This window comes from Rhipicephalus sanguineus, chromosome 1 (genome assembly GCF_013339695.2).
Source record: "Rhipicephalus sanguineus isolate Rsan-2018 chromosome 1, BIME_Rsan_1.4, whole genome shotgun sequence".
In the NCBI taxonomy this organism is placed as follows: domain Eukaryota; kingdom Metazoa; phylum Arthropoda; class Arachnida; order Ixodida; family Ixodidae; genus Rhipicephalus; species Rhipicephalus sanguineus.
The window spans coordinates 176,625,436-176,694,344 of record NC_051176.1 but is presented as its reverse complement, the minus strand read 5'-3'; the positions used below and the strand labels follow the sequence as shown (position 1 = coordinate 176,694,344).

Here is a 68,909-nt window from a genome sequence, read left to right as displayed (position 1 = left end):
AATGCATGGGGTGATTTTTTAAAAGTTAATTGTAGCGCAACGAGCATTTATATGCTAATTGCACTCTTGTGGCATGTACAGTACGACAACCTTTCCACGTTCTTGCAATTTGGTATGATTGCGCTGGCTGGATTTTTTTTCCGAAGAGTTTTTCTAAATTCTACTGCGGGAAAGCAGCCCTACAGTGATAAAAGAATGTCTGTCGCTAAATTGATGAGAAAATGCATGTGATCATGTTTAAAACTCAGAAAATTCTACAGATGTGATGCACATTATCACGCTGACGTATAGGAAATGGTAATATAATAAATATAATAAGGAATCTAACAATTTATTTGAATTTTATGGGCGCAAGTTCATAGTGTAGAAGCACATGTATAGTATGATGGTATTTCAAGGTATATAGAATAAGACATAGATAATAATTTCATATAATGGATTTCTACTGTTCATTTTTATCGTTGATTAGTAATCAAGATTAATTACTATCAATTGATTATATGCAACCTAGTGTTCAGAGCTGTCAAACAAAAAGTACCCGAAATGGCGATGTAGCGTTTTAATAATAGCACTTTAATAATAGCAATTAAGAAGAAAAAATGGATGTGGGCCGGCCACGTAGCACGTCGGCAGGATAACCGGTGGTCATTAAGGGTAACTGACTGGATTCCAAGAGAGGGCAAACGCGTGAGGGGAAGACAGAAAATTAGGTGGGTAGATGAGATTAAGAAGTTTGTAGGTATAACGTGGCAACAGAAAGCACAGGACCGGGTTGATTGGCGGAACATGGGAGAGGCCTTTGCCCTGCAGTGGGCGTAGACAGGCTGATGATGATGATGATGATGATGATGAATAGCACTGACATCTATATTTATTTAGTAATCATGGTCATCCTCATCACGGTATCTATCTATCTATCTATCTATCTATCTATCTATCTATCTATCTATCTATCTATCTATCTATCTATCTATCTATCTATCTATCTATCTATCTATCTATCTATCTATCTATCTATCAAGCCGCCTACGACTTTGTGCTCTCTTGACCGTGTTTCAATTGGTGTGGCATCACGTGACAGCATGACGAACATAAATGACAGGTCATAAGGTCAAAATCTTGACATGCATATCATGAACGGTATCATTTACATGCCACGGTCTTGTCCTCTCACTGCCGTTTCGTTAATTAATGTATACCAAAATTGGTAAGGCGTGACAAGAGTGTATGACGAACATAATTGACTGGTCGTAACGCGCAAGTCATGATATACATGTCATGTACAGCATTATTTACAAGACACGGCGTTGGGGCGCTCGCGGCCTTGTCATTAAATGAATATGTGCCAAAATTCGTATGGCGTGATGAACATAAATGACAGGTGGTAATATCAAAATCATAAAATGCATGTCATATACGGCATGACCAACATTCCACGCTCAGGGTGCGCTCGCAGCCGTTTCGCTAGTTTGATAAATACCAAACTTGTATGGTGCGACGTGACTATATGCCGAACATACATTAGAAGTAATAACACTAAAATCGTGACATGTATGCCATGTACGGCATGATTGACATGCCAGCTCATGGTGCGTTCGCGGCCGTTTCGTTCATTGGATATATACCAATATTGATATGACATGACATGATTGTATAAGAACATAACGACAGGTCCTAACATGCAAATTGGGACATGCATATCATGTACGACATGACTTTCATGCCGCGCTTATTATGCACCAGACGAATACACCGCCCATAGAAACATCAGCCAACTGGTATGAGGCCCTTACTAAGGCGAAAGCCTTAGATGTCTCATCAAACGCGAAAATTGACTGCCGGCGTCTTCGAGATTTGGCGACATGTGACGATACTTCGCGAGACCGGCGACGGCGTCGAAGGATGCAAAAAAAGTAATTGAGGGTCTAGAGTCACGTGATACTCACGTGCATATGCGCGTGCCTGTGTACGTGCGCGTACGTGCAGTCAATGTACCAAAAGTCACATGACCTCAGTGTAACATGCCGTCATCCTTTGACGTCATCATGGCGTCACAGATCGCCAGATTTTGAGACATCGTAGCGGCGACATCGGAGGACATCGTTGCTTGGTCAAGGCGGGTCAATCACGGAGGCTCTGCAAAACCTTGTCAGGAGCAGAAAGCTTGCAATGCCTCCGATCCTGGAGGCATGTTCAAAACCACCTTTAAAGGAAGCTGTAGAGGTGTTAGAATTCAGTAAAACATTGTTGTCAGAAAGGACCAACATTATTGTCGACGATGGCGTAATTTTTTCCGCTGTTTTGGCAGCAGGAGCTTTAAAATACGCAAAAGAAAAGTTCGTCTTGCTCCGCCCACGCGAACGCGCCGAAACTAACCGGAACTACGTCATCGTCGGTAGCTTTGGCGGAGCCGCGCAGCTCTGTCGTATCTTAAACCGTGGCCTCCGTGACCAGTTCCGGCTGCGCGCGTTAGTGGAACTGATCGTAAGGCCATGCTTTCTTTAACTGTGCTGATGCTGCCGATGACGCGGCACGCCGAAGATGACGTCACCGCGTTCACTCAGCATCTCAAGAAGCCCTGCGGCTGCAGCCGCGGTTTTTGCCAAGGAATGCTATTTGCCTTCACTTCTGTGAATTATTACATTGGTTTTCGAATGCAGCAGGGATCAAACTATGATTACACACCCCAAAGTCATTTTTTTAAGTTTTTCAGCCTACCTTTAAGTTCGGAAAGCTTTTGAATGATACGGTGGAGGGGAGGATCAGCACGTCGACCAAGAATAAAAGAACAAGAAAATGGCTTTCGCCTTCGAGTCGTCTTAGGCGATTGCATAAGGAACCCTTGAGTTTTTCCTGTTCAGACAACCTCTATAGCACACCTATTAGGTGCCTTTGACAACGCTGTCCCTCATCTTCACAAATTCAGTCCTGCGATACTACCAATAAGCACTTCACGAAATTCAGAGGGCAGTACTAACATTTATTAGTCCAAAGTCGCCGACATGGGTCACGGAGGGGCAAAAAGACACGACCCGTTGAACACAACCACACATTTATGCTTCGTTGTTAACGCGGGAGTGTCACACACTAAGCTTCGCCGAAATTAGGCTTGGGAATGTTCTATTGCAAGCATAAGTTAGTCCGTACTTAATCTGGAAAAGTTCACATGCGCATGCTATGCGCATGTGAACTTTTCCAGATTACGGACGCTATTGCTTCGCGATGAGGTATTCCAGTTACCACGGCGGATGTTTATTCCGCCTCTCCGATCTTGCTTCTGCTCCCTAGGCTGTCTTCTGGCGCTGCTGTTGCACGTGAAATATTTCAATGGAGTGCATTTTACTTCGTGGGATACGAGTCAAGCAATTTATTCTCATGGTATCAGGACTTTAACGCAACAGCGTTAAAGCGTTCGTTTCGCAGAAATTCCGGTGTCGGCGTCGGTGACGGCGTCGCTGGTTGTGAGCGAAAAATGATGCATCTTGTCCGTGACCGAAAAATTGAGAAAGACGCAAATAAAATAAATAATAAAAAACTTCGGGTTCGAGTGAGAATCGAACCGAGGCCGTCTGATACAAACAGCTAATCTACCGCAGAGCCACGCTATTTCTTGAAACGTCTTCGACAAAAAAAGAACACTGCATGAATAATCGAAAAAGATGCAAATAAAATAAATAATTAAAATCTTCGGGTTCAAGTGAGAACCGAACCCAAGCCGTCAGCGTGGGAAGCACGTGTTCTACCACGTGTTCTACTGCTTCGAAAAAAAAAAAAGAACACTATATGAATGTCATGTAGTGGAAGGAGTCTCCTTAACGCATGCAATATTGCGTGGCAGACGCGTAGAATCGCGCCAGGCGTCAAAACATGTGAATTACACGATGAGTGGGTGTTTTAAAGGCCCACCCGTTACAAAGCGCTGAGACATATTTAAGCATCATCATCAGCAAAAGCATAAACACACTGAACAGCTGCGTAAGTTCGCGTGTTCCCGGTAAAGCTATAGAAACAATCCCGGTAAAGCTAAAGAAAAAGATGGCTGATCCCTCTGTCATAGGAATCGGTATAACACGAAAGTGAAACGTGTCGTCACAGTAGCAGTTGATTGTTTATAGTGCATTGGTATGCGAGAGCTTGTACAATGTCTACTGTTGTTTGGGAGACATAGCACCGCTTGATGTGGACGCACTCACGTTGACACCTAGTGGCACATCACCGTACCTACGACTAACGCCCATGATCATGATTTAACCCTTGCTGCAGCTGAAGTTCTTAACATATATGTGGACACCGCATATGGTGAATCCCGTGCATATATGACATCAACGGGCACATAATAAACACTGAAACTTGATATGCACTCCTTCAAAACGTCGTGAAACGAGAAGCGAAACGCTACGCGCATCGTGTCTTCTAGCTTGGCCGTTAATTCGCACAGGGCGAGCGGGGAACGCGTTGCGACAGCCAGGCGAGCGTCGGAGAGCTATTTTTCGATATGGATGCATGCTATGAGCGAGGCTCGGGCTAAAGCCACCCATCTATCTATCTATCTATCTATCTATCTATCTATCTATCTATCTATCTATCTATCTATCTATCTATCTATCTATCTATCTATCTATCTATCTATCTATCTATCTATCTATCTATCTATCTATCTATCTATCTATCTATCTATCTATCTATCTATCCGCCTATGACTTTTTGCTCTCCTGGCCGTTACATTTCCAGTGTAAACGCACCATTCCAGTTTACAATGGAAAAAACGGCGCGTTCTTTTTTTTTAAATCTGTTGCACACATCTCACCGACCCGTTATATAGAGGACGCCCATAGCATCCATCCAAGAGCACTGAGAGAGGAAAGTGTGAAAGATAAAAGGCGCGTTCTTGTAGCCTCCTTTATTTGTTTGGCGGTAGCTCAGCGGGCTAAACTCCCGCCAGCCATCGTCGCGGACCGAGAGGTCATGGGCTCGACTCCTGCCATCAAAACTTCTTGACAGTTTTTTTTTGCCCTTTCATGGCCTTCATTTTGCCGACGTATTTCAGTGACGGAAATACGTCATGAAAGTCTCAGTGGACCCCGGCATAAAACACTTTCGTGGTAGAAAAGATACTGGAATCCGGTGGTTGTGTTGCCGTTCTTGCACACAATAACGCACAGATTAACAATAATGGCTTCCCGGTGCGATGCGCCAATGATATTCTCGGCACCCAAAAAATCGATAGGTTTGTGTCTAAAATTAACACGTAGAGCACTGGTGAAGACGCCCGAGATCCAACATGTAACGTCAAACGTGTCAAGTGATTTGTTGAGTGGAAGGAAAAAGTATACAGTTTATAGGATTCCTCTGTCCTGCGGCTCATTATAGATTAAGATCAAGAAGGGAGCCGACGGATGGATACACGTTATAGATTTCAAAACAGGAGAAAGTGCCTCAGATCAGGCTGGCCGACGTTTCGATAGGGGACCTATCTTTGTCAAAGGCGCCTTGTCATCCCTGGCGTGTTAGTTTTATGGGGTTAGTGATGACGTCATGTCAGAGTTAAAGGTAGCTCCAAAGAAAGAAAAAAACAAAGAAAAAAAAAAAGGGGGGGGGGGCGGGTACAACCAAGCGAGAAGGCGAGTGCAGCCATCACAAAGAGCTGCAGAAGGTGGTGAGGAAGGGAACTACAGGCGGGGAGAAATACCGGGCGGCTTGCGTTTAAATGTCCGCCAAGGAGCTGCAGAAGGTGGTGGGGAAGGCAGCTACAGACGACAAAAAAAAAAAAAAAAGGAAGGTACTCGGGCGGCGTACGTTTAAAATGCCGCCTGCCTACTTTAAGTGATATTGAAAGGGTTGCCTGAAAAGCAAGCTCCTGCTTAATGGGTGAAGTAATTGGCTGGCATATGCATCCAGTGTCGTCGGTGGCTTCCAAAAATTGGGCGCCCGTTAACTAAGAGGGTGAAGTAATTGGCTGGCATATGCATCCAGTGTCGTCGGTGGCTTCCAAAAATTGGGCGCCCGTCAACTAAGAGGGAAAAAAAAAAGGGTTGAAAGGAACGAGGGGCGGCCGGGGGGGAACAATCGGAATAAGACTCGTAGAACTTCCTGAGGAAAGCGAGGGCTGTGACAATGCTGGCCAGAAGCGGCCTTTGGAGCGCGGAAAGGGGGAAGGAAACCGTGGTTCGGATTCACTAGAAAATGAAAACATCTTAAGAGAATAATATCTACACGTATGTGCACATTTATACATTCTGCAGCTCTTTGTGATGGCTGCACTCGCCTTCTCGCTTGGTTGTACCCGCCCCCCCTTTTTTTTGTTTGTTTTTTTCTTTTTTTGCAGCTACCTTTAACTCTGACATGGCAGACCCGAACGTGTTTGCAAACTCTCTTGAAATGTGGCAAGGGCTTTACTCCTCTGATTCGAGTTTCTCTCTTTCCAGGCATCAATTACCAACAGCAACAGACGCGCCGCCGCTGACATGACGTCATCACTAACCCCATAAAACTAACACGCCAGGGATGACAAGGCGCCTTTGACAAAGATAGGTCCCCTATCGAAACGTCGGCCAGCCTGATCTGAGGCACTTTCTCCTGTTTTGAAATCATTATAGATTAGACAGACGGGCACGTGCCTCAACGAAAGGCTACAGGAACAAAAGAATATGTGTAATAGAGTTGCAATCGAGGGGAATCATGCTCAGCACTGATCTGCCTGTAAGCGTAACCCGAATTTCAGTGCCAAAACTATGTTGACACAGCAGGAACCGTATTAAAAAAAAGACAATTGTAGAAGCGTACGCTATGCCGTCGGGACAGTTCGGCGCATGCGTGAGCTCTCCGTCCGTTGCACTTAAAGACAAGCAAGTTGCATTTCTAGTGAAACAAAGATTTCGGTCGCCGTACATCTTTCATCTTGGATTCTGATATGGCATTTTGGTAACGTAAATTTCCAAGAAAAATGCGAGGGTTTTTACAATTGTTAGCATTCACGTTTGCCCATGCGCGGTTTGCCAACAGTGCCCTATCCTTTTATGTTTTTACCCACCCCTTCTTGTCTACTTTTAAATCAGTTGCTGGATGCGCTTCGTCTCATCGTTCGTGTCTGCCTTCTTTGTGAACTTTGAATCGCTGACTTTTTCATCCATTATGTTCTAACTAATCCCTACAGAAGATCTTCTGAGAGGGTAAGGCATTGCGTAGCCATCTATAGTATGATATAGCAAGTGGGCCGGAAAGGGATGTGATTGTGAGGAGTGATACGTGGGGGTGAGGAGGGGAGAAAGGATGAGGGGAGAGGGTAATCATAGCATAACAATGTATGGAAGTGTATAGCAAGGGATGAGAAAGAAAAGTGAGGATGAGGAGGAGTGATTTGAGGGTAAGGAGGATGGCAGAGTGTAAAGCATAGAATATACTTGTATATTATAGTAAAGCAAGGAGCGGGAAAGGCAAGAGAAGTTGAAGAGGGGGGAAAGGAGGAGGGTAATGCAACCAGCGCCGCTGTTTCCTCAGTCTTCGCACCGTAGTACGGAGCTGCCCCAATGTTAACGCGACAGCGTTAAAGAGCTCGATTCGCAGAAATTCCGGTGTCGGTGTCGGCTTTGGCGGCGGCGTCGGTGTCCGTGAGCTAAAATTCGAGATAGATGCAAATAAGTAAATGATAAAAAATCTTCGGCCCGTCTGAGAATCGAACCAAGGCCTTGTGCATGACAAGCTGCTGTTCAACCACGAAGCCACACCAGAGCTTGAAACTGCTTCGTAAAAAAACGCTATAAGAATGTCATGTATTGGGAGGGGTCGCCTTAACACATGTAGGGTAAGGGGGTGCAAAATGCGACAAAAATGTGAAAATAGTGAATGTTATTTTTTATTTCCCTTGTTACCATAAAACATCAACGCCGGAACTTTCTTTTGGGTACGAGGTATGTGCTACATAAATATGGCGATGTTGGGACTGTTGAAGTTTGAAGTTTATTCTAACATCACGAAAATACACGTGACATGGTTCATAAGTATTACAGAAGGAGGTCCCGAAGTAAACACTGTCAGGGGGACCTCCCAGCGATATTGTATTGATAGCATATTGAAAGCATATTAGAAACACGAAAAAAAAACAAGAACACAAAAAAAGAAAACAATAAAAAAGAACAAAAGTTTATCTAAAAAGAAAAAATTTATTTTAAAAAGAAACAAAAATGCACCAGATGTCTCACTTTACCCCAATCTGCGGGGCAAAGCGAGACGCTGCGTGGGGCGAAACGAGACGGTGTGAAAAAATTTCATCCCTTCAGTTCTTACAGTACAGCACATGAACTTCACTCCGTGGGCCCTCACGCAGTCTTCATGAGCACAGTCTTTGCACTCCACGCATTGAATCAATACAGAACCCGGCGCTGTGTTACTCCAAAACTCTGGAACAACATTCAGTTCATTTTTCAAGTCGTTTTCTACCCAGGAAGCTCTAGATGATATCCTGGTGCACGTCCGCACCATCCTAAACAAAAGAATATTATACATAATGAGCGTAAATAAATTGTTCACTTAATAAGACACTCTCTAAGGCAATTCAATGCCTTTTTGTCGCGTTTTGCCACTCTCACATGTCCATATTCAAAAAATATTTTCCCTTTGGCCCATGGAACCGAATGAACTAAACTTTTGGGGGCATGTAGCTAACAACGTAAATACTTGCGTTGTTCGACTGACCCCGGAGTAGCTTCATGCACGCATCAGAAAATTTGGACGAGCAGAATTACGCCCCTTTTCGGCGGGTCGCGAACACACTGACATTGCTGACATCAGCCGTGCAATTTTTCCCGCGTGAACGCTGTGAGCGATCATCAACTTTTACACAAAAACGTCGAAAACTACCGGCACCTATCGCTGAAATAGAGAAACGAAGAAAAGGTACTTTTTGTATTAGCTACAGAGGGCGGCAAAGTCAAAATGTCGCGTTTTGCCCCGGGTCTCATTTTGCCCCGCCTTACCCTAATATTGCGTGGCAGAATTTTAGAATTGCGCCAGGCGTCAAAATATCTGAATTGAGCAAAGAGAGGGTGGTTTAAATGGGCACTAAACGCAAATAAAAATTTACGTCAGAGTGAAAGGTCAATGTTTGAGAACGTCTAAAACGTCAATATTATCAATAGCAGTGCTCTAGTAATGAAGAAATTAAAGAGAGTGTCTACCGCTCGGAAAAATTTTTCTGATTGTGGTGAAAATGAGAAGATCGTTCGTCACATCGGCGGCAACCAGCATGCTTTTGCCCCACAAAAAAGGAATTATATTTTTAATTCGATGTTGAAAATCGTGAAAGAATGACCGCTAGCGTCACCCAACGGCGATGTGGTTCAATCCACTGGTATGACAAGAAATCCTCGAAAGTAGACTCATTTTGCTTAAAAACAAACATGTATAACGTGAAATTGTACTTTACGCACTTGAGGCACCTTTAGGTTGCGTCAGAGAGTAATTTTATGCCTTTTTTTTCCTCACGCATCCAAAAAGGCGCCCGGTGGCGCTGCTTGCGGCGCCGTCTTCGATTTTTTCTGCTTCAACTCATGCGCTATGCAATGCGGCTCTCCGCGGTGGTCGCACTGCGCCGCTGTATTGTTGATAGAATGTCTCACATGTCCTGCGCTGTGAAGGCGCGCATATATTGTCTCTTTTTGATGAATCGACTTGGCTTGGATTGCGGCAGCAGTGCTAAAATAAACGCATAGACTGCGATTACAGAAAAACAAGTGTTCTGTAATCGTATAATAAGGCATTATTTAACCGAAAACGACTGTTACATTCATAGTGTTCAGCGAAAATAAAGTAATCCTACAGAAATCAGATGTGCTTTCGGTTTTAATTTTTACCGGCACTACAATCGTCATCGCGTCCACCAACCAGTGTTGTGGGCATGTTTCACGCCAATGGAAGAAGACCGAACGCAGATGGAAAAATTCTGTTTTAAAAATTTCTACTCACTGTCCAGAGAAACCGCTGCAAGGTTGGACACTTCAGACAGTACGCTTTCTATTGCGGTACAAAACAGAAAAGCGATGAAGGACGGTAGACAGTCCCTTTAAGGTAAATGTAGGACACTGTATGCCCACCAGTGGGACGTTTTGGAACGAGCCCGATGGCTTCAAGAGTCCCGAGTACGAATTATCACTAGTAGTCAAGCTACTCATTATAAAAAAGAACATTCCGAGATTTGCAAGACGTTGTGCAAGACGGGTTGTGCAAAAGTTTCGTTTTCGCCGGGCTGCGCTCCGCTCGCGCGGTCGCGTCTCAGTGATAGTTTCGTTATCGCGTACTGCTGTGTGTGCCTTGCACGCTCATGAAAGTCGCTCTAGCGGAAACTCCGACAAAAGGCCGTGGCCATGCGATGTTGTGTAATGTGCCCCTGAGAGCAGAAACCACGGCGGCCGGGCAGTAAAGGCGGGCAATGTTGCGCAAGGCAAATGCTACGTTAGGCCTTCTCAGGCACATGATTTGAAGTGCGCTAACGCTGTGCGGACAACCGAAACCTGATTTTCATTAAAAATAAGCATTTCCTTGGCAGGAAACAAGCACTGCGAGGTTTCTGACACGCTATTTCAACAATCAACGTCGACTTAACATTTGCCTTAAGTGTCCCTTTAAAGCTGTCCAACCATTACAAAGTGCACAGGTGCGCGTGGAACCTAACTGACGCGTAGTGAGTAGTTCGGAAATTAACAAATAGAGGAATAATGGCGTAGTGGGCGCTTCGCAACTGCACTTGCAGTAGACATTCTAGGATAGTTCGAAATAGTCAATGTTACGCGCACGAACGTTCCTTTCCGCGCGGCACGGTTGAAAACGATGTGCACGGGGCCCGATTATGCTGTCGCGTTCTACTCTTGAAGGCGAAGTAAGGCTCGCTTCACTACGTCTATTGTTTTGTACAACGTAACTAGAAGCATTGGCGCGTCATTTTATCTATGCAGAAACATATTTCGTGTTTCCGTGGGTGTAATGAGTTTGAAGGGCATGATTTTCGCAGCACCCTACGAGCAAGCAACATATCGTGCACAAAGTCAGCTTACAACTAGAAGCCACTGCATTTGCAGCACAGAAATGAAGTAATGAAGTGGGAAATTTTTATGGTTAATTTTAATCTGAATACTAACATCTGTGTCTTTCAAAATCTTTGAATGTCCACCCATACCTCTTTACAAGTACCTTACTTTGCTGAATTTCTGTAGCTCCCTTTCTCATCTTGACAGCTTGGTAGAAAAGAGTAGACTCAGGTAAAATTACAAGTAAACAATCAGAAAACAGTTCTCGCAGAGTGTGCCGAGAAATGCCCTTGAGTGCTGGGGCCGTTGCCTCACTGCAAAGGGAGAGCGATGGGAGTTGAAACATTGAAGGACCCTAAAAGCGGTAAAACCAGCTCAAGAAAACTGGCGGGTGACTTCCCGCTGAATTGATAATAAACGCAGGCCTGTCGTTGTGATGACGATGACAACCCCACTACTGTGGGTGAGACAAAAGAGAGACGGACGGTCGCTAGAAAGCTCATCTGGATCAGAGCCACACGAAAGCCAGGGACTCTGTCTGTCAGTTATAAAATGAAAATACACCAGTTCAAGAAGTCTTGGCCCCTATTCGCGACCAACCTGAACGTCAAACTGTAAAGCGCCTTTTTAAATAAGAAAGTAGAAAAAATCACAACAAGAAACTCCCGGAAAACGTCCACATGTACACATTCATTGTTATCATGCGAGCGCGACAAATCACTATAACTCCGCTTCTACTTGACCGATTTCAAAAATTTTTGCAGCAGTCGATTCGTGAGGCCGTAACGACGCACATTCTACACGCGGTTTGCTGTGCGCGCAGGACGAATCTGTCATATAAGTCCCCCTCGGTCAGAGTCGGCCAAGCGCCAGCAAACGAAGTTTGCTGTGCGCGCAGGACGAATCTGTCATATAAGTCCCCCTCGGTCAGAGTCGGCCAAGCGCCAGCAAACGAAGTTTGCTGTGGCGCGCAGGACGAATCTGTCATATAAGTCCCCCTCGGTCAGAGTCGGCCAGCGCCAGCAAACGAAGTTTGCTGTGGCGCGCAGGACGAATCTGTCATATAGTCCCCCTCGGTCAGAGTCGGCCAAGCGCCAGCAAACGAAGTTTGCTGTGCGCGCAGGACGAATCTGTCATATAAGTCCCCCTCGGTCAGAGTCGGCCAAGCGCCAGCAAACGAAGTTTGCTGTGCGCGCAGGACGAATCTGTCATATAAGTCCCCCTCAGGTCAGAGTCGGCCAAGCGCCAGCAAACGAAGTTTGCTGTGCGCGCAGGACGAATCTGTCATATAAGTCCCCCTCGGTCAGAGTCGCCAAGCGCCAGCAAACGAAGTTTGCTGTGCGCGCAGGACGAATCTGTCATATAAGTCCCCCTCGGTCAGAGTCGGCCAAGCGCCAGCAAACGAAGTTTGCTGTGCGCGCAGGACGAATCTGTCATATAATTCCCCCTCAGGTCAGAGTCGGCCAAGCGCCAGCAAACGAAGTTTGCTGTGCGCGCAGGACGAATCTGTCATATAAGTCCCCCTCGGTCAGAGTCGGCCAAGCGCCAGCAAACGAAGTTTGCTGTGCGCGCAGGACGAATCTGTCATATAAGTCCCCCTCGGTCAGAGTCGGCCAAGCGCCAGCAAACGAAGTTTGCTGTGCGCGCAGGACGAATCTGTCATATAAGTCCCCCCTCGGTCAGAGTCGGCCAAGCGCCAGCAAACGAAGTTTGCTGTGCGCGCAGGACGAATCTGTCATATAAGTCCCCCTCGTCAGAGTCGGCCAAGCGCCAGCAAACGAAGTTTGCTGTGCGCGCAGGACGAATCTGTCATATAAGTCCCCCCGGCAGAGTCGGCCAAGCGCCAGCAAACGAAGTTTGCTGTGCGCGCAGGACGAATCTGTCATATAAGTCCCCCTCGGTCAGAGTCGGCCAAGCGCCAGCAAACGAAGTTTGCTGTGCGCGCAGGACGAATCTGTCATATAAGTCCCCCTCGGTCAGAGTCGGCCAAGCGCCAGCAAACGAAGTTTGCTGTGCGCGCAGGACGAATCTGTCATATAAGTCCCCCTCGGTCAGAGTCGGCCAAGCGCCAGCAAACGAAGTTTGCTGTGCGCGCAGGACGAATCTGTCATATAAGTCCCCCTCGGTCAGAGTCGGCCAAGCGCCAGCAAACGAAGTTTGCTGTGCGCGCAGGACGAATCTGTCATATAAGTCCCCCTCGGTCAGAGTCGGCCAAGCGCCAGCAAACGAAGTTTGCTGTGCGCGCAGGACGAATCTGTCATATAAGTCCCCCTCGGTCAGAGTCGGCCAAGCGCCAGCAAACGAAGTTTGCTGTGCGCGCAGGACGAATCTGTCATATAAGTCCCCCTCGGTCAGAGTCGGCCAAGCGCCAGCAAACGAAGTTTGCTGTGCGCGCAGGACGAATCTGTCATATAAGTCCCCCTCGGTCAGAGTCGGCCAAGCGCCAGCAAACGAAGTTTGCTGTGCGCGCAGGACGAATCTGTCACAGAGTCGGCCAAGCGCCAGCAAACGAAGTTTGCTGTGCGCGCAGGACGAATCTGTCTGTCATATCCTCAGGCAGTGTCGGCCAAGCGCCAGCAAACGAAGTTTGCTGTGCGCGCAGGACGAATCTGTCACAGAGTCGGCCAAGCGCCAGCAAACGAAGTTTGCTGTGCGCGCAGGACGAATCTGAGTCAGAGTCGGCCAAGCGCCAGCAAACGAAGTTTGCTGTGCGCGCAGGACGAATCTGTCATCAGAGTCAAGCGCCAGCAAACGAAGTTTGCTGTGCGCGCAGGACGTCTGTCACAGAGTTGCGCCAGCAAACGAAGTTTGCTGTGCGCGCAGGACGAATCTGTCTGTCATATCCTCAGGCAGTGTCGGCCAAGCGCCAGCAAACGAAGTTTGCTGTGCGCGCAGGACGAATTGTTGTTGTTGTGTGTTGAAGTTTGTTGTGTTGTTGTTGTTGTTTTGTTGTTGTTGTTGTTGTTGTTGTTGTTGTTGTTGTTGTGTGTTGTGTGTTGTTGTTGGTTGTTGTGTGTTGGTTGTATTCAGAGGTGCCCCTTACGCCAACCTGTTCTGGCTGAGCCGGAAGAACACAGTGACGCACCAACAACCGCACGCACCTTTTAATAACTTTTCTGTAATCTTATACACGGAAAACATGGCAGGTCAGCCAATGTTCTAGCCGGCTAACCCATGCCATGAACGAATGGTCGTGCTACAAATCTAACATAACAAGACCAGCTAAATTGAATAACGCATAGATAATAATCCAAAATAATCACGACAAATATGTACATATACGACGTCCAGCGCATACATATAGCGCAGAGTCTAGGGGCATATCCATGTGCGTACAGAGGTGGTCACGCATTCGTTCGCGTAAGCACGCTTCACGTCGCGGCTGCCTTTAATCGACAGCTTCTTCCCCGATTTGAGCGAGTTCTCCTTCGAAGCAGACGCACACCGCAGGAGCGCTCACGGAATCAACTTCACTTTCGCCGACCTCCAGCCTTCTCCTCTTCACCCTAATTAAGTGCAAAAAAAAACCACAAGACCTATTAGTAAACACATGTTCAGGTAAGTGTGACAAATCTAAGCTTAGTTGAACTGAACGTCCTTCAAAGTGTGATTAAACAATCAACAGCAGCATTTCTTGTGCACTATCTTAGTCTTTCCTGCTCGGAATATTCACGCAGCACTACTACGTAACACAATGCTTGCACTGGTATGCGTTCAGGGCTCACACAACGAACGGCTATCGTTACGTCCGCCTCAAGTTCTGACGTCGTATGGTCCTAAATAGTCTACTTGACAGCTACGAACCAACGCGTTCTTCGACTTAAACCCCTATAGTTCTGAACGAATAGTAACCGTCACGTTGTGATGAATTAGGCGCGAAATACTAATGCAGTCAGACTGGAGAAAGAACACAGTTCTTTTCGTTGGTTTTATGTTGCCAATTCATCACGACATGGAGCTACACCCGACTCACCCTAACGTCTACGCTACTTCCGCACACATCAAATTCAAGCTGCATATGGTTGGCAACTGCCCACGCAACGACATTAGTGCGAACATTCGCTGAAAGTTATTGCGGAACTGAAGGTATAATTTTTGTGCCCAGTATTCTCCTACGGTGGTAATAGAATGTAGACGGCAGAAATTTTATTCCGTATGCATCATTCATTAAGAGTTTCAATGTGCAAACTAATGAGCATACGCTTTCGCAATTGAACAATTCAAAAGCGAAACCACACGCAAGCAATCATTGGTCCTCAATAGATAATATACACCTCGGTGAATGTATTTACGCACCAGCATTTCATAGTCCTTGAACTCTGCTGCTCTTGGTCCACCGTTACTGCAATGGTTGAACATCTCGATTGCGGTGAGAACGCAACTCGCTGACAAGCACGCTCGGTCGTGCAGAACACTTGATCGACAGAACCCCAAAGTACCAGATGGAGAAGACACCAAGTACGCTGGTATGGGTCACCGAGCCGCTGCGAAGCATTGTCGAAACAGCTGAACCCCTGGGCATCGCAGGACACGTCGCGAATTCTGCTACTCTCCGGATCCTGCGAAGGAGACGAGCACGCATATTTCTACAGTGGAAAGACAAAACCACACCATTGCTTCTATAAGGAGAAATCATGCTATACGGTGGCTTAACAAAACTCCTTGGAATTGCAAGCCAAAAACCTTGCATTACAGGACTAATCTTGCGATAACAGTCATGTTGAAAATTACTACATTGAGCTCTTTTACTGCAGGAAATTACTTAATCGGGAATGGCTAAGTGAACAGGTAAGGGAGCTTGAGATGTGCTTGAACAACACATAGTCCTCCTACAGGAAACGGTTATGTCAGCAAACGGTCGTAATTGCCATGGGATCTTCCATTCCATGACTACCGGCAATTTGGGAACAGACTTTGCGCCCTCACCAAATACTTACTTTGCGCCCACACCAAATATTTTCGTCCGTTATGTAGACGACTGCTTCAGCATTATACAAGTGTAAGACGCAACAAGTCTCCTGAATCTTCTCAACACCATATAAACAGTTCACTGCAGAATGCAAGTTGGATAACACCCTTTCCATCCTCCACGTCTGCGTGAGTGAACAGGAACAGACTCTCGTTCGGCGCCCGGAAGGGCTCATACCGGCTATTCATGCCATCAGGATTGCCAGAAGCCTTCCGCTGTTTTATCTCTCGTTTTATTGAAAGCCGTCTCAAAGCAGGCCTTCTTCAGGGCGCACCGGTGTTCCGTCCGTTCCAGGTGTGAGCGAAGCTCTAAACCGCATGTTTACATACGACATTCACAATCCACGCGTACCGTTCAACAAACTGAAAAATCAGCTTGCTAACTTCGGGGATCCGATACACTGCGAGAATTCCCCTTTGTCGACAAAGTACCATGTGGAGACTGCAGCTACATCGGCGAAACTGGCAAGTACACGAGGAGATTGAAGGAGCGTCAGAGAGAAATCGGCAGCAAGAAATCATCGAACGTCCTGGCTGAGCATGCACACATTCACGGTCACCGCATCGATTTGGATGACTCCAATACAATAGCTAAGGAGAAGAATCTAGCAACGAGAATACTTCTAAAATTTTTATTCAGTCGACAACACCGCCAACAGGAACAATGGAAATCTGTCCGCTGACGACACCAATTCGCTAAGTCATATTTTAGTATAAGAGACGTCTTCTGCCTGCTTTAGCGTGATCAAGAAACCCGTACAAGCCTGTAAACGTCCCTCGTGCGTTTTTGCCTTGACTTGGTTAGTGACCGCAACTTCATCCTAATGTTACCTGACCAATCGAACTTTCGTCGAACTCTTCACCACACTGAGTTTCAGGACATTTGAAGAAACACGTGGCGTGGGACGTGGCTCTGAAGTCCGTGTCCCCAAACGAGGACGCCGTGTCGCAAAGTGTTAAGCTACCCTGTGCACGCCAGTGTAGACGACGTGCCTGGTAAGCCCACGATAAGCACACAACTACTACACTTACAACGACACGTCGATCCACCTCGTAACACTTGGCTCAAAGCCAAAAAATGCAGCATAGACAACTACTCGCTGACTGCTTCGCATGAAACCGATTCCCACAAGGCGTGGGATCTGCCGAATTTTTATTAACAATAAAGCTAAAGCAGTATTTTTGCACCTCGAAACAACGTTGCTGAAATCGTGCTAATCGGCACACAAGTAGAGCGGGTACAATTAACCAAGACAGTGGAAACGTTCCTAATTAGCCACATCAATTACGTCGCCTCTGCCCACAACTGCATAAAGGTGGAAAAGACGAAACTCATGCGCAAAAGCATTAAACAAGTCCTCAGCCTACCCCCAAACACGAATATCTCCCGAATCGACCAACTATGCATGCACAACGAGATCGACGAATTCATCGAGGCCGAGACTACGGCCGAAATGGTCCGCCTCTCCTCCTCCAAGGCGGGCCGTCGACTTTTAAACGAGGCCGGCATGTTCCCCACACCCCTACCTTGAACGCTCAGTAACCCTCCCGAGAGATGTTCGAGATACCTACATGGTAACCCCATTCCCACGAAACGTCCACCAACAACCCAATAAGGGCAGACGCCTGCTCCGGGCTCGCGCGATCCTCGAGCGCACCGCCGCGATTTGCGACTCTTCCGTACTCGTCGATGCGGCGCAATACGGTAACTCCTCCACCGTTGCACTCGCGGTAGTAGATGGCGACTGAGCCCTACGCTCAGCCGCCTCGCTTAGACTAGCAACGAGCGCCATAGCCGAGCAGGTCGCCATAGCTTTAGCGATGATCGATCCCTCGCACACCAGCGTCTTCACAGACTCACGCGCCGCCATTCCTGCTTACGAAACCGGCAATATCGCGCGTGAGGCAGCCCAAATTTTACAAACACGCAACCACATGTGCTGGCACTGCCTCTCTTGGTTCCCTGCCCACATGAGCAAAGACGTCCACTCATGACCGAGCGCGAGAACTCACCCGCCGCGACGATCAACCAGCCACCGAAGAGCTGGGTCCAGACATACAGTTTAGTTTAACGACCCCTTACTCACCTTCCACGAAATCACCTCTCACTATCGTAACAACAGAAGCCAATACCCCTAGCACACACAAAGCTTGAACGCGCGCAAGCGGTAGCCTTTCGCATGCTACAAACGAGATCGTACCCATCACGTTGTCTACTCGGTCACTACAACTCGGACATCACTCCACAATGCCCAGATTGCACAGAAATTTTATTGTTCACTCTCGCACATGCTCTGGCAATGTCTGGCGTTACCTCGGGGACCAGTCACCAGTTAGTCCGACTGGGAAGAGGCACTCAGTAGCTCCGAGCTCCACCCCCAACTCAAGGCAGTCCGGAGGGCCCAAGAACTGGCGGAACGCCACCACGTTCCCGCCCCGACTCGGGCGTCGCCTACGGTAGCGGCTGCTAGGGTGTCCCTCGTGGATTCCCCGGCGGCTTAAACTCCTCAGGACTTGTCAATAAAGTTCTTGATGACTGTCGAAATGACCACGCAAACCATACGATTATTCTGAACTCTGAAAATGCGTCATATTTATTGCAATCGTCCTAAACCTATCAGCATGTTTCTTTAAAGATACACTTTTTGCCAGCTTACAGGCTCGCACTATTACGAAAGCACGTCTTTTGTACAATATGTAAAGTGCCACACCTTTTTCACTCCATTGATCTTTTTGTAGAACACAATACTACGCAAGTTAGTCTAATGTGAACTTGTAGGCCATGACGGAACTACAAGCATGGCCTATATTATAACACTGAATAGCGACAAGCACTAGCCGGACTAAACGCTAACAAGACAAATACTACACGCATAGCCGAAGACTCAATTAAAGGGTGTAACTTTAGTTATGTAAAACAAGTGCTACCATTTTCGCTACGGACGAAAGAAGGGGGAATTTCGCAGGCCTCGTTTTTCTTTGTTAGACACAATGTTGTGTTTAACAAGAAATACGAGCCCTTAAAAATTCCCTTTCTTTCGTTCATTCGTAGCGGGATTCTCGTTATGGCCGAATTGATGCCACGTTGTGTCTAACAAAGAAAAACGAGCCCTTAAAAATTCCCCTTCTTTTAGAGGTGTGCGAATAGTGAATTTTGAAACCAAATCGAATACGAATCGAATAGTGATGACACCGAATCTAATCCTAATAGAATACTCTAGGGATAGTTTTCCAATAGTAAGACAACCATTTTCAAAAGTCCTACACTCTACAACATTTTAATTTAAACAAACATTCACAAACTTTCACCAAACAACATTACGGTTACTTTTAACCGACCCTAATACCTCGGTTATGAATACCGAGGTAAGCTCGTATACAGCAGCGACCAGAGCCTTCGATATATTTCGCAACTGTAGGTTTAAATACAGCAGTGACTACCGTAATCATGGTGATACTTAGTCGCTTGCTTCTAAATAAAATTGAGACACCACGCCTACAGCTAAATCTGTCATAAAACTGATAAATCTGACATTACAACATGGACCTCTGCACCGAAAGCATCAGTGTTGAAAGCTGCATCTGCAAGAACAATTTACGCAAACAATTTACGCGTCTGTTGTCTATAGTGAAGCTGAGCGCAGCCGTAGTCCCCACCGTCAGTTATTACAAGACGAAGACAGGAACTGATTAATGCGATGCAGCATAGTAAAAATTGAGTAGGAGTGGAGTTTTAAGAAGAAAAAAAAACGCCTTCATCCGGTAATCAATTTAGCATAGGTAATCTCGCAAAATGTTGGGCTGCGTGCGTATTGGTAATTCAGTGATTAAAGACAAAAATGACCTTCAGCTGTTCCAGAGTTTCATTGTGTTCGGGTTCTCCCGTCGGTGCTGATTATTCGAAAACTATGCGAAAAAAAAAATCGCGAAGCTTGCACTAAGCCGCGCAAAGCTTGAAACAGCGAAACTGGACATTTCTGAAGACTTGTGGGAAGACGTGAGGCGTTCGCTTTCACACATATTTTATTGATGCTTGCTCTCCGATGGGCAACCACAGATGCTGTCTTCTTGCGGGCCTCCTCTTCTCTCGCGCTAGGCTCGAACGTGCGGAGAGCCCCGCCGCGGTGCTCTAGTGGTTATGGCGCTCAACTGCTGACCCGAAGGTCGCGGGATCGAATCCCGGCCGCGGCGGCTGCATTTTCGATGGAGGCGAAAATGTTTGAGGCCCGTGTACTTAGATTTAGGTGCACGTTAAAGAACCCCAGGTGGTCGAAATTTCCGGAGCCCTCCACTACGGCGTCTCTCATAATCATATCATGGTTTTGGGACGTTAAACCCCAGATATTATTATCGAACGTGCGGAGCAGCTGAGGCGCAACTTCGTCGTTTTCTCCGAGACGCTGACGACTCGCCATAGACTAATCTGGTTGCTTCAGGTTCTTCTGGGCCTTAGCTAGGTGATGCAGGTTGTTTCAAGGTCGTTGCTAGGCTTTAGTTAGGTGATGCTAGGTTATTTCTACGCTGATTCTCAGCGCAGAGAGTTTCGAGTTAAACCACAGACGGTTACGGACGACATGGATGTCCGAAGTCCAGAAACAGAAACTCGCGCCGAAACCAAGCGTTCGCCCCTTTCACATATCTACGGGCACGTCATCGTTGGTGTAGGCCTTCCATCGCTTCGGGTCTTCCCGCAGCCGCCGCTGCCTTTCCCGTTAGCTAGTATTCTCTCGTTGTACGTACTCAGGATCTTCGGCTCGCCGCCGTCGCTTCGCAGCGTTGGGCTAACTGTTGCCTTCTTCATTTTTAGTGGACCAGTGGTGAGTAGTGGGATTTGCCCAATTTCTGTGGCACATACCCGTTCATGGTGACGATAGTTTTTTGGTTCGTCGGACAGGGAACGATTTGCTAAACAGGTTCGCTGTTAAAGCATGCGGTATTTCGAATGTCTGCTATTCGATTCGAGTACCGAATCGAATAGAATGCTATTCGAAATTTTCGAATATTGACACACCTCTAGCTTCTTTCGTTCATTCGTAGCGGGGGTCTCGTTCTGGCATACTTGATGCCTGCAGGTAGTATACGAGTGATTACTGTCCAGCTGCCAGCTCGTAAAAAGATCACGCCCTACGTGACGTCAGCAGGCAAAAGATCTCAGTCATGATTATACCAACATTTGTACATTAATTGTAATAACATACGAAGTGCCGTGTGCGTATGCTGCTTACGTGTGTAATGTGTACATGTATGTGACGAAATGTTTGCTATGTAAAATGCACTGTAGTACTTTGTTGTATTCCGGAACATGTTAACCGCAGAGTGCCGTTTCATGCGTATACAGGGTGTTTCAGAAAAAAGCACCAAGTATTAAAAATATTAAGCTTAGGTGCTACGCTTCTCCAATTAGCGCAGTATTGTTCTGAGTCATGTCCAGGAATTTGGGACATCAACTAGCGCCATCTGTTGCGTTGGCTGCTGAGTGGCAGCGTCACTGAATGGGAATCGACCTTTAAACATTTACTGTAGTGCAACGCTTCAATATAGGCTTAAATCACTTCGTCCATATAATCTGGGAGTCCATCTCGCAGTGCGAGAAGTTTTGTTTTATTCCCATAAACTTCCTGGGTTCGAGAACCACTTTAATGTGCTATGTGAAACTCCATGGGAGAGAATTTAAAATTTATATAAAAACAATGCGCCCTCACCTGCTTAAATCATTGAAGTGACCCAATCTTGATTATTCAGTCTTCGAACCTGTGAAGTTTGGCTGATGTTGGCGAAGTTTGTGAGGTTCGACGGGAAGTTTTATGAAAAGATGCATTGCAGCGAAACCTGCAATGCACCTTTAGGAAAAACAACTATTTTGCCGAAAACGAGCAACAGGCGCCTCGGGCGGCATTGCGAGTCTCGCCGCCGCCTGTGATTGGTCGAAGCTCCGTGGCATCATCGACGGAATTGTGAAGACAGCTGACGGCGCATTCCAGCAGGCGATGCCGTGTTTTTCTTTTCTTTTGTTGAAATCGGCGTGTAGTTGCTGTTACATGTCGAGCCGGTCGCCACTGTAGAAACGACGACCGAAGATGCTGCCAGCGCCGATGATGCGGCACAAGAAAGCGTGTCCCAACCGGTAACCTTCACCCGCGTCGGAAACATGGACTGGTACGTGCAAGGTGCATGTTAGTGCTTAATTTCACTGCAGTGAACCGATAGAAATGATACGTTCAGCCGTGTATATTATATCCGATAGGGAACAGCAGCATTGGCAGTCGCTTTTAGCCGCGTATTGGCAGGGTCCGCGCTGCGCGCGCACATCGTGCGACAACATCAGCTGTTCGTGAATTTCTCTGCTCAAAGTGCAGCGTTGTTGACGCAATCAGTGTCACACTTCGCAGCGGGCAAGAAGCATGTGATGAGTCAGTGTGCTATCGCGAGAGAAAAAAAAGCACACGAGAGCCGATCTTTGCCGCAGTGGTGACATGTGCTCCGGGCTGCGTTGCAATCTTGCGCAGTGGCGTAGCCAGAGTGGGGGGGGGGGGGGCACACCGGGCCCGTGCCCCCCCCCCCCCGCGCTGGCTACGCCACTGCGCAAGATTTTTTTGCCACAGCATATAGAGCACAAAATGACACTCGACCACATCTTCCTGCCCGGCCCCCACTTCAGATCAAGGAGGTGCCCCCCCGCCCCACCTGAAAAAATTTCTGCCTACGCCCCTGATCTTGCGCATGGATAATTTGGCTCATATATTGCAGTTCTGTTTACAATGTCGTCGCTCTTTCGGAATTCTGGCCAGTACTATAATGATGGTGTGTTGAAATGCAAACGGTATATTTGCTGCGTCATAAGTATGCGACTGTCATGTAGAGTACCCGATTTCGAGATCTCATCGTAAGCCATATCAAAGAGTTTAACACGGAAGCACCTTACGTCCTGGGCGAGGCCCCCCTCAGGTGCGGGAACACAGAAGGAATCGCGTCGCTGTTCTTGATCGTCAATCCCAGCGACTGCATCAGAGACGGGCTTCGTACGTAGTCGCTGTCATGGAAGTGCTTAGAGCACAGCACACTTGCTCTCGTAGGTTTGAAGTCTTTTCTTTTAACTCCAGTGACCCATTTTGCAGCCATCTTCTGATCCCGAGGAAACTTATGCAAATCGATCTCATCGCGACCGAAAGTGTTGCAGCAGCCATATGCCGCGCAGTACTGCGGCATCGCGAGTCCGCTTCAACCCCCGACAAACACAACTAGTGAATGTCGGACAGCAAAAATCTCTAATCGAAACAAGACAATGGTGCAACGGCAAGAAACCCATGCGAACTGGCACAACTGATGCTTCGCTAGGCAGCAGGTCGCAGCAGAAACAAGTAACAAACCGAAGCTAACAGGCGCAACGGCCCTGCTCGTTCCTGTCGATGACGTCACCTCTCCACGTTTCTCTCTCTGCCGTCCTCCTACCCTGCGCTCCGCGCGCGCAGGGGAGCGTTCCCTCGGCCAAAGTTTGCTCGCTTATAGCGCCGTTGTTTAGTCGAAAATCGGGGGAAAAAACCTTCGCAGGCATGTTCTAAGAGGTCGCGATACCGAATTTGAAATAAATTCGCGAATTCAAAACCGCTTCAGTGTCCCTTTAAGCATAGTTGAGATTCTGGTGTGCGTAGCCATGCCGCGTTTGACAAGATGTGCCGAGCAAAGCGTAATTAATACTAAATAGTACTGCGCCTAATTAGCTTCAATTAGGATAATTAGCTCATTAGGCTTAGATTGACTTCGAATGCAAGCTATTCGGGGCCGAGCGTCGAGTGTGCGAGTTAGGCTAATTCAGTTATAATTAAGGCTTGTCTGACTTGGGATGCAAGCTAACCGACACCAAGTCTCCAATGTGCCACTTAGACCTATTAAGCTGTTGCATGTCGGTGGGCTAGTTGGTTTGTTAGCATAGTAACGAAAAAACAGCGCGTGAATACAGGAACGGAAGGGGCACCCACACGAGCGCTGTGTGTGTGCCCCTTCCGACCCTGTCTTCTCGCGCTGTTCTTCCGTTACAATGCTATTAAGCTAATTATTCTAATTAATCCACTTAAGCTAATTATCCTACCTGGTGTTGTGATTGACAAGCAATACCCAATCGAACCCGATCAACAACTATAGTCTATACTCGTGATTTAGAATGTGATCCCGTGAACACTTCGTGCATCGGCGTGTGAATGCACGTGTCGACACTTGGCTGGTCAAGCCAGGACCAGCCAAGTGTCGACCAGCTCCCCTCTAGCCAAGCTTTGCGCGACTCAGTGCAAGCTGCGCGAATTTTGAAAATTAGGTTAACCAAGCAGAATTCTCAGCAAGTGACTAATGTTGATCTACATTCACACCTTGGCATGCAGTGCATTACTAATGAATGGCGACAACGAATTCAACATATTTTAAATGTAGGGGTGCAAGCTGTCAGTGTAGGACATAATTAAGACAGATAGATAGCTAGTATCTCAATCAATGCAGTTATAGCACGATAACGGCAAATGATAGAATATTGTTAATTAGCAGCAATAAATATGATTAATTCGTAATCAATGATAATTATTCCTTTAATATAGATGCCATTTATCACTCACATGTGCTACGAGAAACATTTACGAGAGATCACGATTTATAGGAGTACTGCGTTGAAAACAGCGCGAAAACTGGACAAAGGCTAAGGAAAAAACTACACAAGCGCTGGCACATTGATGAATTATGCAAAGCACTGGGTGCGAAAGAGCCTGATGTAAGAGAAACAAATCACAGAAGGCTGTGTTGAAGGGCCAGTTGCTACATGTTACTGCGTTGAAAACAGTGCGAAAAGGGCGCGAAAGCTAAGAAAACAAAGGAACAGCGCCTTGTGTTGTTTGTTCCTTACCCTTCGTCCCGTTTTCGCGCTATTTTCAACGCAGTAACAGGCACCAACTGGCCCTTCAAGACACCCTTCCGCAATTTAAAGGAGTAATTAATTGCGCGGATAGTTACAGGCAAATAATTAAGTGGAGATATATAATAAAAATTAATTGAAGGATAAGATTGCAAAGCATCACATGATATCCTATAGAGAGAGGGTGAATGCATTGGGAGATTCTTGCTAATAAACCCTTTCAAGCAATCCCAGAACGCCCGTGGGAGCGTAGGCACTATGGGAAAAGTGTGTACATCGATCGAGCCAGCCGTTCGGTCGCCCGCTGCTCGTTGGCGCCGTGGGAGCACGAGACGAAAAAAAAAACAAAAAAAAACACGTCGCCGCTTGAATATTCCTACTTCGTAAAACACTTCACATATCCGAACGCATCTGCATGTATCTACGCATGAAATGTGAAAGGAAGAACGCAGTCAGTGTAGGTATTGCCGAGCGTATGTATGTATATCGGACGTAGCACTTAAGCGGCATGTGCGTTATCGCGTGCCGATGCCGTCAAGACGTTCTGTTGTCATCATTATGAGCCGAACACCGAATTAATGTTTAGTGTACAAAAACTTGTAATGTACTAGTGTAAATGTGACGTACTGAATTGCCATATACACACCTTTCCGTTTGAGCATTTGGTGTCATGAACACTTTTGCGCTTGCTCGCTGTGTTTAGTCGCTATAGCCTATTCAAAAGGTAATATCAGAGTTGCAGCTCATCTTGCTCACGACTATACATATCTGCGGTATACATTCACCTGCTAGCCAACACGCGAAAGCACAACCAGCGTTTCTAAAATGCAACAACAGCAGTTAGTATCAACGAAGGGCGATAAAAGCTTACGGTTTGTTACATATATGGTGCGAATGACGCGCACGCGGTCTAATCAATGTATACTTTATTTTAGTAAACGCCTACTATACTCTTTCGAGTACTCTTTAAATATCAGAGCCTCACCTTCAGCTCGTCGACAGTGTCGACGGACGTTGATTCCAAATGGATCTGCGAATTGCATAGACCGCTCCTGAACTTCATCTAGGAAGCCGAGTTGTATTGTTTTATTTAATTTATGCTGCAGGGGCAGGGGACCCGGCCCGACTCGCACGTGACTGACTTCGTGCTATGTTTTTATTAGTCATCTCTAGAACAGACGAAGCCTCATAGCGGTGAAGAGAAAACTGGGCACAGGCAAAAACCAGATGTATGTACTAAGCAGTGTTGCGGAATGGGCGCCTTCATTCCAGTTCCATTCCGGGGAATTAGAACTTGCCGCAATTCCATTCCCTTCAATTCCTCGGAATGAAAAAACTTAGCCCATTCCCACTCCGGGAATGGCCGGGCAGTTCCATTCCCGTAATTCCATTCCTGTAATTCCTCAGCGTATGAAAGGCATCTGATAGTTTTATCGAGTTAAGAATGAACGCCCCATAAAGCTGATGTCATCACATTAATTATGAACTGCAAAAGTACGCAAAGCACGTAACCAAGGTCGAGGGATAGTATAGCTTGGTGACATATCTCGTGCAGTACATACACCCTACCAATTCCCATAGGGGCAGTTCTCCCGCTACCTATAGTATTTGCATGGTCAGCGTGTTTGGACGAATGGTGTTTTAATATTGTTTAAGCTTAAATGTGTTAATGCTAAAATGACGACATAACGCATTTTTATGCTGACAAAAGTAGCGTTGATGAAGACTAAGCAGTTTTGCCACGCGTCTGGAGCGGTCGTGAATATGGGGAAAACTAAGATTTGGTTAATAGGGAACAAAATCCTCTAGATCTGCCGGTATTAGTTGGAACAGTGCACCGCTCGGGCACCTTGTGCCTTTGCATCGAATATGGAACACTGGGCAGCACTGCTCGTCAGCACTCATGCTTGTCAAGCGCGCCTTTCAAGCATGAATGGGGTGAGGAGGACTTTCTGTGTTCGCCTGTGCGCAGGCATGCAATGTCTTCCTTGTCGCAAAGGTTATTTACGTGTGTCAGGTACTAAACTGCTCGTGAGATAAAGATCAGGCTGTGCATAGAGTATTCGCCGCTTTCAGGGGCGTAGCCAGAAATTTTTTTCGGGGGGGGGGGGGGTTCAACCATACTTGATGTATGTTCGTGCGTGCGTTTGTATGTGTGCGTGCCTATATACGCAAGCAAAACTGAAAAATTTCGGGGGGGGGGGAGTTGAACCCCCCCGACCCCCCCCCCCCCTTGGCTACGCCCCTGGCCGCTTTCGTGTGGGGGTATCAATGGGAACCAACGCGCAGGGATAATTTGTTTCTCCCTTCAGTAGCTGCTGGGATAATGCATTTGTTTGCACACTGACTTATGCCTCGGTTTCTCTTTTACAAATTGGCAGACCGTTCACACTTTTACACGTCTACCCTTGGCTCTGGCCACGGTTACACCGTGGCTCTGGCTAACTAAAGGTGGACCTAGAGAATACGTTATGGCCTTCGACTTCGAAAAAAACATGTACTCACGCCTACATGACTAATTTGAGCATCATATTACAGTAGTAGCAATTAAGGGTGTCGGAAAATACGTTCCTCCCCAATGCCCTCGCGATGCGAACGCGGGTATGTGCCGAGCCGTAGCAAGAAAAGATGCAAAAAAATTACACCATTTCCCGCTAAAGGGGACCATGAGGCGATGCGAAGCCGGAGCACTTGCACGATCGCGTTCCGTTGGCGTTCTTTGGGCATGCTACCGACCTCGCGTCGTGGAACGCGAAGAGGAACGCTACGCGCGTCTTGTCTTCCCTCTAGCCTGGCCGTTAATTCTCACAGGGCGAGCGGGGAACGCAGCCGGCAGGCGTGCGAGAGGGGGCAGCGTAGGAGAGGAGAGAGAGGGGGAGTGGACGTGCATGCGCTGGTGCTCATCGCGGCGTTGCGCAGAAGACAATTTCGGCATGTCTAGCCCGCGTTTCAGAGGAAGAGTGGAAAGGGGGAGGGGAGAGGGAGGGAAATGGGAGAGGGGGAGTGGAGAGAGTATGCGCATGCGCAGTAAGGGTGGTCACGCCGCACACCACCACCACCACCGGATTGAACTCCGGCATAAGATACTTCGCATCTAAAAAAAAAAGGATAACGATAATAATGAAATGATCCCACCCCGGAGCAGTGGGAGTGCAGGCTGACCAGCTCTCAGCTCGAGACTTCGGAGCAACACAGTCTATATAAGGACAGGATTGTAGTAGGCGCGTTGCTTATAAATGTACCGTGGGCCGCGGCGGCTGCATTTTCGATGGAGGCGAAAATGTTTGAGACCCGTGTACTTAGATTTAGGCGCACGTTAAAGAACCCCAGGTGGTCGAAATTTCCGGAGCCCTGCACTACGGCGTCTCTCATAATCATATCGTGGTTTTGGGACGTTAAACCCCAGATAGTATTATTATTATATAAATGTACCGTGCTTGTAATAAGCCAAGCCATTTTAAAAATACTGCTTTATTGTTAAATTCAAGGTTCTGACTTACTGATAATTGAAAAGTTTGATAAACAGCGCGTAGACGAAAACTTGCTCTATTTTCGGAAAAAGACGTAATTACATTCACATTCCATTCCGTGCAAAAAGCGCTTAATTCCATTCCCATTCCATTCCGGGATCGCGAAAATGTGGAATGATTCCGGAGTCATTCCAATTCCGGAGTGGGAACTCCGCAACACTGGTACTAAGGGACAAGGAAGGCAAAGTCACTAACAGTATGGATAGGATAGCTTAAGTAGCTGAGGAGTTTTACAAAGATCTGTACAAGTAGCCGGGGCAACCAGGACGATAATGTAAGAAGTAATAGTAGACCAGAGGAATCGAACATCCCACCAGTAACGACAGGGGAAATAAAGAAAGCCTTGGAGGGAAAAGAGGCAAAGCCGCTGGTGAGGATCATGTAACATCATATCTGTTGAAAGAGTGGACAGAATGTGTTAGAAAAAGTGGCCACCCTGTATACGAAGTGCCTCTTGACGGTGAGGTACCGGAGCCTTGAAAGAATGCTAACATAATCTTAATCCACAAGAAAGGGGACGTCAAGGACATGAAAAAATGCAGGCCGATCAGCTTACTGTCCGTTGTCCACAAGCGATTTACAAACATAATAGCTAACAGAATTAGAACAACATTAGAATTCAATTAACCAAAGGACCAAGCAGGATTTCGTACAGGATACTCGACAACCGACCACATTGACACTATCAATCATGTGATAGAGAAATGTGTGGAATATAACCAACCCCTATATATAACCTTCATAGATTACGAGAAGGCATTTTATTCGGTCGGGTATCAGCAGTTACGCAGGAACTACGGAATCGGAGCGTCGACGAACCATATATAAAAATACTGGAATAAATCTTATCTTGGATTTATGTGCACGTTAACGAACCCCAGGTGGTCAATAATTGCGGAGCCCCCCACTACGGCGTCCCTCATAATGATATCGTGGTTTCGGGACGTTAAACATCAACAATTATTATTATTATTATTATTATTATTATTATTATTATTATTATTATTAACACTTGATACTGGTAGAGTGTTGGTTTATGTAAATTGAATTACCAAAAATGAAAGCTCGAAGCCTTTATATTCAACCTGGTTTAATGTTTTCTCCGCAGTGCATTGGTTTAAACCGCACTCGTCTTAAGCGTCTAGTCGTGTTTTGGATTTCTCAACTTGCTATATGACTGAAAAAAAAAAGTACAAAGAGCAGGAGAAGCCATTTCTTGACTTGTACCCCGCGAAAATACACACTGCGGTGTAGCTTTTCGCATGTGACAGCAGCGCCAGAAGACGGCCTAGCGAGCAAAGCAAGCAATCCTGCGACAAGAGCATCCGTAATTCTGAAGTGTCCACATGCACATACACGTGGATACTTGCGAATTATTAATAAGCAGATGACAGAACATGCCCAACATTAATTTAGGCAAAACTCGGTGCGTGACACTCCAACGTTAATGATGAAGCGTGTGTATGGGGTTGTTTTTCACGTATTATTTCTGTTGTCCCCTAGCGTCCTACTTTAATAATTTAAGGGATTTTACTTGCCATAACCACATTGTCATTACGGGGCAAGTCGCAGCGGGGAATTCTGTTATAGGTTTAAACACCCGGGGTTCTTGAACGTGCACCTAGATCTAAGTGAGCGGATGTTCTTGCATTTCGTCCCCGCTGGAATACGGCCGCCATGACAGGGAATCGAACCCGCGACCTCGCGCTTAGCAGCGCCACACTTTATCTGCCAATAGCTCGCACGGCGAGTATGTACATTATCTCGGCGGCGCTGGAATAAAATTTAGCCCCTTTAGCTCACGCTAAGGAGACCACAGTAGCCTATGCTCTGGAGAGACATTCATTAATTAAACTACTTTAACGTTATTAGTCAATTGCATTGTTCGTCCCACCCTCACCCTCAAGCATTTTCCACCTCACCCGTTGTTGCACAGCCTGCGGTATCGGCCCACTCGAGTTTTGGTACCAATGGTATTCGCGCCGCCGAACGCCGGATTTTTAAAATCACGAGCCATTCAACGCTCTCTCCTTAATGAGTGATAGTTACTTAGCACCCTCTGACGGTGCGGTGTGTTTATTGACATTACTGTACAATTGAAACGATGGCAATGAGTGATATGGTAGTCAAGGAAACCGAAGAACTTCATGAACTAAGATTTCTGACAAATTAGGTCTGTAGATTAGTAGGTGAACATCGTGTCTGCCAAGCATGAAAATAATAAAAAGTAGTCCGCGCATCTCGGACGGGGCCACACTTCCTGCGAGACGCGAGTCGCGCACTGCAGCACACTGCTTTCAGCGTCATTGATTACAGCACGTGGCTTCAGTTAACCTCGCATTCCGAGACGCTCATAGTGGTCACTCTAAAGGCGCCGCGAAGAAAAACAGAAAGAAGGTGGGGCTCGTCACGTAAGCAAAACAGAGTACATTGCCTACGATCGCAAGGGAAGGCAGGGAAAGAACTCCGCTTGCAGGCCATCACCTTGGCAAAGGTAAGGGCAGAGTTAATAATACTATCTAGGGTTTTACGTCCCAAAACCCCGATATGATTATGAGAAACGCCGTAGTGGAGGGCTCCGGAAATTTCGATCATCTGGTGTTCTTTAACGTGCACTGATATCACACAGTACACGGGCCTCTAGCATTTCGCCTCCATCGAAATGAGACGGCCGGGATCGAACCCGCGACCTTCGGACCAGCGGCCGAGCGCCATAATCACTGCTCCACCGCGGCGGACAAGGCCTGCGTTGACAGCATTGTTTATCTTCTGGCGGCACGGTAACAGGGCAGTTCAATGCCGTCCAAAAAAAAAAAAAAAAGATTTCTGAAAGGTTGCTCAGCTTGCGCCAAACATGGCCTCAGCTTGCCCCAAACATCGACCGTTGTCTCACGGTAAACAAACACATGACACAGCGAATAAAAATAAAACGGCTTTTCGAGAACCTTCCAGGTGTCCTTGCTCACATAAATGAAATATTGCAGCTCGTAATCAATACATTAAGCGGGTCCTGACGAGGGGTATTTTAGCGAACTTTACCCCGTAAATATAGAACGCGCTATTCTGTCCCGAATAAAGCTGGCCACAAGAGCGAGGTTCGAAGCCGCGACCTCCAACATTTCTGCAGACCAGCATAGGCAGTCAAACAACGCGGGTTTATCGATACGTTATAGGAATCTAATCTGTCTCATTACTCCTTCACCAATACTTAACAGAGAGGAGAACGCGGCCTGTGTAGTGTGTCATGCGTATAATGAAGTCAGTGCTTTCCGACGTCTTTAGTTATGTTATTTAGAAACAAAAAGCGCGCTGTTGAAACTAAAGCTATTTTATTAAAACCATTCTTTTTAAGATCATCCAACACTATTCTGCTTGCAAAGGTATTCTTCCTTTCCTTCTGCTTCTTATTGAGCTTTAAAGAAAAATGTCTGTGGCAGCGAATATAACACGGCCAGGCGTCTTCACGTAATAGTGCGAAATGTCGATTCGATAAATTGACGCCAACAAAAATTAGGGACGTCAAGACTCTCTGCACATTCGGAAACCCGCGATCGTCGTCACTACGTCCCAAGCTTGCATTATTTTCTGGAAGTTAGCTTTTTCACATTTACAAAAACAGCAGCGCTAAAGGACGTTCTTGCTTTCTTTTAAGAAACCCGTTGGAGCCAACAACATCATTGGCCGAAATATTTTGGAGAGGCAGGGGATGAGAGGAAGGGCAGCGCTCTCTTTCGAGAGTTCGTCGTCACCAAGCACAGCCAAGCGAGTTGTATACGTGTGCACCCTTTCATTGCAACAGAACTGCTGATTCACAGTCGAGCAGCCCAACCGGCCGCTCGTTGCATGCGTTGCGGTTATCTGTCGGCGACTGAGGTTCGTGCTCGCTGGTTGTAGCGGATGTCGTCATCGTGCTTTTTTTTATGTATTGTGTTCTCAATTCGTGCGGTTACGGCAAGCGTCATCGCTTGCCGTAACCGCATTTTGAACGTTGAAGGTCCGTACGCCACGTGGTGTGAAAAACGGTACACTAGAAGCGATGTCCCGAATTCCTGGGTATGCATATAGCGCACGTCAGAATATTTTTCAAATCTGCCAAGCTCGGTAATTGACAAAGATTGCTTAATGAACTTTTTAAATAGTAGCTCTAGAGAAAAATTTTCAATACAAAAGTTGTAGCGCTTGTTTAATCTATGCTAACTCCCCTGCTTAATTTTTTTCTGGCCTTTCTTTAAAGAGCTCGAATGTTAAAAAGTACCACGTGACTGCAGCCTAACGCGCGGCGCTTTTAGGGCCCTCAAATGTAAGTTGAACAAATTATCAAAGGCTGCTCCGCGCACGAAGCTCGATGGAGCAGGCTACCGGTGATTGCGATGGACGCTAAATGATGATAAGGGCGTACCGTCTAAAGAAAAAAATCACACCATCTCCCGCTAAAGGGGACCATGAGGCGATTCGAAGCAGCGTTTCGGCATGTCGAGCCCGCGTTTCAGAGGGGGAGTGACGAGGAGGTGTGTGGAGAGTGTTTGCGCATGCGCAGTAAGGGTGGTCACACCGCACACCACCACCACCAGTTTGAACTCCGCCATAAGATGCTTCGCATCTAAAAGTCCACGAAAGAGCGGCCGCCACGTGTGAGTGAATCTTATCTCGGTCCTTCATCGCGCTGTCACCCTCGCCCCTTCCAATGCCTGTTTAACAAAGTGCTTGACTGGGCTGGTTGGTGCTGCATGGTAGACGAAGAACGAAAACAGCGCTAAACACGGGACGAGAAGAGGACACAAACACCGCGCCGTGTCCTCTTCTCGTCCCGTGTTTAGCGCTGTTTTCGTTCTTCGTCTTCCAATGTGTGTCTTCATTGGTGCGAAAAGAAAAGAAAAAATGCCTACGCTATATCAAATGCTGCCTACAGTCTCATGTGGCATTTGCTCCGTGGCTGCCGCTTTTTTGTTGAAGAATTTTTTTGTTGTTGTTGAAACGGTATGCTCATTTTGTCGCTTAACGTCCATCGCAGTCACCGATAACCTGTTCCATCGATCTGCGTGCGCGAAGCAGCCTTTGATAATTCGTTTAACTTACATTTGATGGCACAAAGCGCCGCGCGTTTGGCGGCAGTCACGTGGTATTTTTTAAAATTTGCGCACTTTAAAGAAAGGCCGGAAAAAAATTAAGCAGGGGAGTTATCTTAACATAGATTGAAAAATTCGATGTTCCTGAGCAAGCGCTACAACGTCTGTATTGAAAACTTTTCTCTAGAGTTACTATTTAAAAAGTTCATTAAGCAATCTTCGTTAATTGCCAAGCTTGGCGGATTGGAAAAAAATGTTCTGACGTGCTCTATATGGCTCAGAACAATACTGCGCTAATTGAAGACGCGTAGCACCTATGCTTAATTTTTGTAATACTTGGTGCTTCTTAGCTTAAACACCCTGTATAGCATGGCCTTTGAGGCTTGTCGTGCAGCTATTTGCTTGGTCTCGCGCACCACGTATTGTATCTGATTGGGTATAATGATTGGGTTTGTTGCTCCCTACGTCACTGTTTCTGAAACTATGGGAGCGATTATGCAGTACTACACGCGATAGCACTTTGACGCGGCTTTGGTCAGCTTTTTTTTATAATTATTATCAATTTATTATAAATTTAGTTAGAGCCGGCTATCCCGTCATCATGATAGTAGTATTGAAGAAATACACAAAGACAAGAAATTAGGAAAAATAAATGAATAAGAAAATAAAAATAATCAGAGGCACTTTGTACATATACAATATGTGGCGTATAAAGCATCAGCAGATACTAAGGGCATAGTCCAGTACATATAGCTGATAGAGTCCGTTGAAAGCAATCGTATGTTCAATGAATTAGTCAACCGGTCTTTTCGTTAATCACTTCCCTTGATTTTTATTTTTTTGTGAAAAACGTACAAATGTCCTGTGCAAGTGACAGGTGCGGGAAAAGGTCAGGCAGGCCGTGGATGTGATTTTACCAAGCTTTCTGAATAGGTTCGACTAGCATCGCGCGGCTTTCTTCGCGATAACATACCTATACCACATTTTGAGCCCATTTCGCTAATGCAGACTATTTTTTAATAATCGTTAGAAAGAAAAAAAAAGGATGCATCCTAAGTGCATCAGAAGGCCAACTGCAATGAAATTTAATTTTGCCTAAGTTAGTTACAAGGAAGCAGTATTAGCCCCCACCACATCTCTCACTGCCGTCCCATCGCGTATGACGACAGCAGTGAGTCGTCAGCCGCGCCGCACGTGTGTTTGCTACATGAAGGATGCTCAATGCTATCGGTCAATCTGCACCGCTTTTGAAGCAACACTTTTTCATGTTTTGTTGAAAAGTGTGGGCGAGATCATCCTCAAAAATGTTACCCGCAAAACGGAATCGCAGTCGGCAGCACAATAAGGGTGGATTACTCCTGGTGCTCGCTATCAGAGGGTATATGTCGTCGTGACCGAAAACCGTGACTGCCTGCATGAAATGCCCCCCCCCCCCCCCGCCTTTTTTTGTTGACGATTAGCTTGAGCAATCTGCCTCTGCCACCATGTCTGCGCAATAGGTCGTACAAAGTTTTCGCTCAACGCGCGGCGCGCATCCGGCACCCCGCTACGTTGGCCACAGAGCTCTCAACTTCGCTGCAGCCGTGAGCTACAAAATGGTTATCGCTAATCGCACTTATGCAATTAAAAAAAGAACACAAGAAAGCGGCTGCATCGCGTTAATGAATGTACCGCTTTAGCGGAATGGGTTCAATTGGTTGCAGAGGTGAGCGAGCTATAAAACTGCAGAGATGCAAGCTGAATAACGACCCGCCGCGGTAGCTTAGCGCGTAAGCTGTCGCGCTGCTAAGCCCGAGGTCGCGGGCTTTGTTTCCGGGCGATGGCGGCCAGATTTCGATAGGCGAAATGCGAAGAACACCCGTGTTCTCAGAACTGGATGCAATTTAATAGTAATAATATCTGGGGTTTTACGTCCCAAAAACATGATACGATTATGAGAGACGCCGTAGTGGAGGGCTCCGGAAGTTTGGACCATCTGGTGTTCCTTAACGTGCAGCGACATCGCACAGTACAAGGGCTTCTACCACTTTGCCTCCATCGAAATGCGACCGACGCGGCCGGGATCGAACCCGCGACCTTCGGGTCAGCAGCCGAGCACCATAACCACTGCTCCACCGCGGCGGACTTGCAATTTAAGTAAATCCCAGTGGGTCTACATTAACCCGGAGTCCCCACTACGGCGTTCTTCAATCGTATCGTGGTTTGCACATGCTTTCTCAGGAGTTATATCATGCAAGCGAAAGATGCCTCGAGAGCATCAGTGAATTAAGATGCCTAAAATTGTGTTGCAGCACGTCACGTACTAGGCCTGCCCAATATTTCACAAATTCTTACTTAGAAAATGCAATTTGTACGTGAACTTGTACGGTGTGTATGGTGGTTGAAAACAACAACAAAAAAGCGACACCCGGGTTTGTTTGAACACCAGGTTTTGACCGCAGTCACACCGAAGTGCTGTCTTCTAAATTTCAGTGTATACCTGTGGCCGCCCATGCAGAAAAACGTTGCATGGTCTTATGGAAACACATATCTAGAACATCTTGTACCCGCACGGACAAAATTTACTGGTAAGGAGGCAATATTACGCAGTCATGTATTTGCTGCACCACTGACCACCCGAAAATGACCTTGACTTCGTCTATAATTCAGCTAACGTGCGCATGTTAATCTATACGATGTAACGTCACTTATTCGCTCCTGCATTGCTGAACGGGCGCATTTAGAGGGCGAACTGCTACGTCTGACAAGTATAGCATACCACAAAAAGCAAAAATTGTTGTGCGTGAGGTTGTTGTGCAAGCGCGCCATTCAAAAACAAAAGAAGTGGAAGTTATCGATCACACACATCGTGTGTACCACTGATCAGCTTTCTACATGCGGTCTTGCACGGTTGTCTCCTTTTTCAGAAAGTATGGGAAACATGTACATCATTTCGAAGCGCAGCGCCGGCAACGTCGACGGCACTGAACCTGCGGTTAGATTGTTTCAATGTTTGCCAACGGTGCGGCTACATTTATCGGCAGTGGTAACAGATATGTAGCACCATATAAAGGAAACCACGCCAGTACAAAAGTCACGGCGCTGATTTCTAAGCTGTGGAACTCGCAGAATCCGCGAAAACAGGAAGAGTGCAAACACGCGACTACCTTCGACCAAAACTGAAGTGAACGCAACACGGTATCGCGCTCAAGTTACCTTACTCGGTAGGCTTTGAACGCATCTCTTGTAGCCGTTGGCGCAAATGTCACGGTATCGCACTCAAGTTAGCTTACTCGGTAGGCTTTGTGATGTATAGGACGGCAACATGCTAGGTGTCGACGGAAGCCGGTCTAGCCGGAAGAAGCGTCCCAAATTCTTCGCAGGAGCAAATAAATGAAAGAATAACAGGACTACTGCGTATTATTAAAGCACTGCTCTCATCATCAGATTTCTTTCTCTGCGAGAGTAACTATCTGCCGTTTTTTTGTTGGCCCGTTCTCCGTTACTATACTGAAGCGCGTTCCTCATATTCATATTGTGGTTCTGGCACGTGAAACCCGACGAATTGTTATTACTCTTGAAGGCTTTTTGTGCTAATGTCAAATTTCAGTATTACCACTTTACTCTGAACAAATGAAATTTCGTTGCCACCTGCAGCGAAACACGAATGCTCCAACGAAAATATTACAACGCATAACTCACCTTCACTTAGAGCGCTGTTGGTAGAACCATGAGGCCTGGCTCCTGGTACGCAGACACCAAGCCATGCCGATACGCAAATGCTCGATCAGTGAATCGGTCGTCCACGTAGTACATCTGCAGGAAGACGCGAAGTGCCCACCGCGGGAAGAAGCCGTACGAATAGTTGCCAACACAGAGTTAAACCGCTGTTACTTGTAGACCATGCGGCTTTGCCTTTTATACCAATGTCGTTCCCACACGCATGCGCAAACTGCTTCAAGAATGGAACATTCGTCATGCTTTTTTTTTTGGGCTGCTGTACGCAAAGTCTGGTCTGACATGAACGCTATCAGAATCCAGTCGTAATTTATTTTTTTATTTAAATTTTCGTTTTTATTTGTCCAGCAAGTGTCACGATTTGTTTGGTCTTATCCGCTGCCGATGCTGCCTGTACGCGGGACTGAAGAACAACGCACGCGCTTTTACGTGACCGTAGTATAACTACGTGCAGTTTGCATGTCTTAAAGGAGGGGTGACAGAAAATTTGTGAACCTCTTTTTTTTTTCTCCCAATCAGTGGCGACAGTCTCCTTAATAACGGCAACGAAACTCATTTGCCCCAGCGCGGGACGAATGTTTATTTATGTGCTCGTATGTTAGGACCTGAGGCAGTTTCGATTTCGAAGAGCACTCCAGGGTCCCGTGACGTAGTCGGCCTACTCGTTAAAGAAGTACTGATAGTAACACACGTGGGCACGTTGATTACGTGGCCGACATTATGCTGAGTGCTGACGTTCACCAGATTGTAAATCAACCAACTCGCGTTCAAAATAATTCTTCTTCACTACTAGATCTTATCTTTATTAGCCGTTCAATTGAAAATTACAATACATCCGTTGAAGAAGGTATCTCTGACCACCATATGGTGTGTCTTACGTGTTCTCTCGAGGTACAAAAAACAATTAGCACTCCAGTTTTGATTAAAGACTTCTCTCGGGCTTGTGATGAAAGTATTATGGATTATCTACTTCATAACGTGGACAATTTTCAAGGACATGATGTTGAGGTACTCTGGAACTCATTTAAGACCTTATGCACGTACTGCCTTGAAAATTTCGTTCCGGACAGAATTAAAAAAACGCGGAAAAATAATCCTTGGATAACAAGGGATATATTGCACCTCAAACGAAAATTTAAAAGACTAAAACGGGCTAAATCAAACAACAATACAGTGAAAATGGCACTAGCGAGGTTGAATGAGGCAGTCTATAATGCAAAGCAACATTACTTCAGTTATACATTGCCTAATTTCATCAAAAACTCCCCCGAGAAGTTTTGGCGATACCTTTCCACACAGAAAAAGGCAGTTGATCGAATTATGTGCGATGGCGTGACTATCGATGATAAACGCAGTATAGCTGAAAGGTTCAATGAATACTTCCACAGTGTTTTTTTCTAATCAAACTGAACCGTTACGTCAGAGCCGTAATAGCCTGCATGAAAATTCCACCCTAATTTCAGAAGCTGGTGTTGTTTCTATGTTGCTGAATTTAAAGACAAAATCGTCGCCTGGACCTGATAATATACCAAACCCCTTTCTTCGTCGTTATGCTGAAGTGCTTTCGAAATATCTTCTTGTTATTTTCCGCGCTTCCTTGTCATCAGCTGGCATTCCTGTTGATTGGAAAACAGCACGAATCGTTCCCGTCTTAAAGAAAGGAGACAGCATGCTATTAACAAACTATCGACCGATCTCATTGACGTCATCATGTTGCAAAATGCTGGAGCACGTCATCGCGAATTACATAAACAAGTTTTTAGCTGACAATAGTAAATTAACTCCGTTTCAACATGGTTTTAGAAAGGGGCTCTCTACAGTCACCCAGTTGACAACAGTCGTACATCGCTTAGCCTCGGTTCTAGACAAATCAGGTCAGGTCGATGTTATTTTCCTGGACTTTAAGAAGGCTTTTGACCTTGTATGTCATTCTAAACTAATCTTAAAGCTTCAGGCACTAGGCTTACCAGGTTTTATTATTTCTTGGGTTGCAGCATACTTAAGCGACAGAGTGCAATTTGTGTGTATTGATGGCCATTGCTCAAGGTAGGGTGCCTTGATGCGCGTTGTGCGCACATCGAGGCACACTAGCTCAAGGCAGCTACCAGTGACTTCTGGTGTGCCACAAGGAAGTGTCCTTGGGCCATTGTTGTTTTCTATGTACATAAATGATATCGTTGATGTAATTAGTGAGCCGGTTTGTATCAGACTTTTTGCTGATGATTGCGTGCTGTTTAATGAGGTGAAAGTGTTCTGAGGATCAAGTACTCCTTAATTATAATTTACAGAAAATTCATAAATGGTGCGAACAACGGGACATGGTTCTCAATGCCCAGAAAACTGTTTTCATGAAAATAACCAGAAAGAGCCATTGTCTTTCCTTTCCGTACTCGCTTGCATCAATTCCGCTTGTTGAAGTTACAAACTACAAATATCTCGGTGTCACTATAACAAACACGCTAAAATGGAATTCACACATATCAAACATATGTGCGTCCTCCTTCCGAAAACTCTGCTTACTCAGACATAAATTAAAACAAGCACCAGCTGAGGCAAAACAGTTAGCATACTTATCACTTATTCGACCGAAGCTTGAATACGCCGCTATTGTTTGGGACCCACATACTAAACAAAACATCGATGCTCTCGAAAGGATTCAACGAAAAGCTATACGGTTTATTTATTCAAAGTATCGGAAAACTGACTCTCCAACACTTTTAATGTGTGAACATGGTATCCAAACATTGCAGCTACGGCGTAAGATACAGAGACTGAAGTTTCTTTTTCAGCTAAAAAACAGAAAAATAGCTTTAAATCCAGATGAATACATATCACCCCTCTTAACCCGAGAAACGAGGCATCGTCATGCCGAGTGTCTTACGCCCTACAGCACCAGAACCAATGCGTTTAAATTTTCATTTTTCCCTCGTACGATAAACGAGTGGAATGCCCTTCCATTGACATGGTTACATAGTGCGGAACTAATAGAGCAAATGATTAAATAGACGTATGTCGTTTTGTTTTGATGTAACCATACCTGCTGTATTTACTGTATGTCACCTTACCTACTATATTTTATGATTACTGTATGTGTGTATATACATTCTACCTTTGTTGTGTGTATTGCAATGCATGGCGATTTGCTTTGCCTTTTTGTTATTGTTGCACGGATCTAACTGTTTACAATGTATAATGTTCAGTTGAATGTAATATTGTAACCACTCCTGCTTGGGCCGCTCAATGGGCCTGCAGTATCCTATAAATAAAATAAATAAAATAAATAAATAAAACATTAATTTTAAACATTTTCGGATTGTTGCTCCAAACAAAAATTCGGCAGATCCCATTCTTTCTGGGAATCTGTTTCATGCGAAGCAGTCAGCGAGTACTTCTATGCTGCATTTTATGGCTTTTAGCCAAGCGTTACGAGGTTGATCAAGGTGATTTTGTAAGTGTAGTAGCTGTGTGCACATGTTGGGCTTACCAGGCACGTCCACAACATTGGCGTTTAAAGTGTAACTTATGGTGCGACGTAACGTCAGCCCTCACGTTAGAGTACATACGTCAGTATTATCGAAACTAAATGCACTTTACGGTGCAATAATGGGAATATCATACGTAACTTTCGTTAATGTATTCTTCCGTGCTCGAGCAATGCTTCATTATAGCTTGCTGAACCATGGGAATACAAATGTTATGTTTATTAGACTGCTATAAAGCGAAGCCAACACTGGAACCAGAGACGTTAACCTGACATGGCGCCTGTATCGTAGGAGTACATGTTTATTGCATTGTTACACAATTATATACCCAGCACCACAACCACAATTGATGTTGCACCGAAATTACGCCTGCATTGGGTGTTTTTCCGAAGCAGTTTCTAGACCTGGCGTGGCTTTGTGGTAGAATACCTGACTGCCACGCAGAATCCTTGGGTTCGATTCCTGCTGAGATCCTAGATTTGATTCTTTCCATTCGAGGTCAACGCTGCCGATGTCGGTTTTTCTTAATGCTCTGGCATTTAAATTACCAATGTGTGTTCTCGCCGTTGCTAGGCAGATATAAACTGTCGGTCACCTGTGGCGCATACCCCGTGCACCGCGGCCCGTGGTAAACGGGTGTGTGCCACACGTGTCTGGAGGAAAGGGTTTGACGACGTACGCGACAGGATTTTCATATTATTCATGTCATGACCCGACAGTCATATTCGTCAAATCCTCTTGTCTTCCCATGCCAATTTTGGTCTACACCAAGTAAAGGAGGCGATCATGAGAGCACCCAGACGTAGGCGGCTAGATAGATAGATAGATAGATAGATAGATAGATAGTAGATAGAAACGCTCAAAGTGCCAAAGGTTTGCTAAGAAATGCAGCAAATAAGAGAATTACTAAGCAGTAATCAGAATAAAAGTGACCTATCAGTTGTGACCATGACTCAGCCGGAGTGACATTCAAATTCGTGTAAAATGAGCGAATTGGTTAAGCATCATGTCATGGTTCCTGCGTAGGTGGCGGTTCAAAATTCCGTGATCGAGCGTTTGATTCTTTGACGCAGACGGGAAGGGAGCAGTGTTCATATATATATATATATATATATATATATATATATATATATATATATATATATATATATATATATATATATATATATATATATATATATATTGTGAGACGACGTCAGGTACGACGGAACGATTGTTGTATTTACAGCAAAGGCGCGCGAACCAAAAACCGAACACCGGCGATCCAACACGATGATGATGATCACGATGATTTGTATGCACAAGTGAAGATGATGACCGACACAGTCAGCGCTCATACTATTTTCCCCCTTCACGAAAGCGGTCAGCAAGACGTCCATTTAGTAAGGGTACGAACGCCGGATATAGGGCTTCAGGCGAGACACATGGGTGATCTCGGCACCGCGACGGCGACGGTCCGAAGCCGAACTAACAGGAGCGACGCGATAATTCACCGCAGACGTTCGTTCAAGCACGGTGTAAGGGCCCAGGTATCTGTGAACGAATTTTTCACAGAGCCCCGGTGTGCGAACAGGGGTCCAGAGGAGCACTTCGTCGCCTGGGTGGAAAGACACAACTCTACGTGTCTCATCACAACGAACTTTCCTCTTGGCCTGAATGGCAGCGTCCCTTCCAGAAGAGTTCGCTGCCCGCGTCGCCCGCTGCCGTGAAATTGCCCGCGCCAACACTTGGCGCGGGCAATTTCACGGCAGCGGGCGACGCGGGCAGCGAACTCTTCTGGAAGGGACGCTGATGGGACAGAGAGCGCGGAGAAGAAGCTGGTGTCCAGAACAAAAGACGGTGCACGGCCATACACGAGGAAAAACGGGCTGTAGCTTGTAGTGCGTTGTATGGCCGTATTGTAGGCAAACGTGACGAAAGGCAGTATTGTGTCCCAGTTCTTGTGATCGGGCTGAACATACATAGAGATCATGTCGGACAAAGTTCGGTGAAAACGCTCGATGAGACCATTTGTCTGCGGGTGATATGCCGAGGTGGTCTTATGGATGGTGTCAGAGGCCTGTAGGACTTCAGCGAGGACATGAGAAAGAAACGTCTTGCCACGGTCACTAAGGAGAACTAAGGAGGATTTGTATGCACAAGTGAAGATGATGACCGACACAGTCAGCGCTCACTATATATATATATATATATATATATATATATATATATATATATATATATATATATATATATATATATATATATATATATATATATATATATATATATATCAAGGAGTGCGCAAAAGAGCTACCGAAAAATTCGAAAACGAACAATACTTGTGCGGTAGTGTGTACCGACCGCTGCTCCCTTCAATATATATATATATATATATATATATATATATATATATAACGCCATAAATGTATAGATTGCCTTCAAAGTGGAAACTGGTACTCTGTAAGTATTTTTTCGAGGAGTTAATACTACTGCCTGTAGTGAGCCCGCAAAGAAAAAAAAGCGATGTGTCGAATAACCTTACCCCAAAGAGACACAAGCGGAGGAGCAGTGATAATAAAAATATTTTTTGCTGTATCTGCAAATTTAACCGTGTTGCGTGCTCGGCTGTTTCGAGTCCTTAGAAGAACTCAAAATTAGCAACCAGTGTTCAGAACCTGCGCGAGAGCATGTTCATCGACACGAATAATTAAAAGGGTAACCTACTCATGAAACCAAAACTCGCCGATGATGGGCTGGGGTAGTGCTTGAGATAGACATTCCTAAGCCATGACAGGCAATTCACCGCTATTCTTAAAGCGGGATGTATACAACAATTGCGCTTGGGTCGGCAAAAAAATTGGAGCTCACTCAGACTCACTGAAGAAATACATTTTGCTCCGAAGGCTCACTCGGGCTCAGACTCACCAATTTTCGTCAATCGGACTCACTCAGACTCACTAAATGTTTTCTCAACCGGACTAACTCGGATTCAAACTCACCAACATATTACTCAGCCGGACTCACTCAGACTCAGACTCACGGCTTGACCTGTATCTGAGTGAATCTGAGTGAGTCGATTCATGAGTCTGTTAGCGTTAAATTAGCTTTTTCGGTCATGGTGCCGATGCTCTTTAACGCCAATATCTCACGTAATCGGTGCTCTACGATGCGCCTTTTGATCTTGCACCATCAAACACGTATTATAAGTGGCTTAAATCATGCAAGGACAGTTTTATGAAATACGCGACTCACACGAGATATATTATCAAGAACTTCCCGTGAAAGAGTTTGCACGGGGAGGTCAACGCCCCCCCCCCCCCCCACACACACACACACACCTCACACCTCTGATCAATAAATATTGAGGTGGCGCATGAACGCTCGTGCGTTGACATATGTGTGACTAGACTTGGGTATAATGGTAAGCCGATATAAGACTGATAGTAATGCTGAAGATGAGTAGATATGACCATAGGTCGGCAATGGACGGTGCAGCCCTCTCGGACTCACTAAAAAGAAATATATTTTGTGCTTAGGGCTCACTCGTACTCAGACTCACCAATATGTTTCTCAACTGGACGCACCTGGACTCAGGCTCACTAAAATTTTCCTCAGTCGGACTCACTCCGACTAAAACACACCAAAACATTGCTTACCCGGACTCGCTCAGAGTCAGACTCATGGCCCGATCTGAGTCTGAATGAGTTTGAGTGAGTCGACTCATGAGTGAGTTTGCCGACCTGTGCAATTTCGTAGTATTGGTAGTAACATACGGGGCTGAAAACTTGGAGGATAACAAGGAAACTCGAGAAAAAAGTGAAGTACCGCGCAATGTATGACGGAAGAAAAAAATGGCCCGCATTAAGACACCGAATGATACGTAGAGGAAATAAGGGAACAAACAGGCGTTGCCGACATCCTAGTTAACATCATCAGAAAAAAGTGGACTTCGGCAGGTCACTAATACGAAGGACCGATAATTGATGTGCCGTTAGTGCGGCGTAATGGATACCGAGAGAACAGAAACGAAGTCAATGACAGCAGAGTGTTAGGTCGAGGTGATGAAATTAAAAATGTCGCAGGAATAAAGTGCAATCAACTGTCGCGGGATAGAGGGAATCGGAAATCGCTAGAGAAAACCTCAGTTAAGTGGTCACTGAATAGGTTGAAGATGATGATAATTATGTTTATGATGCTCACAGAGGCGTTTCGTGGACTGACCGAAAGAGGGCTTAATCACAGCTGAATGAACAGTGTGCCCTAGCTGTTGAATATACAAGTTAACTGGATTTACCGTAACCTAGCGTTCTAAGCTATAAGTCCTGATGAAAAAAAGCCGGCAGATCCCACGCATTGTGGGAATCGATGTAATGCGAAGCAGCCAGCAAAGAGCTGCATACACCGCCTTGTATGTCATTGAGGAAAATGCGTGTCATGGTTTTCATGTTAACTCCTATTATTTATGTTCGTCACACAGTAACGTCGCGCAATACCAACTTCGGGGTAGATCAAGCTAGAGAAACGGCCGCCAGCGCTCCATGAGCGTGGCACGTAAGTCATGCTGTATATGACATGCGTGTCATGATTTTCATGTTAACTCGTGTTATTTATGTTCGTTACACAGTCACGTCACAAGATACCAATTTTTGTGTATATAAAGCTAGCGAAACGGCCGCCAGCGCCCCATGAGCGTGGAACGTAAGTCATGCTGTACATGACATGCGTGTCATGATTTTCATGTTAACTCGTGTAATTAATGTTCGTTATACAGTCACGTCACAAGATACCAATTTTGGTGTATATAAATCCAGCGAAACGGCTGCCAGCGCCCCATAAGCGTGGCATGTAAGTCATGCTGTACATGACATGCGTGTCATGATTTTCATGTTAACTCGTGTTATTTATGTTCGTTACACAGTCACATCGCAAGATACCAATTTTGGTGTATATAAAGCTAACGAAACGGCCGCCAGCGCCCCATGAGCGTGGCATGTAAATCATGCTGTACATGACATGCGTGTCATGATTTTCATGTTATGACTTGTCATTTATGTTCGTCATACAGTCATGTTACGCCATACCAATTTTGGTGCACATTCGATTAACCATGCGACCAGGAGAGCACAAAGTCGTAGGCGGCTAGATAGATAGATAGATAGATAGATAGATAGATAGATAGATAGATAGATAGATAGATAGATAGATAGATAGATAGATAGATAGATAGATAGATAGATAGATAGATAGATAGATAGATAGATAGATAGATAGATAGATACGCTCAAAGCCGCAGAAGTTCGCTAAGAAATGCTTCGCATTTAATACGTCAAATCAATTAAAACGGTCGATTTTTAATTGTCAACTCAAACTGCTAATGTGATCGTTTACACTTAATTGTATTGGCAAAAATGAAAGCTTAGAAGCTTTCCATTGAAGCTGGTTCAACATTGTCTGCTCGGTGCACCGGTGTACGAACAATGAGCTACACAAGTATTAAGCCTCTAATCATGCTGTGGATTTCCCAACCTATGGCAAGAGAAAGAAAAAGAAACGCGGATACCATGAGAATAAATTGCTTGACTCGTATCCCACGAAGTAAAATGCACTGCAATGAAACATTTCACGTGTAACAGCAGCGCCAGAAGACAGCCTAGGGAGCAGAAGCAAGATTGGAGAGGCGGGATAAACATCTGCCGTCATGACTGCAATAACTCATCGCGAAGCAATAGCGTCCGTAATCTGGAAAAGTTCACATGCGCGTAACATGCGCATGTGAACTTTCCCAGATTACGTACGGACTAACTTATGCTTCCAATAGAACATTCCCAAGCTTAATTTCGGCGAAGCTTAGTGCGTGACACTCCCGCGTTAACGACGAAGTATAAATGCGTGGTTGTGTTCAACGGGTCGTATCTATTTGCCCCCAGTGACCCATGTCGGCGACTTCGGACTACTAAATGTTAGTACTGCCCTCTGAATTTTGTGAAGTGCTTATTGGTAGCATCGCATGACTGAATTTGTGAAGATGAGCGACAGCGTAGTCAAAGGCACCGAATAGGTGTGCTATAGAGGTTGTCTGAACAGGAAAAACTCAGAGGGTCCCTTATGCAATCGTCTAAGACAACTCGAAGGCGAAAGCCATTTTCTTGTTCTTTTTCTTCTCGGTCGACGTGCTGATCCTCCCCTCCAGCGTAACATTCAAAAGCTTTCCGAGTTCAACGTGCTTTTGCACTGCCTCCCGGATCGGAGGCATTACAAGCTTTCTGCTCCTGACATGGTTTTGCAGAGCCTCCGTGATCGGCCCGCCTTTAATCAAGTGACGATGCCCTTCGATGTCGCCACTACGATGTGTCAAATTCTGGCGATCTGTGACGTCATGCTGACGTCATGTTACACTGAGGTCATGTGACTTTTGGTACGCCGACTGCACGCGCGCGCGCACACACACACACACACACACACACACACACACACACACACACACACACACACACACACACACACACACACACACACACACACACACACACACACACACAAACACACACACACACACACACACACATTCACTTGAGTATCGATCACGTGACTTTGAACCCACTTTTATTACTTTTTTTTGCATCCTTGAACGCCAACGCCGGTCTCGCGAAGTATCGAGAGATATTGCCAAATCTCGAAGACGCCGACGGTCACTTTTCGCGTTTGATGAGACATCTAAGGCTTTCGCCATAATAGGGGCCTCATACCTGTTAGCTGATGTTTCGATGGGTGGTATATTCGTCAAAGGCGCCGTATGTTTGAAAGGGTTGGTCATTGACGCCTTTGACCAAGATAGGCTCACGTATACGTATACGAAAACATCGGCTAGCCTGCATTATGCCCTTATTCCCCCCCTGCACGTCGGATTTTCTCACTATGATTGCGCACTACAAATAAATGGGCAGTACACATCATTCTGTGGTGATCGTGTCTACAAAACATGAGTGGCTGCTCCGCAGAAGGGCGGCCATAATTTGATACAGAAGGTGATGCCTTTCTGAGGGAGCTGGGCTTTCTGCGAATGTGAGCCACGGACTGCAGCTGCGAATGTGAGCCACGGACTGCAGCGCAGTGATCGAGTCACTGACTATGACACGCAACTTCAGTTAACCCTCTAATCTGAGACGCTCAGTGACGACTATAGAATGGTGCCGCAATGAAAAATAGCGATAAAAACATGCAGGACCCATCACCTGAATATTACAACGTACTGAGGCTACAGTGTCCACAAGAAAGCGGGAAAAAAAAACTAACTTCGCTTATGGACTCTTGCCGAGGTAAAGACACAGAGTGCCTGAGTTGTCAGTGGTGCTGATCTTCTGGAAATGCGGTAACAGGACAGTTCAACATCTTGCAACTCTTCCTATTTACAAAAAAATCATTCTTAAAATCTTAGCTAGATGGCATCTACAACTTTAGGTGCAATCGAAACAATGTTTTGCAAAGAACACGCACTTTTTTCACGGTAAACAAGCATTCATCACAGAGAACAAGAAGACATGCGTTTCGAGACTCTTGCAGTTGCCTTGTTTTCATAAGCAACATAAAACTTTCAAAATGTAACAAAAGTTTTCAATGGATTTCGTGAAGGGCCGTAACGTACGTTGTCACGTAAAGAAACACGTTTTTGTTTTCGTTTTTTTCCTGCTTTAAAAAGGCCGCAAGAGCTTGGTTTCAATCCATGACTTCGCACAAATCTGCAGACTAGCAGATATCCATTGAGGCATTGAGGTGGGATTTGTCAGTTTATTCGATTTCATTTCATTTTCAGAAACACTGAGAAGAAAGGCGAGGGACGAGCTGTAAATTGTGTACTGTGCTTAGGAACATAAGGTATTTAGGGCGTATTTTATTATGAGTTTGAGAAAGGAAAGCAACATAGTTGAAACTATGGCGCCTAATTAAAATACTTCACCGAAGGCTACTGAATAATCTTCATTATTCAAATAAATTTGTGCCTTAGTTCAGTCGCTTATTGAACACGAAAAAGCGAAGTCTGTTAGCGACTGTAACACACGGCTTGGTGCTTTCACCCAGTTGTACAATATTATGGGTTTGTAAACTGACGTCAACGAAAATGAGGGAAGTCAAGCCTGAGTGTGCATAGTCCGAAACGCGCGACCGTCATCATAATTTAAGATGGTATTATTTCTCAAAATTAGCTTCTGTGATTCAAAACACGGCAGCGACAAAAGGCGTGTTCGCCAACTTTAAAAGGAACCAGGGGAGGCCAACGGCAGTACGATCGGACGAAAAATATGGAAGAAACTCGGAAAATATTGAAAGAAAAATGAGAGGAAGGGCAGGACGCCCTTTCCAGGTTCCGCCGTCTTGAAGAAGGACCGAGCCACTTTGCAACAAAACTAGTGCTGATTCACAGTTGAGCAGCCGCCCGCTCGTCGCATGCGTTGCGGTTATCAGTCGGCGATTGCCGGTTCGCGCGTGGTGGTGAAAGCCGATATTGTCGTCTGTCTTTGTGTCCGCTACGCTGTCGGAGTCATAGCGGGAATTACGAATCTTTAAGGTCCGTACGCCACGTGGTGCCAAAAACCGCGAACTGAAAGCGATGTCCGGAATTGCTGGGTATGAGTGTACGAGGAGGCGCGGGGGGGGGGGGGTCCCCGCGCCTCCTCGGGGGAGACGGGGACCTTTTCCCCGAAAGGACAAACAATCCCCCTGCGGTGGGGGATATAGCGAAATTTTGGGCTCTTGTATGGCCACATTGTTGCACTTGCTCCTGCAGAGTGCGGCAGCGGGTGTACAGTCTGCAGCTGCATGGTCGTCTGCAGCTCGAGCAGCTCGTCAAACGGGTGGTGCAAGCCACCAGAGTAGTCTAGTAAGACTGGCCTCCCACTCCGTTCGCCTCGTCCGTGTGAGTGGGGGGCATTTGTGGAGACTTCTCCTCGTGAGCTGACGTCACTAGGCTCCGCCTTTATCCCCCGAGCATTTCTCCCCCGTCTGAATACCCCTTAAAGTGTGGATGGTTGGGAGCGCGGACGTTCCTATCAATCCAAAGAGGCTGCTAGTAGGTTTGGAACAACACTTTATGCACACAAGGAACACACACACTAAAACAAACTATACAAACACAGAAAAAGCACGAGCTAGCCAATTGGCGTCCCTAGTCTCAAACCAAAGTCATGCGCTTAAGGTTGACAGAGGCTGAACCACTTGATAGTCCATCGAGTCGAGCGAGCCGTAGTGCTGAGGCATGGTGGCAAGGTGTGGTAAAAAGCGGTGAAAGGGGAACTTCGGGGAGGTTGGCACTGGCTCTTGATGACTGGCGATAGAGTTTGATGCTTCCGGTTGCGAAGCGTTCGGAGACGGAGGAAGTTGGCGGCCACCTGAAGCCCGAAGCCTCAACTCGTGGTCCGCATCGCTGTTGTACGACACTCGGGTCCGGCCACCCGACTGTATCGAACGGCTAACTCCGTCTGCCTCTTCCCTTTGTTCTCCTGCACCCGAGTCTTCGTGTTCGCGCCTCTTTTGCGCGTGCCTCAGAGTCCTCGTCGTTTTCTTCCACCGCCGCACCTCACGCGTAGAAACCAAAACTCATTCGCGCGCACATCACATTGTGCATATAATATGTGCGTGCTGAATGTCCTGTGTTTCGCATGTTGCTTCTGAAACAGCGAAAAAATATTATCGAACACAAGGAATAGAATCCACACGGAGGCGTTTTTCCACACGGAGTTTTTGTTATTCCAGGCTGAAAAAGATCACTACAATTTTTGTCTGTCATTGTGATAGCCACTACTCATCGATTATATTAGCAGCGGAGCTGTTTATGTCGAGGTTATTCTCCAGACAGCGTTCCTAGTGCCACTCAAATAGTACAAGCCCCACTACTCACAACTTGTCCACTAAAAATTAAGAAGTCCGCGAGCAAAAGCGTATGTGCCACGGGAAAAGAAAGAAAGAGAAAAACAAAAAGACACACTGAAAGAAAGAAAGAGAGAGAGAGAGAAAGAAAGAGAGAGAGAAATAGAGAAATAAACAGATAAACAAAGAAAGAGAAAAACGAAGAAGGAGAGATAAACAACGAAGAGAGAGAGAAAGGAAGAAAGAGAAAAAGAAAGATAAAAAAAGACAGAGGGAAAGAAATAAAGGAAGAAAGAGAGAGAGAGAGAGAGAAAGAATGGGACAACGGAAGTAATAAATAAAGAGACAAAGAAGTAAAGAAAGACTTCTTGGAAGGCACTTGGTCGGGAGAGCAGAAGGAAAATCTGTATGCCCTCGTTTGTACCGATGCACACCATGACTACAATGTGATGCCACCAGCTCCGCTGTTTAACCAGCCTTCGCGACGAAGTCAGTGAAGCTGCTTCAATTTTCTCATCGAACTGTTCCAATATCTTTTCATTTTTTTTTCGCAACAAGGAGTCGGCTGCAAAAATGTCAGGCGCTGCACCGGGAGAAGGCTGCAGGTAAGCCTGGATAAGAAGAATATCAAATATAATCTATCTGGGGGGATCGTCACATTAAAATTAAACAATCCAAGACGTAACGTCGTTAAGCTGAAGTGCGAAGAGCGCCGCGCCGCAAATTGAACTTTCTTTTTATATTTGCTGCTTTCTTTTATCAAAGCCGGTCAAGCGACGCGGTCAGCCGCGCAGCACGAGTACTACCGCAACCGGCATGCCGTCGACGGCGTTGCCACGTGGCTCTTTCTCACGACAATCAAAGCAGTCGCACCAGTTGCTTATCCACATCGTACCAGCCGCCAACATTTAGCGACAAGCTTTCGGCGCTCGCAGAGGCGCACTCGGCCGGTGACACAATGGTCGGGCGCCTGCTGAATTTCAAAGACCTGCTCTCTCTCTCTCGCTCTGTGTTTGCACTCCATAGCTTCTGCGCCCGCGCAACGTTCGCTTTGCCATCATCAGAAGAAACTTTGCTCGATCATCGAACTCGGCGACGGTGGCGGGTGGATTCGGGGAGCGGTAGGGCAGAGTAGGGGGAAGGGGGGAGCGCGCGACGGCGCGCGCGGGACGCGTGGCGTCACGGCTGCCGCGCCAATGAGCAGCTCGCATGGAAGTTGGTGTGGCCGGCGTCACGGCTTTCGTCACAGGTGGTAAGCCAATGGCCGCGACCGGCGCAAGTAGCGACCGACGAGCGCGGGTCCCGGACTGCAAAGGGATTCCAGCGCGCGGCCGGCTCGAGTCGCGCTGCGGGTGTGCCCCGGGCCCACTTTTCTTTGCCCCCTGCATGCGAGCTCGGCGGGACGGCGCGCCTCAGCTGCGGTGTCCTCCGCGCACGCTTCGTTGTCCTGCCACGAGGCGCAGCGGTGAGTGATGGTGCATTTGCACGAGCCCCTAGCGATAGAAACGAGTGGTATACTAATTCCTGATAGTGTCTGTGTGCCTGTCAAACTAAACTGCCAAGAGGAAAGGGTAATTTTTTTTTGTCGGATTTGGTAGCTTGTGTGGAAGAGCGGAAGTACAATATAGAAAGCAGTTGGCTGAGAACTCCCAATACTTTTCTTTTCTCACTCCGTCGTTTTTGTTCATACACAGCTTTAGGGAAGCACTTCCATTCTCAGCTGACAGTACTCCCAGCTTGGGGCAGGACTTCTGATGCGAGGTGCCTACGGAGGGGAAAAATCTCCCGTGCGTGACCAGACTCGGGATGTGTCGCTGTTTCTGAAGTTCATTAGTTGCAGTAGCCTATTTGTTTGTTTTATTCTCGCGACTTTGCTCATGTCAGCGGCCGCGCTTTTTATTTTATTTTTTTTTCGATGTTAATACAGAAAGCATAGGTGAGTAAGAACTTTCTAAATGTCCTAGCTTTTTGTACAGTCTTCCCCTGCCTTCGTAGACACGTTTGCTCGGAAGTTATTTTGTTACCCAAGTTTCCGACGGGCGCGTTGTCGTACTTGTGTTTCACCCGGAAGCAGCGCCAACAGCTGGTCCGAACAAAAACCCGAACAGGCAGACGACAGAGGCATGCATCCTTTCATTGTAACAGTGGATGGTGTAACTAATTTTCTAAGTACTGTTAATAAGTTGCTTTTTTTTTTCTTGACATTGTCGGCCACCATTTTCATGCATTCTACAACGCAGTGCTGAAAGCGAATGTGCGACTGCTCACCGAGAAATCGCGCATTCGGTTTCAGAAATATCTATCTATCTATCTATCTATCTATCTATCTATCTATCTATCTATCTATCTATCTATCTATCTATCTATCTATCTATCTATCTATCTATCTATCTATCTATCTATCTATCTATCTATCTATCTATCTATCTATCTATCTATCTGACTATATGACTGACAATTAAAATGCACTGCAGTGAAAAATAAGATTGATAGTATCGATTTGATAAAAAAAAGCCCAGCAGGGCTTTCAAATCCTCGAAGACGAGGTTTGATCAAGTACTTGCACTTCATGTCCATCCTACGTGGTTCGAGGCTGAAGTGCCGCTGAAGAAATCCGGATAAGCGCCAGGTATTCCTCTGGGTAATTAGAAGCTACAGATTGGAACGATATGTAAACAGCGATAGAGGCGTGGGGCGTGTGGCTGATACGTTGACTCGGTGAAATCGTCCCTCTACCGACTCCATGGAGCGCAGCTCGACGAGTGACCTCGGCTCGTCTACGCAGCTGTTCGCCTTCGGTGTCAAAGCGTGAGCTTTAGGTACGCCCACCGCTGAGGCGACAGCGTAAACGGCTGTTCATTGAACGCATTCCCAGCTGCGTGCGGAATCATTCCCACGAGGATCGAGAGGTGTATAGCCTTTGAACACAGCCGCAGTTGGACGGTCGGTAAGTAAGTGTATACGGGGAAACGCAAGTGGTAACTGATTTCTGTAACGACTTGGCGTTAGCATCATTTCCTTCCTCATCAGGATGTGCTGGACCACGTTAATCAATTCATTTATTCATATTGTTAAACGCGCACACACAAGCTCTAACGTTAGCGCTTGTGTGTGTGTGTTACTGTCTGTCCCGTCCCTGTCGTTTCACTTCCACGGGCGCTTAACAATATGAATATATCGCACCAACAAGGCCAGAAAGCCACCCTTGCTAATTAATTTACTTTCACTGAAGGCGCGATTCTGGATGTCATTGACAATTCGAAGCGAGTTGCTTCAAATCTGTACGCCAAATCTGCTCGCACTGTATTGGCGAAACAAGCTCGCATTAACTTATGAAAAACGCAAACGCAGTGAGACAGTTAAGGATAGCAGCGCATACGACTACAGCGCTTTCCTAAATTAGCGCAGGTTTTCGGTTATGTTTCTCCGCAGTTGTAAAGGGACCCATAAGCGTGACCGTCGACCTCATCCTCATGAGCATTTTCTGTATTCCTAGTGGTTACCCCGCTAGGGCTACCACTTTTCTCTGCGCGTTTGTTTAGACCCTGCGTTATGTGAGATTCCCCAGTGGTGGCCCACTGACCGTGGCGTTGCAACGCTGCGCAGAGATCGTGGGTTCCATACCGAACGAGGCGACTTCATTTCGATAAGGAATAAATGCGAAAACGCTCGTCAATCGGTCGATTAAGTACCAGCAATTGGTGCAGTCTTGCACAGATTCGAACTCGGGGTTCGCGTTGTAGCCCACGTTGAGCGCAACTGTACGTGTGCTGTTCCATAACCTCACACTATTTAAAGGGCCCTTAAAGGGCCCCTCACCACCCCGCGTTCTAAGACGAGGGAGTGGTTTCCTCCTCGCCTTCGCTACCCTTCCTACAGGCCATATCTCCCCCCAGCCACTTATTTCTTAAAAGCAGGTGTACCATGTCAGCACTAAGTGTTGACCTTAAAAAGATTTCGCGCTTGTCGGCTACACGCTGTTATCTCCGTTTGCGCAGTCGGAAACACAGAAAATGAAGTGAAATCAGTTGATCGCGCACGATAGTCATGCGAGGCAAGGAAGAACGGGTGGGCGGCTGCATGGCAAAGCAGTGCAGAAGACAATTCACATCTGATATTTCGTATATATGGACCAATCGAGAGTATGTACTATATAGACGTCACGGGAATCACTGTTCTGCATCACGTAGTGCACCAGAAGGATAAGAAACGCGAGGAGAGAATATTGCGCTCGTTTTTTGTATTTTCAGAGGCTGTTGAGGGGCCCTTTAAACCACTGCAAGTTCAAAGACACGAGAGCAGTTTCTTTCTTGCCTTCACCAACCTGCCTACAGACAATATATCTCCTCCTCGCCGCTTCTTCAGAAAACCCGTGGGAAATGTTAGCACTAAGCGTTGAGCCTTTCAAGGCTTCACGTTTTCCGCCTACAGGTTGTTATTTCACCTGCGCAGTCTAAAACGCACAAAACGAAATGAAATCACTTGATCGTCGTGCATCGATAGTCAAGCCACGCACGGCAAAACGAGCGTGGGACTGAATGGCAAAGCAAGACAATTTACTACTGATATCCCTCATATATGAGCCAATCGAGAGCTTGTGCCATCATGGCGTCTTGTGAACAGACTGCTGGCGTCACGAATTGTGCCGTAAAGACGCGAAACGCCAGGAGAGAATAACGCGCTCGTTGTTTGTACATTGAGAGGTTGTTTACTATACCATGTGAATATTGCCTTGTGATACATGGCGCTTAATTACTCCCTAACTACATGTGTAGAAAGAGTGTAACACCCCCTACACACACACGCATACAACACTTTGCACTTTGTGCCAATTGTCCAGCGGTGTGCAAGTGGTACAGCGCGTGTAAGTGTCAACGAAAAAAAAAAAAGATTTCTACAGTACACGCTCAGATCATGAGACCGCGTAAACTTCGTTTTGAATACAGTGTGTCGCTAATTGCCGCTGCGAATGAACCCGCGTTTCATATCATACTCCGGGGTGTTGCTTCAGTGGGTGTCCGAAAGCTTGATAACATCTAGATGAATAATTGGTGTGAATGGCTCTTCGTCTCTCGCTCGAACTCTCAGTTATTGGCACTTCTTTCAGTATTACGGTAGCAAATTTCTCGGTACGCATTCTTGAGGCCGGATTATAGTGGCATAGCATAACGAGGTACATGAACTCAATAGTTCAAGTTTTCTTTTCATCCTCACCGTTTGCTGCTGGAAACTGGGATTCGCGATTGCGGACCTCGAAAGCAGAAGCACTTCAGGAGGAACGTGTTTTATTTATTTGTACGTACGGTCCTGGGGCGTAAATAAGCCATTGGTTGCGCCATCGTTGCGTCTGTGATGGAACTCTTCAGGCTCTATTTAAGGACTTGGCACGGGCGAGAACAAACTCCCTTCCAGGTACGGAACACTTGCGCGAATCATGCGCGCATTGAAATACGCCATTTAGGCAGTGGAAGCGGACCTGCGAAGTTACTGGGCGAATGGAACTCAAGGGTCATATATGCAGTGTTGAGAGGGGCGTGCGAGCATAAGCGCTTGCTCAAGGTCGACATTTCGGGCGTACGGACGACGCTGTGGGCGCGGGTTCGAGTCCCGGCCACGGCTGCCGTATTTTCATTAGGGCGAAATGCAAGAGAACTGCCGTGTGCTTAGATTTCCGGGCGCGTTAAAGAGCCCGAGGTGGTCGAAATTAACCCGGAGCCCTCCACTACCGCCGTCTTTCGTAAGCATATCGTCGTTTCGGCACGTACCAGCAAGTATTATTAAGCTTCGCGCAGTAGAGACAAAAGCAGAGTGAAAGGAAATGGTACTACCTTGGTTTGAAAAAAATATTGTCAACTCTGCGTCATGACTTACAAATGCTGCGCCCTTACTTAGTTAAGCGGCTATGCGTTGGTAGTTCAAGCACTGCGCGTTGCTAGCGAGCAACGCGGCTTAATCATTTCAGAAATGCCACCTAGTGCAGTTCTCCTAACGTGCCATTCCATACGAGGAAGATGTTAAGGGAAGGAAGCCAGCGTCGTTATAATCAAGCGGCCTTCATAATCTACGCTAAATCGCCGAAGCTTGCCTAACTTCCTTATGCGGCCTTCGTTGTGTGAAGCATCGGTCACTGATTCACTTGTGTCTAACTGTACTTGCAACACTCTCTTAGACTTGCGCTCTCGGACTGAAAGAGAGAGAGGGGGGGAGGGGAGGTAAGGTGCAGAAAGCGGGAGAAAGACGTCGCCGCACGGATTATTAGTAACGATAGTTTATGGGATTTCACGCGCCAAAACCACGATATGATCAACAGGCACGCCGTAGTGGAGGGCTCCAAATAACGTCGACCGCCTGGGTCTCTTTAACGTGCACCTAAATTGAAATACACGGGCCTCTAGCATTACGTCTCCACCGAAAATGTGACCGCCGCGGCCGGGATCCCCCGCACGAATCGAAGAGAAAGAAGACGCGACACCGGCCAGGCGGTTTTCTTTTCCTGTTCTAATGTCCTATAGCATTTTCCGGATGCATAGTGGTTGCAGAGAGAAATGAGACACACACACACAAGAATAAAAATACGAAAATATGAAAACCAACAGTGTGTTTACCCTTCGCTGTGCTTTACGTACGTACAAAACACACATCGGAGTTACGGAATTTGTATTTTACGGCTTTCCCGCATGCAGGAGGCAGACTTCAATCAATAACCGAAGCTCAAACTTGACAGGCAGAAACACGCACGGTTGCTGTCTTTTACACGTTTTTTCCTGCGTTTGTTTACTTGCTCTGAAACTGAGCTCTAATGAGTGTAATGGCACTGAGGAAACCTTTTCTTTCGATTTGGTTTGAGCGTGTGTACGACCCTGGAGCGTGCATGCATGCGTGTGTACAGGCCCGTAGCCAGGATTTTTCCCGCGGGGGGGGGGGGGGGGGGGGGGGGGGTGTTCCCTTGCTGAAACCTTGACTATTTGAGATAAACACCTATTTTCATTATTCATTTTGGTAAAAACACCTACCTCACCAAAATTTCAGCCACGCCCCCCCCCCCCCCCTCCCCGGCTACGGGCCTGCGTATACATATGGGTCATTCCATGCCAAGTGTCCCAGACGTGGCGCTCGCGCATCGCATATTTTGCTGATAAAATTTGTGCCTTTTTCTTGTGCCACATGGAGCATTGTGGCAAAAAGATTTTTGCTCGAAAAAAATTTTGACGACCTTGGCGCCCCCTCGAAGTTGGCTTGTATGTGTTAAACTGCGCCTAATATAAAATGTGTATAAAATCTATTTTTCTGTGTTGAGCTTTGAAACCGCGCTTGCGCTATTACCAATGATACCATAAGCTGCTCTCGGGCGTCCATACTTCCCATTGGGCCCGCCAAGCAAGCTCACATTGTAGCGCGAATTCATTACTCGTCGCGCTGACATTAATGTGACAAAACTTTCGAACACTCACGAGTCACTGACATGCATCTCCCATCTTGCCGCCGGCTGTGACAATTTTCAGCTTCAAGGGCGACAACGTCCTTTGAGGCGAAGTGGCAACAAAAAGAAATGCACGGCGCGTTCGGACGGCCAAATTCAAAAATTATTTTCTTCCTTAAAACAAAAAATGATTTGATTAGAGTTTCTCCATTACTTAACGATGAAGTCTTCTATCAAACGCCGCATAATGAAGATTTTTACTTGGAGCGCATCAGTATGAAAAATAGGGTCAAACATGCGACAAATCGCATATTTTCTCTAATTTCACATTTTTGGGGGGGAAGACTTGAAGTGTGTTTTACCCCCAAACATTTTTGTACTAAAATACACTTTCCTGAAAATTGTACTATTATTAATTTTGGTTAGGGAGAGTTCGAGATAGCTCAAGAAAAAATCACGAACTTTGAACAATTTTGTAGTTTTTAAAAATGCGTAGCTAGTAGTGAAACACAAAAAAAAATTCGGAATTAATACATAGAACAACTAAACAGAACCTCTGTAACAGCGCAAGCGTGGTTTCAAAGCTCAACACGCATAAATTGATTTTATACACATTTTTCTAGTAGGCACAGTTTAACTTCGAGGGCACGCCACGATCGTCAAAACTACGCCCTAGTGGTGCGAAGACTGAGGAAACAGCATAGCTGGTGGCATTCCCCCCTTTTTTCCCCCCCTCCTCACTTCCCTTCCACCACCCCTTGCTTTACTATACAAGGCTTTGATAAGCTTCCCCTCAACCGTTCTCTCTTCCTCACATCGCTGTCCTCACTTCCCTTTCCCACCCCCTTCTTGTACAATGCTTTACCCTCTCTCCTTTCCGACCCCTTGCTATATTATACATGGCTATGCTATCCTTCACCCTCCTCCTTTCTCTAATTCTCACCATCACTTCCCTTTCCCACCAGCAACGCATTCATTCATATGGTTCCCTTAAATGCTTGCACTCTGTAGTGAACGAACGAAGGGAATTTTAAGGACTCATTTCTTTGTTTGACACGACGTTAATGAAGACCAACAGATAATGATGCCAAGGAAGGTACGGGGGACGTTAGCTGGACTGTTTCAACTGCATTGTAGTAATTATGATATAAATGTGAAGAAAGTGAAGTCAACGAAATGACAACTTGCCGACGGCAGGGATCAAACCTGCAAACTTCGGATAGCGCGCCCGGTGCTCTGCCCATTGAGCTACGGCGGTAGTCATTCTCCCGTCCACATTATCGGGTATTCGTGTGCATGCAAACAAGGTAGAGTGTTAGTCCTCGTAGCGATGATAGCGAGTGTGAAACACTTTTTTTTGCCAGATCGCGCGACGTAACGCTTGATCTTCTTTTTTTTTTTTTAAGGAGCGTACCGCTGACCACTAAGCCCTCGCATACTACCTGAATGCATCAAGTCTGCCGGAACGAGGCCCTCTCCATGTATAAACGAAAGAAGGGACTTTTAAGGGCTCGTTTTCCTGTTTGACACAACCGTAATGAAAGCCAACAGATAATAAAGCCAAGGAAAGTATAAGCGTGCGCACTAAGGTGGGGGGGGGGCAAGGGGGGGGGGGGGGCGGACCCCCTAGTTACCTGAGGGGGTTGCGAAGTGTGCCTCATACATTTACTTAATCGTATCTGTCCCGGCATTGTTTAAAGTGCAAGTTCACAAAAGTTTCAAACTGGGCACGTTGGTAGTCCATCATATGAGAACGGTTAAAGCGACATGTATGTGCGTGTTTGTGCCTCCTTTGTGTCGCTGTTTTTAGTGCGCTTTTACCTATTCTTAAGAATAAATGGCAAGGTTAAGGCCACGCAGGTTTTTGACGATAATCGTGGCAGAGGAGTACTTATGATGCTTTCTAAGAGCTGTTTACTTCCCATAATTTTGACTCCCAGAATTCCGGGGACCAATGGGAGGTCGTTGTGGGCATGTCATCGCTTCGTTTTCATTTTTGCATCCGCTGCGAAGCTTGTTTCCTTTCGAACGGGAGGGCGGGGCATGCGGTGGGACTTCGCCACCCGCCCTTTCCCTGAATGGGGAATCCTGCGCACGCCTATATGGTTATAGGGGACGTTAATTGGACTGTTTCACCTGTACTGTAGTAATCACGATATAAATGCCAAAAAGTAAAGTGGACGAAAAGGCAATCTGTAGTGGGGCTTGCCCAATTCCTGTGACGCACACCCGCCAACTGGTTTTTCTTGTCCACCGATTACACCCTAGACCCGATTTTAACAGCTCCGCTGTTAAAGGAAAGAAATGAAGAAACATTCGTACGCGCCGTAACATGAGCGCGGACATCACGGTGAAAGCGTGAAACATTCCTCTACCCCTCGCCACGAGAAAACCGCGCGAGCAGACAGCGGAAGCGAGCGAGCGCGCCGACGACTTTTAAATGCGCCCGTCGGGCTGCTAGCGCCACCTCGCTGGTAATGAAGAAACGCTTATTATCGCCTGCTGTCTCTGAGTCCGTCCAGCGCTAAATGGTGTGTGTATATAACGCTCGCCGTTAGCTACGTGGAGGATCTGCGTTTCGTGGCGTAGTGGATAGCGCCGCTCGCTGCGGAGCAAGGGGTCCCTGGTTCGATTCCGCGCTTCGGAAGCATTTTTCCGAGTTATTTTTCTTTGGGGCCTTTATATATATATACATACTTATACATATACGGTGCATGACGGCGGCGACGGCGACGGCGACGGCAAAATCCAGCCGAGACTGTCCATATAATTGCTATCGCAATAAAAAAGGGCGGGCAGGGGTTCAGGTGAGCGTGCGTCTCCCGCGTAGCTGAGTGCATTCGCAGCCCACGCGCCGTATCTTGGATGTAATATCAGCCGTAGATACAAAGGCTGGGCGAGCCACTGCTGAGCCGACATGGCTGGTTCACGTGCGTTGAAGGACGCTTAATACGAGTATCTCAAGTTTCGGAAACATATGCTATTGTCATCAGCGCTCCGGCTTTTGACAGAAACGGCGGCATCTTTGTTTATTGTTTTCTACAGTAGAAGGCGCACCGCTCTTCTTCAAAAGTCAGAGACGCGCTCACTGCGTGAAGCGGGATATACTGTTTTTTTTTTTTGTTTGAAAGGCGCGCAGTTGTATGCCTGTTCTCGTGGGGATAAACCTGCATCCCCGTTGTTCCCCATGGAAAAGCGCGATTACGAGGTGGCCCTTCTTTCTTTCTTTCTTTCTTTTTTTTTAAGTATAGGCTCGCAAGCGAGGAGCGAGCGAGACGATTGTTTCGAACGCGTGGCAGTGGCGGTTTAACATCATAAAGCAGGAGCTTATGCGAGCGTGAAGCAGATTGCTGCTCTTCCGCATCGCGGATTCGTAGAAAAGTGATGCGTCGGAAAACGCGCAGCACACCGAGAAACGAGAGAAAAACAAAGTCCGAAAGAACAACAGAAACGAAAAAAAAATTAAGACATTCTTTATAGCTATAAGAGGTACCTATTTTTCGCTTGTCAGGCGCGTTACACAAACATGAACGACCTCATTTGAAAAAGGGAAGAAGAAACGACAAGAAAATATTAGTTTCGTGCTACCTTCTCTTTGTCACGGCAAACGACAGAAGAAATGGGGCAAACCTTCCGAGTCTCAACACATATACGTCGTCTGGGGCCTCCTCGAGCGAAGAAAATCTTTGTCATACGCTGTTTTCAGCCCTATTTTTGAGCCGTCTAATCGAAGTTTCGTTGAAAAAAAAAACATCAATTAGACTATCACTCCATTTTTGTTCTGTTTCATCTTTCGTGTATCCTGATGCTCTTAATTGAGGCACTCTCTTGGTAGGGACGAAGGCCGAAGATTAAGAGAACAAATCGGCAATGCGTAAAAGCATAGTTCCGCAATTAAAGGATGAAAAATGAGTGCGCTCATGTAGAGGAAGCCCGTGTGTAAACATGCTGATTTAGAACGTTGCATTGTTAACGAAAACATCTCTATTTTTTTGTCTGTTACGCTGTTTACTAGCGGACCCATCAAATTTGGCGCTGTGGAGTTCTACAATATTGCGCCGCGGCGATGCGGTGCCTCATAAATTTCGGGTCGTTCAAGACTTCTCTTCTCCTGAGAGGAGTTTCTAATCCCTTCTTTGCTAAAATTTTGGCTGCCATTTGTATTACCGCGTTTACTCGAAAGCAAGCTGCTTGCAAAATGGGAATTTGTTGATGCCCTCGCGCGTTATACATACTACGCCTTCCGTTCGATATTGCTTTAGCGAGGCAGTGGTTCTCTGACGCTGGCACTCTCTGGCCATTAGCATCACAGTACTAAAGCATGTTGTAGTGCCTCGCAAGAAAAAAAGCAGCACGCAGGTGCTTTGCCGCTTCTAGCGAGCATAGCTGTAAAATAAGACATATCGTATACTGCATACTAGGGAGTAAAGAAAAAAATAGAGAGAGAGAGAATCGTAAAAGAAATACAATCAGCTTGATATAGGCTACCGGGTTCATCCCCTCGATTTTGTGCGAGGGACAAGGGGAAATCATAAGTGACGACGCAACCCGGTGGTGGGGTCATAATAAACTACGCCACTAGGGCGACAAACAACAAAACAGTTAGGTTAAAATGGTGGTAGAACAGTGCCGCTCTGTTTCAATTAGAGGGCAGCAGTGTTTCGTCATGGCCTCGCGACATCCACAGCGCGGCGCCTTGGAGCTGTCAGCCGCCTGTTGTCGATAACAGCTCGTCGGCGGCAGACAGTGCCGGGACGTCGCCGCTAACGTCCACCGCGGTTGCCTCGATCGCCGGCGTCAAACGGCGGCGGCAGCTAGCCGGCCAGCCTCTCCCACGGTTTTACCGACTGATCCCCAAGCCCTCGGGAGAGAGGTTGCTGGCCTGTCTGGACCCTGTCCGCGCAGCTATTTGTGAAAACGCGCAAACACGGCGCGTTCAGTGCCGTCGCGCGTCCTTCATTAATATCTATTGCTGGCCAACCATGCGCGTTTCAGGTGACGTTCCCGCGAAGCGCGTTAGAAACCGCCAATATTGTATCTTATCTCAACAACATTCCTGTCTAATTCCATAACATATGGGAATCTCACGCATGACAGATTGGTAGGATAGAAGAAAACGGCTGAAACTTCCTACTGGGCGATTGTCAAATAGTGCGCGAGCATTATTTTTGATTGCATCACTTAACAAACAAATGGCAACATCAGCCACTATTTAGCCAAAACTAGCTGTCATTAGCAGTCAGTAGCCAATACAAGCCGACATCATCCGCTATTTAGAGCTAACACTCGCCGATATTATCCATGATATTCAAAGGGACACTAAAGTGAAACAATGAATATGATTTACATTGATAAATTGTACTCTGACAATTATAATGTCATTAATTTCACCATCATATGTTTATTAATAGAGGAAAGAATCAAGCTCAAAGTCTCATTTTTAAGTTTCGCGCCGAAATCTCTCGCGTTACGGATTACAATGTGTAACAATGGGAACATTGGCTCAACGAAATTTCCTGAAACCTGGGATGTTAGGCTTATGGCCCCCTCAGAGAACAATGTACTTCATTTTTACTGATTAACAACTACGTAGGGCGCTGTCAAAATCTATGACGACCGGGCGTTTGGTGCGGGAATTTCAAGGCGGCGTTGCTACCCGCATTTTATTTTTGCGCGCTTTTGCACTTACCAAGCGTCTTATCGTGGCAAGCGTAGTGATTTTGGTATTACGACAGAGTAATTTACTTATACGAGAAAAACCGCTTTTCTCTTTAGTGTCCCTTTAAATCTATATTTATTCCCCGCAGGGGCGTCTGTGGAAGCAGGCGTTTGGTGTGTAGCGACACCACGGACCCGAGCTAATGGGGGGTTTCAATCCCTCCCACGCCTAGTCGTGCGTGGCTGTGCCGTGTCCGGGGAAAAGGGGATCCTGGGGGCTGAGCCGACGCCGGGTGTTTGGACCTTTAAGGCCCCCCGCCAGAGGCAACACACCCCTTTGGCCCCGGCTTCACGTAGACGGCACCCCTGGGCTGACCCATCCAGGGGAAATCGGCAGTCGCCTTTTCCTATCTCTCTCTACCCACAACTTCGTCTTTCCCTCCCACTTTACATCTTTCCTGTCAACTCTTCTCTTCTATTTACTTCCGTTTTTCCTGGCGGCAAGGGTTAACCTTGTGCAAATAGGCAACCTTGTTCTATGCGCATTTGGTTATAGTAGCGGTGTACGGCTGGCGTCTGCCTGCTTTCAATTCCATGAATCTTGTAGCGTCCCCATGTTGGGCTCCGTGGTGGGTGGCTGCCATCGCTGCCGAATCAGATTCATTTACTATGCCTAGAGCATTCCCATTGTTACAAGATCGTACCGCTTCAAAGCGCGTACGCACCGATGAACTCGCCTTTCTCACTCGAACCAAAGAAGTATTCCCTCACTATCACGTAGTGCACTGTGACAAGACTGACAAAACAGCTAGAACCGTGTCCCCATTTGTTGTATCCAGAACACTGACAGCCACCTTAGGTGCTGGCTATAAAGTTACAAAAATGGCCAGTGGTGACCTGCTTCTCCAACTAAATGACAAAATACAATTTGATAAACTAAAGAACCTCCGAACTTTTGGCGACATTCCTATTAGCGTTACACCACACCGATCCATGAACTCCGCACGCGGAGTAGTATCAGACTCAGATCTGCTTGAACTATAAGAAAGTGAACTCCTCGAAGGCTGGAAGGACCAGTACGTAACCGATGTGAAGCGAATTGTAATAAGGAGAAACAATCAGGAAATCCCATCTAAACATTTGATATTGACCTTTTCCACTACCCCGCCACGGTGGTCTAGTGGTTGTGGCACTCGACTGCTGACCCGAAGGTCGCGGGATCGAATCCCGGCCGCGGCGGCTGCATTTTCGGTGGAGGCGAAAATGTTTGAGGCCCGTGTACTTAGATTTAGGTGCACGTTAAAGAACCCCAGGTGGTCGAAAAATCCGGAGCCCTCCACTACGGAGTCTCTCATAATCATATGGTGGTTTTGGGACGTTAAACCCCAGATATTATTATTACCTTTTCCACTAGTGAACTTCCACAGAACATAGAAACTGGGTACACAAAGACAACCATCAGGCCTTACATCCCAAACCCTCGCCGATGCTTTCAGTGCCAAAGATTTGGCCATGGCTCTCAGAGCTGCCGTGGTCGACCCACCTGCGCAAAATGCGGTGTCCAAGGCCATGCCTCGGACACCTGCAACGAAACCCCACACTGTGTTAACTGCGACGGCGACCACGCTGCGTATTCTCGTTCTTGTCCAAACTGGAAAAAAGAAAAAGATATCATTTCACTGAAAGTACGCGAAAACATTTCATTTAAAGAAGCACGAAGAAAGTGTTCGCCATTTTACGGTCCAACTTATGCTGATGCGGCGCGTCAGGGGGCAGCGTCGCATCGGCCACCGCCACAGCCCCGGCTCACACAAGGTGAGCCACCGGCCGTGGCGGCTGCCCCCGTGGTGGCAGCAGTTAAGTCTGCTCCACCTGCCCAGCCAGAGATCCCGGCTACTCCAGGGTCGTCGGGTCTCACGACCACGCCTCGCCAGGCGAGGTCGGAAAAACAAGCCAACAGCTCGCGTACGCGGGTGTCCAGTGCCTCACACGAGGCAATGGACACAACTTCGGTACCCCTGGTGCCGAAAGAGCGGCGTAGCTCCTTGGAGCGCGCTAAGAAAACGAAAAAGCCTATAACAGGGCCCGCCGACGGCTCTGTTACCTAAGTTCCAATTTTCTGTCTGAACAACAACTAATTCCCGTCCGTACACACAGCACTACTTAACTTCCAATATGGAAGCACAAATTCTGCAATGGAACGTCAGAGGACTCCTCAGAAACCTCGACGATGTCCAAGAACTTTTACATAAACATTCACCAAAAGTGCTGTGTGTACAAGAAACACACTTAAAATCCAAACACACCAACTTTCTACGCAGTTATATTATTTTCCGGAAGGACCGGGATGACGCTGTGGCGTCATCCGGTGGTGTAGCGGTTGTCGTTAATCAAGGAATTGCATGTACACACTTACCAGGGGCGTAGCCAAGGGGGGGGGGGTGTTGGCGGGTTCAACCCCCCCCCCCCCCCCGAAATTTTTCAGCTTTGCTTGCGTATATAGGCACGCACGAACATACGTAAAGTATGGTTGAACCCCCCCCCCCCCCCCGAAAAAAATTTCTGGCTACGCCCCTGACACTTACCTCTCCAAACGTCCCTTGAGGCAGTGGCTGTTCGAGCGGTTCTTATGAACAAACTCGTCACCATTTGCTCTCTTTACATACCCCCACAGTACCAACTGCAAAAACATCAATTTCAATCTTTAATAGATGAACTCCCAGAACCATATCTCGTCCTTGGGGACTTTAATGCGCATAGCAGTCTGTGGGGTGATTCTCGCTGCGATGCACGAGGTCGTCTGATCGAACAATTCCTTTTCTATTCCGGTGCGTGTCTATTGAATCGGAAAGAGTCAACATATTATAGCCTAGCGAACAAATCCTACTCGTCCATAGACATCAGCATTACATCTCCATCCCTTCTTCCCCTGCTTAATTGGGAAGCTATCGGGAATCCTTACGGAAGCGACCATTTTCCAATAGTTCTAAGCGCACCAACAGGAAATGTTTTTCATCCACAGATTCCTAAATGGCAGATTGAAAGGGCCGATTGGGAACAGTTTAAGAAAGTTACACTTTTAAGTTGGTCGGAGATGTGTGATTTAAGCATAGATGCAGCCGTAGACTACTTTACAGCTTTTTTGATTAACGCTGCAACCAAATGCATCCCTCAAACAAGTGGACTGTCTGGCAAACGACGTGTCCCATGGAGGAACACCGAATGTCGAAATGCGCGAAAAAGGCAAAACAAAGCGTGGAGGTTACTTAGGGACTCTCCAACAGCGGAAAATCTTACAAATTTTAAGAACATAAAGGCACAGGAGAACGCGCCGACAGGCAAGAAGGGAGAGTTGGGTTAAGTTTCTATCGGGCATCAACTCATATACACAGGAGGCTAAAGTCTGGAACAGGGTTAGTAGGGTAGCAGGACAACGAACACATTCACTCCCTCTAGTAAATACACAAGGCGACAGCTTGGAAGACCAGGCGAACTTCCTAGGCGCACACTTCGAACAGGTGTCCAGCTCGTCGCAATACTCCGAGGCTTTCCAGAGGTACAGCACGAGAATAGAAAAACAGAAATTAGAACGCAAATGCACAAAATACGAAGCCTACAACCAACCTTTTCCTTAGCTGAGCTTCAGACATCGCTAGACTGCTGTAATAATTCCGCCCCAGGTTCTGACCGGGTATTATATGAAATGTTGAAACAGCTACCTTCTGAAACACAAGAAACACTGCTCTCTCTTTACAATGTCATATGGTTTTCCGGCGAGATGCCTAGTTCCTGGAAAGAGGCTATAGTGATCCCTGTTTTGAAACAGGGCAAGGATCCAACCGCTGTTACTAGCTACAGGCCTATCGCGCTAACGAGTTGCCTGTGCAAACTCTTCGAAAAAATGATAAACTGCAGGCTAATTCATTTCCTTGAAACAAACAAGTTACTTGACCCGTACCAGTGCGGATTTCGAGAGGGGCGATCTACAACCGACCACTTAATACGGACTGAAGCACAAATTCGTGAAGCATTTGTCCATAGGCAATTTTTTCTCTCGGTATTCCTGGACATGGAAAAAGCCTACGATACAACATGGCGGTTCGGAATACTGAGAGACCTGTCCCACTTAGGTGTACGAGGTAAAATGTTGGACATAATAGAGAGTTACCTTACGGATCGTACATTCCGTGTCCGAGTGGGAAACATTCTCTCAAGACCGTTTGTTCAAGAAACTGGGGTGCCACAAGGTGGTGTCCTCAGCTGCACGCTTTTTATTGTAAAAATGAATTCGCTGCGTCTATGCGTCCCACGCAATATGTTTTATTGCGCATACGTTGATGATGTGCAGATCGGTTATAAGTCGTGCAACCTTGCATTGTGTGAGCGGCAGGTACAGCTTGGGTTGAACAAGGTAACCAAATGGGCAGACGAGAACGAGTTCAGCCTTAACCCACAAAAAGCACATGCGTATTATTCTCCAGAAAGAGAGGCCTTCATCGCGATCCTGACATTGAACTGGGTGGCCACCGTCTGTCTCTAAAGACGGAGCATAAATTCCTTGGCCTCATTTTCGACACGAAGTTAACATTCATATCACACATCAAGTACATAAAAACAAGTGTATAAAAACTATGAATATCATCAAAGTGTTGTCACGCACTACGTGGGGTAGTGACAAGAAGTGCCTGATGAACCTTTATAAAAGCCTCATACGCACGCGCCTAGATTACGGGGCAATAATCTACCAGTCCGCGACACCAAGTGCCTTGAAAATGCTGGACCCTGTCCACCATTTAGGTATTCGTCTTTCTACGGGTGCTTTTCGCACGAGCCCCGTAGAAAGCCTCTACGTCGAATCAAATGAGTGGTCGCTTCATCTACAGATAACCTACTTATCATTTGTATATTTTCTCAAAGTGAACGCAAACAAGGAACACCCCTGACACGCCGCAATCAATGATTTGTCCACGTCTGCCTTTTTTCACAACCGTCCTTCGGTGCGAGAGCCTTACTCACTTCGTGTGAGAGGCTTGGCAGAGGAAATGAGTGTTCCACTTCTCGAACACAGTCTAATGGCCCCCGCTGCTCGTCTCCCGCCATGGCAGTGGCAGGTTATAGACTGCGATATATCTTTCGTGGAAGTTACAAAACACGCACCTATTGCACATATCCGTACATACTTCCTCGAACTACAGCACAAATACACTTGTCCGTAATTCTTTACAGACGCCTCAAAGTCCAGTACTTCTGTGTCTTACGCAGCTGTTGGTTCATCCTTTTCCAATGCCGGCATTCTACATCCGAATACAAGCAT

General features: G+C 46.5%; 1 long non-coding RNA gene across 1 annotated transcript; it reads right to left on the bottom strand.

Moving 5' to 3' along the window:
* Positions 1 to 15,210: 15,210 nt before the first annotated feature.
* On the bottom strand, positions 15,211 to 37,297 carry LOC125759360 (uncharacterized). Its single transcript, XR_007416956.1, has 3 exons — positions 37,157 to 37,297; positions 18,301 to 18,522; positions 15,211 to 15,577 (listed from the first exon to the last, which is right to left on the bottom strand). It is a non-coding gene; the product is annotated as an uncharacterized LOC125759360 (long non-coding RNA).
* Between the last annotated feature and the right edge of the window lie 31,612 nt (positions 37,298 to 68,909).